This window comes from Notolepis coatsorum (assembly GCF_963971535.1).
Source record: "Notolepis coatsorum genome assembly, chromosome: 7".
Taxonomy (NCBI): domain Eukaryota; kingdom Metazoa; phylum Chordata; class Actinopteri; order Aulopiformes; family Paralepididae; genus Notolepis; species Notolepis coatsorum.
The window spans coordinates 122,402,738-122,474,826 of NC_140171.1; positions in this window are offsets into that span (position 1 = coordinate 122,402,738).

The window sequence follows — 72,089 nt, forward strand, 5'->3', positions numbered from 1 at the left end:
TCACTCGTTCTGTTCCTTTAACCACCTCGCTCTGTTTTCATTTGTTTTTTCTGTTAATTATTTCAATTCCCTCATTCACACGCTTCTCCCCAGTGACGTCATCAGAGACGTCGCTGATTGGTTCTCTCAGGTCCGCACGCTTTTCAATCACATTCCCCAGCTGTCACTGCTTGTCAATCAATCAATCCCTTATTATTTATACCCCGTTTCTCCACTCTAAGTTTGTTGGATCGTCTTGATTTTTCTCTGGTTGCATTCTCCGTTTTTGCTGCTGCTGCTGCTTTGCTCTCTGTGCTATCTCCAGGATTTTTCCAAGAAGCCTTCCTCTTGGACACCTGTTCCCGTGGCGCGCGCTCGCTCCGCTGTTGTTCCAGCACCATTACGCATTACGTCTGGGTGAGTTTTTATTGACTGTCTTGATCTATTCCGTTTTTCGTGTGTTACTATTACACTGAAGATTACCACCTTTTTGTCAGACAGTCACTCACCCAGCGTTCCCTTTTTGTTTGTTCCCTCTGGGATAATATTTTTGGGACTTTTCTTCTCCCTCTGTGTGTTGCTCACACCGAAGATATTATTTCACTTTTGGATTGTTTTTTGGACTTCACTACTGTGTGTATATTACACGAAGATATTCACTTGGGACTGTGTTTGGAATTTTGCTCACTGTGTGTATTACACGAAGAGATTCACTTGGGATTTGTTTTGGAATTGTGCTCACTGTGTTTAATTACACGAAGATTAGTTCACCCTGTTCTCCTGCTCGTTCAACCTGCACTGTTGTTGACTCGTTCCCTCTCTCCCTCTCTCGGTCTCGCAACACATCGGAGATTCTGCCGAGAGAATTCTGCAGAGCGGTTCTGACGTCAACATCTGCTATTCCCAAACTACCACCACGGGAGAAGCTGCAGTGCAGCAGAACTTTGCCCCCTGGCCTATTTACCTGTCTTGTTGACTTGCCTATCCTGTACTCTTTATATTTAGTATTCAAATAAACAAGCCCTTGTATTTGGCAACTCTGAATTCCTACTCTCTTGTGTCGTGCGTTTGGGGTCGGTGTCAAACCATAACATTACGATCCAACCAAAATGACGACCCCAGCCGACACAGAGAGGGTCAGAACCGAACTTGCAAATCAAGTCGAGTTGACCAGGGATCACAGTCTCCAATTAGAGCGGGCTGCGGCTGCGGTGCAGAATCTCAGGGATCAGGTCCTGCCTATGCAGGGTTCAATGGCCGCTATGGCGGGACAACAGTCCGACATTCTCGCTCAGCTTCACTCGCTGGGCGACACCGTTAATACCTTTCATCTCTCACACCCTTCAGGAGCATTCCCCGCAGCCCCAGCAGATCTCGCATCTCGGGAACCCCGTCTCTCCGTCCCACGGCTGTTCGACGGTAATCCCGAGGAGTGTGCCACATTCATCATGCAATGTGAGTTGGTTTTCCGTCATCAACCAAGCCGTTTTTCTGCTCGTGGGTCCCAAGTGGCTTATATAACGAACTTACTTTCAGGCCATGCTGCCCAGTGGGTCACTTCCTCCTGGGCAATGGAAGCAGATTTTTTGTTTTCCTATCCAGACTTCGTGGCGGAGCTCCGCAGAGTGTTCCACCATCCAGCCCGAGGTCTGGACCCTGGAGCCCGGTTGGGGACCTTCCGACAGGGGAGCGGCAGGGTGACGGACTATGTCATGGAGTTTCGTCTGGCGGCGGTGGAGAGTGGATGGAACGAACCTGCTCTTCGCCTAACCTTCTTGAGGGGGCTCAGTGACGCAGTCCGGGACCAGCTCGCTACCCGGGCGTTGCCCGACTCCCTCGAGGATCTGTTCAGCCTCGTCATCCGTATTGACGGACGCCTCCTGGAGAGAAGGCGCGAGAGGACCCGACTGTTACCTCCTGAAGCACCCCGGACTCCTGGACGCCCCGTCCCCAACACTACTGGTGGTAACAGGCTTCCCCGTTCGGTTCGCGAGGAGGAACCCATGCAGCTGGGATGCTCTCATCTGAGCCAGGCGGAGCGTGAGGCAAGGCTCAGGTCCGGTCTCTGCCTCTACTGCGGAGGTGCGGGACACCGTATCGCCGACTGCCCCACCCGGCCAAAAGATCAGGCTCACCGAGACCCCGGGAGATCCTGGTGAGCCGTTTTTCCCATTCCCAGCGCCGCGCACCACCTGACCATCTGATGAGCGTCACCCTGGCCTGGGGGGACCAACGTGCCACGGTGGAGGCCCTCATCGACTCTGGGGCAGACGAGAACTTCCTCGACTTCGAGTTTGCCACCCGAGCCAACATACCTCTTGAGGACCTTGTGAGGCCCTTGGAGATCTTTTCGTTGGACCAACACCGCCTGGCCGACATCTCTCAACGCACCGGCCCAGTCGTGCTGACCATCGCTGGGAACCACGTCGAGAGAATCCAGTTCCTCATTACCCAATCCCCCCTTGTCCCGGTGGTCCTGGGTAGGCCCTGGCTCGCGCTGCACGAGCCCCACATCGCCTGGTCCTCCGGTACCATCAGGGGCTGGAGCTCCTCCTGTCACGCCCGCTGTCTGCAGGCGGCGTCCTGTCCCCCGCCCCGGAGGCCCGCTGGTGAGTTGCCCCCGGACCCCTCGTCCATACCTCCCGAGTACCACGACCTCATGGAGGTATTCAGTAAGACCAGGGCTCAGGCCCTTCCACCTCACCGCCCCTATGACTGCGCCATCGACCTCCGCCAAGGGGCTCCCCTTCCCGGCAGCCGCCTCTACAGTCTGACTGTCCCGGAGAAGAAGGCGATGGATCTCTACATCTCTGAGTCATTGGAAGCAGGACTCATTCGGCCTTCCTCCTCCCCGGTGGCGGCCGGGTTCTTCTTTGTTGGTAAGAAGGATGGGGACCTGCGACCCTGCATCGACTATCGTCAGCTCAACGAGATCACCATCAAGAACAAATACCCCCTACCTCTCATGAGCTCCACCTTCGAGCCACTGACCCAGGCCTCGTTCTTCACCAAGCTGGACCTCCGAAGTGCCTACCATCTTGTCCGTATCCGTGAGGGCGATGAATGGAAGACCGCCTTCAAGACCCCCAGGGGCCACTACGAGTACCTTGTAATGCCGTTCGGCCTCACCAACGCCCCGGCGGTATTCCAGGCACTCATGAACGACGTCCTTCGTGACATGCTGGAGGTGTTCGTAGTGGTGTACCTGGACGACATTCTCATCTTTTCCAGGACCCTCGAGGAACACATCCTGCATGTCCGCCGTGTGCTGGAGCGCCTCCTCCACAATCGGCTCTTCGTCAAGGCGGAGAAGTGCCGTTTTCACTCCAACTCCGTCGACTACCTGGGCTTCATCGTTGAGAAGGGCTTGACCCGAGCGGATCCTCGCAAGATCCAGGCTGTGGAGGATTGGCCAGAACCCACCACTCGGAAGGAGTTACAGAGTTTCCTCGGGTTCGCCAACTTCTACCGAAGGTTCATCCGGAACTACAGTCAAGTGGCGGAGCCACTTACCAAGCTAACCTCCCCCGCTCTGCCGTTCGACTGGTCCCCAGCGGCATGCGCTGCGTTCCGCTCCCTCAAGAGAAGGTTCACTTCTGCCCCTATCCTGCTCCACCCTGACCCCAAGAGACAGTTCATCGTGGAGGTGGACGCCTCGGATTCTGGCCTGGGCGCTGTCCTATCCCAGCGATCTCTTTCAGACCAGAAGGTGCATCCTTGCGCCTTCTACTCGCGTCGCTTCCTCCCCGCCGAGAGGAACTACGACACCGGCAATCGGGAGCTGCTGGCGGTCGTGGCTGCGCTGGAAGAGTGGCGTCATTGGCTAGAGGGTGCCGAGGAGCCTTTTACCATCTGGACGGACCACAAGAACCTGACGTTCATCCGCGCTTCCAGGCGCCTCAACGGTCGGCAGGCGAGATGGGCCAGTTTCCTCAGCCGGTTCGACTTCTCGCTGACCTTCCGCCCCGGTTCCCGCAACACGAAGGCCGACTCCCTGTCCCGGATGCACTCCAAGGGGGCTCCACCCTCTGAGGACCCTTCTCCCATCCTCCCGGAGGCCCGAGTGGTTGGAGCCATCACCTTGGGCATCGAGGGTGTGGTGAGGCGTGCCCTACGCTTCCAACGTGCTCCAAGCAACGTCCCTAGGAGTCGTCTCTTCGTCCCCGACTCTGTCCGGTCCCAGGTACTGCTGTGGGGCCATACCAGCCGGTTCGCCTGCCACCCTGGCGTCCATCGCACGTTCTCCTTCCTGGCTCGTCGTTTCTGGTGGCCCACCATGCGGAACGACGTCAAGGAGTTCGTATTGGCCTGCGCGGTCTGTGCCCGCAGCAAGGCCTCTCACCAGGCACCCTCCGGGCTCTTGCAGCCACTTCCCATTCCGAGCCGTCCGTGGTCACATGTGGCGCTCGACTTCGTCACTGGTCTGCCCTCCTCCCAGGGGAACACCTGCCTTCTGACCGTGGTGGATCGATTCAGCAAGGGGGTCCACCTCGTGGCCCTCTCCAAGCTTCCCTCGGCGGCCGAGACGGCGGACCTCCTGACGCACCACGTGTTCCGCCTTCATGGCTTTCCCCAGGACATCGTCTCTGACCGGGGGCCCCAGTTCACCTCCCAGGTATGGCGGGCCTTTTGCAAGGGATTGGGGGCAACGGTCAGTCTCTCCTCTGGTTATCATCCCCAGACTAACGGGCAGACGGAGAGGATGAACCAGAGCGTAGAGTCTGCTCTTCGGTGTGTGGCAGCCGAGAGACCAGCATCCTGGAGCCGTTTCCTTCCCTGGGTTGAATACTCCATCAATTCAATGGTCAGTTCCGCCACCGGCCTCTCCCCTTTTGAGGTCTCCCTGGGCTACCAGCCCCCTCTTTTTCCCGCACAGGAGACGGAAGTGGCAGTTCCCTCCGTGCAGGTCCACCTCGACCGCTGCCGACGAGTTTGGGAGATCACCAGGACCGCGCTGCTCCGGACATCTGAGCGCGCCTGTCGTGGTGCCGACCGGCGCCGGGTTCCTGCGCCGACTTACCGCCCTGGGCAGAGGGTGTGGCTCTCCGCGAAGGACCTCCCGCTACGGTCCTCGGCCAAGAAGCTCAACCCCCGTTTCGTCGGGCCTTTCGAGGTCCTGAAGGTACTCAGTCCGGCGGCCCTGCGCCTGAAGCTTCCTGCATCCATGCACATCCACCCCGTGTTCCATGTCTCCCGGGTTAAGCCCGTCTCCCTCAGTCCCCTTATGCCTCCAGCTCCTGATCCGCCGCCTCCCGTGTTGGTGGATGGTCACCCCCAGTGGCAGGTCCGCCGGTTGATGGGCGTTCGTCGGCGGGGCCGGGGGTTCCAATACCTGGTGGACTGGGAGGGTTACGGCCCTGAGGAGCGTAGCTGGGTCTCCCGGCAGCTCATCGTGGATCCCGGCTTGATCGCCGACTTCCATCGAGCCCATCCTGACGAGCCGGGTCGGCCTGGTCGCCGGGTGGCTCCCGTGGAGGGGGGGGTACTGTGAGGTTTCTGTCCTTGCTCTCTCACTCGTTCTGTTCCTTTAACCACCTCGCTCTGTTTTCATTTGTTTTTTCTGTTAATTATTTCAATTCCCTCATTCACACGCTTCTCCCCAGTGACGTCATCAGAGACGTCGCTGATTGGTTCTCTCAGGTCCGCACGCTTTTCAATCACATTCCCCAGCTGTCACTGCTTGTCAATCAATCAATCCCTTATTATTTATACCCCGTTTCTCCACTCTAAGTTTGTTGGATCGTCTTGATTTTTCTCTGGTTGCATTCTCCGTTTTTGCTGCTGCTGCTGCTTTGCTCTCTGTGCTATCTCCAAGATTTTTCCAAGAAGCTTTCCTCTTGGACACCTGTTCCCGTGGCGCGCGCTCGCTCCGCTGTTGTTCCAGCACCATTACGCATTACGTCTGGGTGAGTTTTTATTGACTGTCTTGATCTATTCCGTTTTTCGTGTGTTACTATTACACTGAAGATTACCACCTTTTTGTCAGACAGTCACTCACCCAGCGTTCCCTTTTTGTTTGTTCCCTCTGGGATAATATTTTTGGGACTTTTCTTCTCCCTCTGTGTGTTGCTCACACCGAAGATATTATTTCACTTTTGGATTGTTTTTTGGACTTCACTACTGTGTGTATATTACACGAAGATATTCACTTGGGACTGTGTTTGGAATTTTGCTCACTGTGTGTATTACACGAAGAGATTCACTTGGGATTTGTTTTGGAATTGTGCTCACTGTGTTTAATTACACGAAGATTAGTTCACCCTGTTCTCCTGCTCGTTCAACCTGCACTGTTGTTGACTCGTTCCCTCTCTCCCTCTCTCGGTCTCGCAACACATCGGAGATTCTGCCGAGAGAATTCTGCAGAGCGGTTCTGACGTCAACATCTGCTATTCCCAAACTACCACCACGGGAGAAGCTGCAGTGCAGCAGAACTTTGCCCCCTGGCCTATTTACCTGTCTTGTTGACTTGCCTATCCTGTACTCTTTATATTTAGTATTCAAATAAACAAGCCCTTGTATTTGGCAACTCTGAATTCCTACTCTCTTGTGTCGTGCGTTTGGGGTCGGTGTCAAACCATAACACTTTTCTGTAGTTTAATAATAGGATCTATATTTGTTTTATAAACATTCTGTGAGGAATCCTGCACGCAGCCTAACGAGGGGGCGTGCCGTTTTTTCACCTTCACGCACCTGTTGGGAGTTTGCGATCAGCTCGGGAGAGTACTTGTATTGCAGACTCCCCTCCACTCCTTGTCTGGTCGTTCTTGTTGCTACCATCACCTGCCGCGTCTCCAGCGTGAGACGGTGTGCCCCCCCTCACCACCTGTCGTAGTTTCCTGGAGTGGGACACCGCCTTCGCTCTCTACTACTCCACGGGAGGATTCCAGTGTTCCCACTCCAGACGTCGAGCCGGCTATTTCCCAGCTCCCTCTTCATGATCCCCGTTCCTGGGGTGAGGCTCGCCATCGCTCCCTATTACTCCACGGGAGGATGGCCGTGTTCTCACCCCGTTCCCCTCGGAACCCCTGTGTTCTACTGCCGCGTCTCCGGCGTGAGACGACGTGCCCCCCGTCACCACCTGTCGCCGTTTTCCTGGAGTGGGACACCGCCTTCGCTCTCTACTACTCCATGGGAGGATTCCAGTGTTCCCACTCCAGACGTCAAGCCGGCTACTTCCCAACTCCCTCTTCGTGGTCCTGGTTCCTGGGGTGAGGCTCACCATCGCTCCCTATTACTCCAGGGGAGGACGGCGTGTTCTCATCCCGTTCCCCTCGGACCCCCTGTGTGCTGCGTTGCCCGTGGGCAGCGTCTGGTCGGGAGGAAGAGGATTCCTTGGCAGAGCTGAGCCGCAGAGCCCTACTCGGTTGTAGGGACGAAGAAGATCCCTGTTACTTTTTCCCAGCCTGTTCGCCCGTTAAAGGCACAGTGCCGCCTTTCTGTTGTTCATGGACGTTTGATGTTTTTACCCCCTTAAAGGCTGAGTGCCGCTTTTTTGTATTAAATAAATAATGCCCTGTTTTTGGCTAACTCTCATACCTGTCTTGTGTTGTGCTATTGGGGTCGGTTTCAAACCATAACACATTCCCCCAGACCTCAACACAATATGACATGTGTTACAAAGGGTCAGATTAAACCGAATATATATATTTATTACTTGAGATATATTGTATAATATTTGTATATCGTCTGATATCCCTTGTATATTCTTTGTATATATACACGGAATATCCCTTTACCTAGGTACAGGCCAGACCATAATATTCGTTCTCCTATTGGACAGCGACCCCTAGGCGCCAACGGCCATACCCCCAATGGCAAGTTCAAAGCCACCGCCAAGGCATGTCTCAACATGTCCAGGTTTGCGCAGTAATACGAGACAGAACTGAGGTTGGCACTAGATTATTCACCTTACGTATAAATACGTCGCAGGTGGATACAGCAGTAGTCTTAGTCCAAAACCTTGAAGCCTTCACCACGATACAACGTGCTGTGAAGTGGGCCTCTTTGCCCCTAAATAGAGCCTTGAGAACCGCGTGCGAATAGATAGCTAAAGTGTCAGAGTTTAACGCTGTATCGTCGAGTTCGACTTATTCTATTGTGAAGTAATAGTCTATTATTTATAGTGTATCGTGCGGCTACCGTTCTCCGTGACCATCATTACCACCGGTTCGTCGTACTCTAGCTAGTGCACTTATCCAGGCTGGGCGGCCTAAACTCGCGCCACCACCCGAGGAGTCCTAGACGAGAACCGTTGGATATGTACACCGGAGAACCTACACCGGCGAATGCAGAGCCTTTTCCGGCTGGATTATATTGCTTTGGTACTGTGGCTGCTGGAGCAGAGAACCGTCTACCCCACTGCTGTGTGGGATCTACCCTGTGAGGAGCACCATCGAGCCCGCCTCTAGGACCACAGAGGCTGGCTGGCTTTCATCCATGCTGTCGTGCATACTGGAGTATAGCTGTTGCTTTGTCTACGGACCAAGGGATTACTGCACTGGCTCCTGTATCTGGAGCTTCGTTATTCCGCGTTGATCCAGGCTTTGCTCCCGAACATTCCTCTACCCTGCTGGCTTACAACCGGAGGGAACCCCTTAGTATCTCCAGCTGACTACGAGTGTGCCTTATGTAATTCTTATGCTACAGGTGGCGTCAGTTATACCCATCTTACTATGCTCATGGACTTACGCTCTTGACCTACTTAAGTGTTCTTCGCCTTACAAGCGCAATCATAATTCTCAATCTGTAACCTACCGTTGCTGCTCTAATAATAAATACCTCTAAATAGAACTTTCTTTGTCAAGCCGTATTCTTGTGTGGGTGTTCACCAGATATACCGTGTACTGTATGGCCAGTAATTAAAGTACATAACTAAGTAGTGGTTTAATGATACCATACTCTCAATACAGTCAGGGAATTGTACCCCTCAGTTACAACATGTATGGCACCACAAGTGAAAAATACAATATATGCAAACATTTCTGGTTTAACAGCTCCCTTGTTTTGTACAGAATGCCAACAGATTTGGCTAATTTACCTTTGATATATTGTATATATGTGGCTTCCAACAGAGTTTATGATCTATAATCACACCTAAGAATTTTGTTTCATATACTCTTTCAATTTCGGTTCCATTTAAATTCAGTTTAATTTCACAGTCGGTAGGAACACCACCAAATACCATACATTTTGTTTTGTTATCATTAAGGGGAGACACTACAGGTGAATAGGGTAAAAAAATTAACTAATAGATATCACAATGAAAATTCCCCAGTTGATTACTTATATTAAGACAAGACTTTTTTTGTATTACAAGTTTTCTGAAATTGTATGTTTAAATATGCAAATGAGGCATTATCTACTTAAATATGCACTAATTTGCATATAATTCCAGGACAGAAATCTGAACATTGGATAAAGCCATTTTCAAAATTATAGTTTTATTTGGTTGACATATTAGAGCCAAAGGTTATTACAGAGGGGATTTTGGATATCTCTTTTTATCACTCCATAAATCAGAAAATACTCCATTCAGTCCATTTTTATGGTAAAATTCCATATTTCGCCATGTTTTTAGGAATAAAATGTGATATAAATCTGGGTATGAATGCGATATCAACAAACCCTTCTGTAAATACCCTCAGAACATAGATATGAATAGAACTGGAAGTTTTGGTGTATGTGAGTGCTACTGAAGTGGAGATTTCTGGCTCAGAGTATGAGGAAAAACTCTTAAAACTCATTTTTGGGAAAACGCCTTCAAAGTTCTGTATTGTAAAATGCCATACTTTTTTTTTTGAAGCAGATATTTACAAACACAATATCTAATCAAACCATTAGTAATAGACAACCTAAACACATGCCTGATAACTGAATAATAATAATAATGATGTTATTGAACTGAACATAACTACACACAGGCTACAAACAGTGTAGTACAGTGTAGTACCCCCTAATAGGCAAAAAATATTTAAATAGATATCACTATGAAACTTTCCCAGTTTGTTATGTACATATAAACTAAGAAAAAATATATTGCAAGTTTTCTGAAATTTATGTTTATATATGCAAATGAGGCACTTCCCCATTAAATATGTGCACATTTATGGATGCAATAAGGCAAAATGAAGTAAAATAAACAACTAAATGTGTGTTATTGACGTTTTATTGTCATTAGTTTCATAGAAGACATGTTTAGGAAGCAAAATATAACAAAATCTCAAAATCAACAAAAAGAGTATATTTGCCTATTCACCTGCAGTGTCTCGCCTTAAGAGACAACTTATTCCTACAAACCATTTCTTTAACTTTATCAATTCCCTTTCTACTGTTTTCAATACTTATTTTATGTCCTCCCCTGAACAAAGTAAAGTTACTCAGAAGTAAAAATGGTAAGGTGTGGAGTGCCCCAAGGAAGTTGCCTTGGGCCTTTGCTCTATACCAGTGGTGCCCAACCAGTCGACCGTGATCGACCGGTAGATCGCGCGCTGGTTTCAAGTAGACCGCAAGATTATTTTGGAAAAGCATTGTTACAGGGTCTAGTTAGATCGAGGTGATCGGCAATCGCTTGCTTTTGTTTTCATGAATACCCGGATGTAAAGGAATGTGAAGCACTTTGCTTACAGACACTGAACTTGATACTTGTGTCTGTCGTTATTCATGTCGTAGAAACATCCACACAAACATGGTGTCAAAAGTAGTTGAACTTACGTCCATGTATGTACATATTAGCTGACTATGTCACAGTCGGACTCCGGTTCTGAAGACAACATTACGGAGGCCGAGACAAGTAACGTGGGCTATTGTCAGCTAGCATGGTGGCTAATATTCCACCCCCCTCCCTGATGAGCTTCACAGGCCACTGGAGCGTCAGCTGGGACATATTTTGTGCCGAATACGAGGACTATGCACTCGCTACGGGTATAACCGAGAAGGACATGAACATTCAGGCTGCAACTCTGAAGAGTGTGGTGGGAAGCGAATGCAGGCACATTTACCGTCACAACCTGAATCTCACCTAACAGGATCAAGGGGACGCTAAAGTCATACTGGATACGACGCGTTGGAAAAGTACTTCAAACCGGTGAAGAACGTCATAATATGAAAGGTACGTGTTCGGGAGCAACAAGAGGAAGGCGAATCCATAGACAGTTTTGTGACCAGACTGAGAGAAAAGGCAGCAACCTGTGATACTACGGGCAGCTAAGAGATGAAATGATTTGTGACAAAATTGTACTAGGTGTTGCAAACGAGAGCATAAGTCGCAGACTCTTGAGAGAGAAAGGGTTTATATATGCAAATACTGTGGCAACTATCATCCAAGGGGCAGAGAACATTACCCAGCATTTGCAAATCATGTGGATCACAGAATCACTTTGCAAAAGTGTGTCAAAAAAGCTAAAGAAAACCCACTGATGGAAAAGTGCACTGCATTGTAAATACAGCTGACAATTCAGAGCAAGACAGTGAGGATGACATATATGACTGACATTTAATTCTACAAAAAGAATAGATAAAGGAGAACTATCAGTGACTGTTGACAGACCTTTTTGTGGAATTGTTTTTTTTATTGTATTCCACTTTTGCTTTGGCAATGTAAACATGATTTATTTTAATTGTATTGACTGTGTGTTGTCAGTTGCAATGTGACAGCTCTGTTTACACGTCATTCCTATTCCCTTTTAATTGTACATATATCATTTTTGTTTTGATTGTATTGTTCCACTTTTGCTTTGGCAATGTAAACATATGTTTTCTCATGCCCATTGAATTGAGTGTGTGTGTTGTCAGTGTGTATGCAGAGTGTGAAATAAATGGGTCACGCTGCCTGCATGCCGAACGTGAGAAGTTACAGTCTTGTCATTCTTGTAATTCCTACACTACACCATTACAATGATATATAAAATATCATATTATATTATATACCCATTCAATATGCACATGACAGAAAATATTATATGTCATATAATATTTTCTGTCATGTGCATTTTGAATGGGTATTACTAATACTATTACTACTAATACCAGCCGAGAGTAGGTCAAATTTGGGCTGGTAGCTCTCGGCTAGGTGGCAAATTAAAAAGTAGATCTTGGTTCAAAAAAGGTTGGGCACCCCTGGTCTATACCATATTTACAAATGACACGCCTCTTGTCCTAAATAAGTCCTATATTTCAATGTATGCAGATGATTCAATGATTTAACCATCAGCCTCTACAGCCAATTAATTAAATTAATGTTCTAAAGGCAGAGCTGCAATCAGTGGTTGAATGGATACTCAAATTACTCAAAAAGTACACAGTAAAAGTAGTTCATATTATTTGTGCAAGTAGTCTAAGAAGTACTAAGTACTAACATGGCAGTTTCATAAACTACTTATGGAAGAAATGATTTTTATCCCACATCAAAGTTAGTCGAAAATGCTTTCTTGTTCTATGGAGGACTTTGAAAATCAAATTACTCAAAAGGTACACAGTAAAAGTAGTTCATATTATTTGTGCAAGTAGTCTAAGAAGTACTAAGTACAACCATGGCAGTTTCATAAACTACTTATGGAAGAAATGGTTTTTATCCCACATCAAAGTTAGTCGAAAATGCTCATTGTTCTATGGAGAGGACTTTGAAAATCAAATTACTCAAAAAGTACACAGTAAAAGTAGTTCATATTATTTGTGCAAGTAGTCTAAGAAGTACCAAGTACAACCATGGCAGTTTCATAAACTACTTATGGAAGAAATGCTTTTTATCCCACATCAAAGTTAGTTGAAAATGCTCATTCTTGAGGACATTGAAAATCAAATTACTCAAAAAGTACACAGTAAAAGTAGTTCATATTATTTGTGCAAGTAGTCTAAGAAGTACCAAGTACAAACATGGCAGTTTCATAAACTACTTATGGAAGAAATGCTTTTTATCCCACATCAAAGTTAGTCGAAAATGCTCATTGTTCTATGGAGAGGACTTTGAAACTCAAATTACTCAAAAAGTACACAGTAAAAGTAGTTCATATTATTTGTGCAAGTAGTCTAAGAAGTACTAAGTACAAACATGGCAGTTTCATAAACTACTTATGGAAGAAATGCTTTTTATCCCACATCAAAGTTAGATGAAAATGCTCATTCTTGAGGACTTTGAAAATCAAATTACTCAAAAAGTACACAGTAAAAGTAGTTCATATTATTTGTGCAAGTAGTCTAAGAAGTACTAAGTACAAACATAGCAGTGTCATGAACTACTTATGGAAGAAATGGTTTTTATCCAACATCAAAGTTAGATGAAAATGCTCATTCTTGAGGACTTTGAAAATCAAATTACTCAAAAAGTACAAAAAGTACAAAAAGTAAAAATAGTTCATATTATTTGTGCAAGTAGTTATAGTAAAAAGGAATAAGGGTTTTATCTTATAAAACCATCTAACTGCCTGTACTCTGCGTTGTGTATCTAAATTCACCTTAAAACCTATTTACTTATAAAAACCATCACGGTTTGTAGGACGGCGGTGAAGAGGAAGCATCAATGAGGAGGCAGAGAAGGTTCTAGTACTATTCAGATCTGTTCTTTATTTCAATTCCAACAGTGAACAAAGATGATCTGGTTCAATTAAAAAAGTGGATTGTGCAATGATATAAGTGTACTCAAGGTACTATGCCACCGATCACTTATATCAGACTAAAAGAATACAATTTAAAGAATGGCCTTCTGGTTTCTCGGATGATTAGTTGGTTTCCTTTGTTCTCGTTCTCTGCTTCCAACGGCCTCCTTCCAGTGGGGGTGGGTCAAAAAGCGTCTCTCTCGGTGTGTGTGTCGCCTCCTGCTCTCGTGGCAGGCTATTTTAACGCTTTGACTCCTCCTCCTAGAATGCACTAGAACTTACGTCAGAGGGGAGGACCTCTTCAATCTGATTGGCTGAATCTATCGCCCCCAGTTTTGATTACTTTTTAAGGGGAGACACTGCAGGTGAATAGGGTAAGAAAATTAACTAATAGATATCACAATGAAACTTCCCCAGTTGATTACTTATATTAAGACAAGACTTTTTTGTATTACAAGTTTTCTGAAATTGTATGTTTAAATATGCAAATGAGGCATGATCTACTTAAATATGCACTAATTTGCATATAATTCCAGGACAGAAATCTGAACATTGGATAAAGCCATTTTCAAAATTATAGTTTCATTTTGTTGACATATTAGAGCCAAAGGTTATTACAGAGGGGATTTTGGATATCTCTTTTTATCACTCCATAAATCAGAAAATACTACATTCAGTCCATTTTTATGGTAAAATTCCATATTTTGTTTTTAGGAATAAAATGTGATATAAATCAGGGTATGAATGCGATATCAACAAACCCTTCTGTAAATACCTTCAGAACATAGATATGAATAGAACTGGAAGGTTTGGTGTATGTGAGTGCTACTGAAGTGGAGATTTCTGGCTCAGAGTATGAGGAAAAACTCTTAAAACTCATTTTTGGGAAAACGCCTTCAAAGTTCTGTATTGTAAAATGCCATACTTCTTTTTTATTAAACAGATATTTACAAACACAATACCTAATCAAACATTTAGTAATAGACAACCTAAACACATGCCTGATAACTGAATAATAATAATAATGATGTTATTGAACTGAACAGAACTACACACAGGCTACAAACAGTGTAGTACAGTGTAGTACCCCCTAATAGGCAAAAAATATTTGAATAGATATCACTATGAAACTTTCCCAATTTGTTATGTACATATAAACTAAGAAAAAATATATTGCAAGTTCTCTGAAATTTATGTTTATATATGCAAATGAGGCACTTCCCCATTAAATATGTGCACATTTATGGATGCAATAAGGCAAAATGATGTAAAATAAACAACTAAATGTGTGTTATTGACGTTTTATTGTCACTAGTTTCATAGAAGGCATGTTTAGGAAGCAAAATATAACAAAATCTCAAAATCAACAAAAAAAGTATATTTGACTATTCACCTGCAGTGTCTCGCCCCTTAAAATATATATTGTTTTGGAATCTTTAGCTTTTAAAGGTATTTAGATTAATTTTACTATCTTAAAATCCCAGGGGTATTTCCTAACTCTATTAAGGCGAGACACTGCAGGTGAATAGTCAAATATACTTTTTTTGTTGATTTTGAGATTTTGTTATATTTTGCTTCCTAAACATGTCTTCTATGAAACTAGTGACCATAAAACGTCAATAACACACATTTAGTTGTTTATTTTACATCATTTTGCCTTATTGCATCCATAAATGTGCACATATTTAATGGGGAAGTGCCTCATTTGCATATATAAACATACATTTCAGAAAACTTGCAATATATTTTTTCTTAGTTTATATGTACATAACAAATTGGGAAAGTTTCATAGTGATATCTATTCAAATATGTGTTGCCTATTAGGGGGTACTACACTGTTTGTAGCGTGTGTGTAGTTCTGTTCAGTTCAATAACATCATTATTATTATTATTCAGTTATCAGGCATGTGTTTAGGTTGTCTATTACTAATGGTTTGATTAGGTATTGTGTTTGTAAATATCTGTTTAAAAAAAAAAAGTATGGCATTTTACAATACAGAACTTTGAAGGCGTTTTCCCAAAAATGAGTTTTAAGAGTTTTTCCTCATACTCTGAGCCAGAAATCTCCACTTCAGTAGCACTCACATACACCAAACATTCCAGTTCTATTCATATCTATGTTCTGAAGGTATTTACAGAAGGGTTTGTTGATATCGCATTCATACCCTGATTTATATCACATTTTATTCCTAAAAACATGGCGAAATATGGAATTTTACCATAAAAATGGACTGAATGGAGTATTTTCTGATTTATGGAGTGATAAAAAGAGATATCCAAAATCCCCTCTGTAATAACCTTTGGCTCTAATATGTCAACAAAATGAAACTATAATTTTGAAAATGGCTTTATCCAATGTTCAGATTTCTGTCCTGGAATTATATGCAAATTAGTGCATATTTAAGTAGATCATGCCTCATTTGCATATTTAAACATACAATTTCAGAAAACTTGTAATACAAAAAAGTCTTGTCTTAATATAAGTAATCAACTGGGGAAGTTTAATTGTGATATCTATTAGTTAATTTTTTTACCCTATTCACCTGCAGTGTCTCCCCTTAAACTAATAGATTAACACTTTTGCAGACTTTCCTAGTGACTTAAATACTTAAGTTAACCTATTTTTTTATTCAAATGTAAGAATCTACTTTATACCTGATTTTGCTGACTGCTTTAGATTTACCAACTATAGTTTCCTTACTATTTTCTATGTTGACTTATGTTAGGTTTGTTTAACAAATACTTTATCCTTAAATCAAAGTATTTACTCTCCAAATATCTAAATTCACTGGTATGTTTTCTTTATTACAATCTAGTTTTTTCTAATGTCCTCACACATTAACTATATTAACTATATTTCCAAACAAGTCCTACATAGGGTTTTTAAGCTAACCAACTTTACTTTTATGGCTATTTCCTGTATTGGTTTATTGCTAGCAGGACAGCTGCATTTTCGGGGGTGTCCTGTTTACGGTATCAGTGGTGAGTGCCTACGGGCCATCTCTTTGTTCCACTTGGGCTTGATCAACAGACCATTCTATTCAGATGCTAACTTTTATCCACCTAGCCGCTCAGTCCTTTGTTTCTAAGTTCTAACATGGGGGAAGGAGACAAAGTCTGTGTTTACGGTTACCACTATAATGCAATCACTTTGTCTCCAGACCTAAATTCTGTGTACCGTGACAGGGGCCAAAGGACGTGAGAGGGATTTATATATACCAGAATGACTCTATCTAAAGTGTGTGCACTGCATCTTACAATTATCAGCTTCGTCCAGTAGCGGCCGACCTTGGGGAAATACAGACTTCAATATTTTCCCACCCATTTTCTACAGTAGTTATTCAGTTTGAGCCTGGGAAATATACCACATAGTCTAAGAAGTACTAAGTACAAACATAGCAGTGTCATGAACTACTTATGGAAGAAATGGTTTTTATCCAACATCAAATGTCAAATCAAATCAAATGTATTTGTAAGGCCCGACAACACACGTTAATGTCCCCATGGGCCGGACACGTCTTTTTTAAACAAGTCAAGAAGAAACATAACAATAAGTCAAGAACAAAACAAGAACACCATAAGGTCCAACAAATTTAAAATAAATGCAAATAAATGAATGAATGCAAGCACTCCCTGTGAGGATTGGTTCATTCCCCGCCACATGCTTCTTAAGGTACTGTGATGATTGGTCCATTCCCCGCCACACGCTTCAGGAGTGATTATCAATTCCATCACGCACCTGTTGTAGTTTGTAATTAGCGCTCCAGAGGCTTCATATGCTCGGACCTCCTTTCAATCGTTGTCGGGTCGTTTTGAGTACTACTGTTTTGAATACTACTGCTTCTGCCTGCTTTCCCCCCGTTGTTGTGCCTCATCTACTTTCCCTCCAGGACATCTTTGGATTGCCGCTGGTGAATACCTTGTTCCTCCGTTTGGAGCTGCGCCACGTTGCCCGCTTTACACTCCAAGCCCACGTGGTTGAACTAAAAATCCAAAGAAACAGACTAAGAAATGACGTAAACACCATGATCAGAACCGCAAAAAGAAATTTCATCAACGACAAAACTGAGGAAAACAAAAACAAACCCCGCGAACTTTGGAAATTACTCAATAATCAACTAGGCTGCAGTAAAAAACTTAAAACCAGATTCTCAAACATAAACATAAAGACGGACAACACGCTCATCACAGACAAGCTGGATGTAGCCAATTACTTAAACATCTTCTTCACAAACATAGCCGCAACACTGGTAAACAAACTACCCTCCCACTCAGGGCATTATGGGGTAGAACACATAGTAGCATACTACAAAAACCTAGGGGTCCACAAAGACGACTTCAAACTTGAAATGGTAACAACCGATGAGGTACTAAAAAAATTGAGCGCCCTCCAACCTAACAAGGCCACTGGCCATGACAACATCCCCTCCAAATTCCTCAGAGACGCAGCAGCCGCCATCACCCCAGTCATCACACACATAATAAACCTGTCTATAAGACAGGGGCACGTCCCCAAGGACTTCAAAATTGCGAGAGTGACCCCTCTACACAAAAAGGGCAGCAAATTAGACCCAGGCAACTACCGCCCTGTTTCTATTCTTACCTCCATCTCGAAAGTCATGGAGAAAATAGTCTACGAACAGGTCGAAAAGTACCTGGCGGAAAAAAACCTAATCTACGAATTCCAATCTGGCTTCAGAACGTCCCACTCCACTGACACATGCCTCCTCTATTTGAACGACCACATCAAACAATAGGTGGACGCTGGCAAATACTGCGGCATGGTCATGCTGGACCTACAAAAGGCCTTCGACACTGTCAATCACTCCATTCTAATGGACAAGCTAAAAGCAATTGGTTTTGATAGCCTATCAGTGAGCTGGATGCAATCCTACCTGGAGGGGAGAGAACAGATGGTAGAGGTAAACGGTACTCTATCCCCCCCCCTCACAGTGAGCTGTGGTGTTCCACAAGGAAGCATATTAGGACCGCTACTCTTCCTAATTTATGCAAATGACATGTCGTCAGCCTGTGACTGCAACTTGTTCCTGTTTGCGGACGACTCAGCCCTGCTGGTCTCTGACAAGAACAAATTGCAGGTTGAAAAAACCCTCAGCACGGAACTAGGCAAAATCTGCATATGGCTCGCTGATAACAAACTATCATTACACATGGGCAAAACAGAGTCCATTCTCTTCGGTTCAAATAACAAACTCAGCAAGACCGACGGATTCTCAGTTACAGTGGGTGACAATATTGTCACAAGGAAAGACGAAATTACCTACCTGGGTTCCATCCTAGAGGCAAATCTTTCCTGTGACAAAATGGCATCCAATGTAATAAAAAAAGTCAACCAACGAACTAGATTCTTGTACCGGATCTCCTCTCTGGTAAACAAGAATACCCTGAAGACTCTGGCAGGAGCACTCATTCAAGGGTACTATGACTATGCGTGCACCTCATGGTACCAAAGCACCTCAAAGGCGCTTAAAACAAAATTACAAACATCACAAAACAAACTGGTCAGACTACTACTTGACCTGAACCCCAGAACCCACCTCACCCCTGCCCACTTTGCCAACCTAGGATGGCTTAGAGTAGACGACAGAGTACAGCAACTTGCAATGGGCCTGGTCTACAAGATACACTATACGACCGGGGTGCCCATGTACATGTCAAAATACTTCCCAAAGGTCAGTGAATACCACAACCACTACACCAGAGGAAGCTCAACAAATCATGTTAAACCCAGATTCGGCTCAAACAAGGGACTAAACACGTTTCGCAATTATGCCACAACAATGTGAAACGCCCTACCCAAAGCTGTAAAGGAATGTGAATCCCTGCCCACATTCAAAACCGCCCTTAAAGAGCACCTACGGGAGGCTGCAATTCGAAACTGGCCACCATAAATGCCCAAAACCCCCACCACCTCCTAATAGACAGTCTCCTCCCCACCGCATGTATATATTCCCTCCCCGCCGTATGTATATTTCCCTCCCACCCACCCACCCCCTCCTAATGTACAGTCCCCTCCCCATCATATGTATATACTCTGTCAGGATCTAGGGGTAACAGTACTGTATATTTGAATACCGCCTATGTCACAAATGTATCAGTACTAAATACCTATATGTCCCTATGCCATAAATGTCATGTATGTTGTGTATGTCATAAATGTCTATATGAATTGAAAATGGGGGACCCTGATGGAAACAAGACAAACGTCTTTCTCAGGTCTGCATCCCCTTAACAATTGTATGTATTGAGCCGTACTGTATTGTACCCATTCTGCAATCTGTTAAATAAAGTTTTCATTCATTCATTCATTCACACGTTTGCGCTTTGGTGAGTTGGAACCAAACCCTTTTTGGATTATCTGTTTTTGTGTGTTTGGATAACACTGAAGAGTATCATTTTTGTTTGCACTGGACTCAGCTAAATTGTGTGTTTTGGATAACACTGAAGAGTATCGTTTTTGTTTGTACTGGACTCAGCTAAATTGTGTGTTTTGGATAAACACTGAAGAGTACCATTTTGTTTTGTTCTGGACTCAGCTAAGGGAGGACGGAACTGCACTGCCTCGGTGTACTGTTGGACTGTTGTTGATCTCTCTCTCTCTCCGTTTCCACCTCGAGTTGAAGCTGGGAGTATCTGCAGAGCCGCAACGGCGTCAACGCAGATTCCCCACCTCTAACACCAAGAGGATCTGCAGAGCCGCAGATAACTCTGCCGAAGGCAGTCTCCTTTTTTGTTGTTCAGAACTGTTACTTGACTCTTTTTGACTCTGTAAATAAATACGCCCTAGTATTTGTCTAACTCTGAACTACTTGTCTGTGCCGTGCTGTTGAGGTCGGTTTCAAACCCTAACACTCCCAGACATACCCCACGTGAAGGTAAGGAAAAACTCACTAAAACCTAACAATAGGGAAAAAATGCTCCACAGGCAGTGTGGAGGAGAGAAACCTTAGAAGGGCCATTCAAGGGGGGATCTCCCTTCTTAGATGTCGGTGATAGTAGTGTTGCAGACTAACAGTTGGTAAGCATGCACTCATGTGTGTAGTGAAACACAGATGAGTGCATGCAATAGCAACTGAACATTTTGAAAAATTAAAGATAGAGCTGATAGCGATAGCAACTGAACATTTTGAAAGATTAAAGATAGAGCTGATAGCGAATCTATTTGAGGGACAGGGGCGACGCAAAGAGGGTTGCATCCAGGGGCGGATTTAGGATTGTAGGAGATCCGGGGCTTAGCCCAGATAGGTGCCCTTTTTTTTTTTTTTTTTTTTTTTTTTGGCAGGCAAGGGGTGGTTTGGAGGGGGTCAGGCACGGCAGTTTTTTTTTGAATTTAATGAACCTGTACGTGCAATTTCCTGCAATATAGAGCCTTCAATCTTGACCAATAAAGCTGCTCTTTTCACTATAAAACTCAGTTAACCATAACAGTTATGGTTAGATTTATATATTGGGGGGGGATATATCATATTTTTCATATAATCAAAAAGTGGTGGAGCAAGATCATACCTTTGCTCCCCCAAGTTCAATAGTGGGAGAGCAGAGATGCTCCGAATGCTCTTATGGCCAGGCGTCTATGATTCACTGATACAAAGTAAAATAGTGCAGTGCAATAAAATAGTTAGTAAAATAGAATAAAATAATGCAATAGTGCATTGCAATAAAATAGTTATCATCGTATTTTTTCGGGAGGCCGGTAAGGAGTGCATTACAGTAGTCGAGTTGGCTTGAGATAAAGGCATGGATCTGGTTTTCAGCGTCCTTTTGATTTATAAATGGCCGTACTTTAGCTATGTTTCTAAGGTGGAAGTATTACGTTTTTGTCAACTTGTTGATTGTGATTTAAAGCTTAGGTCTGAGTCTACCATAACACCAAGACTTAACTCACTCAAATACAGTTAGCAGCTGGATAGACCACAGATGGAAATTAGCCTCTGCTAAATCTGGTGCAAACATATTTTCATGTAACAATGATGAATTGTAAAAAAAAAAAAAAAAAAAAATTATAAATAGATTCGGGGCTTTTCAGAATACATTCGGGGCTTGAGCCCAAGTAGCCACCCCCTAGCCCCGCCCCTGAGCCCCGTCTTAATCACAGGACGTTCAACACTTCGGTCATCGCTCCGAGACAGCCGGAGACAGGGAAATGGGGGGTGGCGCAGAGAGGGTCGCAACCTCCCCGACATCATCGCGGGACGTCCAGCACTCCGGTCACCACTACGAGACCGCCGGAGACAGGGAGACAGGAGGGCACCCAGAGAGGGTCGCATCCTCCCGGCCTTCATCGCGGGACGTCCGACACTCCGGTCAACACTCCGGGACAGCAACTCACAGGGAGACAGGGAGACGGGACAGACGTTAGACAGCTCGCGTGATTGTAGTGGGCGGACATAGCAATAGATACAAGTGGTAAGCATATGTGTGAATAGAGTAGATATATGAAGTAAGCATATTATGTGAATAAAATAGAAGTACTTAACCCAGCAATGAAACCACATTGACAGACCACGGACAGAAGACTGTGGGCATCCTCCCGTGGAACTATAGAGAGCGATGAACGAGGCCTCACCTCAGGAACGAGGTCCACGAAGAGGGAGTAGGGCAGTAGCTGGCATGACGTCTCACCCCAGAGACGCGGCGGTAGATGGCAGCAGCGGATGGCACAACGTCTCCCAGTGAGAACATAGGAAATCCTCCCGTGGGATTATAGAGAGCGAAGACGATGTCTCACCAGGAGCGCTGCGGTTGATGGTAGTGTAGTGTATTTTTTATTGGTTATTAATGGTTATTAAACAGTAAACAGCACAAATTGTTATTAAGAAGCAATATGGACAGAATACCAGACAAAGATGTCGATTGCCAGAGCTCTGACATCACCACGACGGGAAACACAATCAATACTGACTTCATCCTGAAAGCTGATTTCATCAGGCAGGTCAAAAACCAGTTCTAATGTGATTAACAATTGAGTGACAGAATCACCCACAGAGACACACACACATACACACACAATACCTCACACACACACACACACACACACACACACACACACACACACACACACATGTGCATGTGACAGAGATTAGGGCTCACACACTGACCAAACCGGTTTACCTAGGTAGGGATGGCGAATCACATCACAGCATTTAGATTCGGTTTGAGCACATATAAACCACTCATCTTGACATGAGGACACACTCGACAGGGAACCGGACTGTGTGTGTCAGGGAGACTTTGATAAACCTGTGTACTGCTTTGGAGAATTGCATTGCTGATGTTTGCCAATAAAACAAACTTTCACTCCCGGACCATTGCTCCACAAACCACTTGTTTCCAGACCTTTTCTTCTCCTCCGAACGGATCCAGAACCTAGCGTGCCAAATTAAGTCACGTTAGTAGCATACAGAACGACCTGGCAATGAGTGGAAGGCAACCAGCAGTACTAGTAGTCTCCCGACGAGCTGATTGCCAACTACTCTCAGGTGCGTGAGGTAGAATGTTCGGCACGCCCCCTCGTTGGGCAGCATGCAGTCCTTACCCAGCCCTCACGTTTATTTTTATTTTTTTGCAAGTCCACACAGGTGTGTTTGATTTGTCTGTAAACAAGACCGAAAAATAAACTTCATTCATTCATGCTACAGTAAAGTGTGGAATAATGATCCCCTCCCCCCTCAAACATTTCCCAGTCGTTCCAACTAGTGCACTGCAACCCTGCCCGAGCCCGACGGGGCCCTACCCGACCCGACGGGTTCGGGCTGGGTAGGGCTTTGTTTTTAAATAAATAATTCGGGCTCAGCCGGGCCGGGCAGCGCCCTCTTTTTTTTTTTTTTTTTATTGCGCGCTCGCTATACTCATATAACTAGGGTTATAGGATAACCTTACGGTTTCAGTTTCACTTTTGCGCCAGCTGTCATCAGAGAGTCAGAGCCTCGTGTCTCTCTTAGTCGCGATGGATAAGTTAACAGATATGGAATTAGGGAAAGGGAGAGCTTTTGAAAGTTCCCAATGCGTCTGGGAAAGCAAATTTTTGGAAACATTTGGATGTAATTACCGCAGGGAGAATTCGAGTACAGTAGAACAGTGCTGAAGGACATCAATGGTGGATGGTGAACAAATCAAAAGCAGACCGAAGTGGTTCAATAACTTCAATTGTTGTTTGAAGTTGGAATATAGCCATTTGGTGAACGTTTTAATTTGTTCTTGGATGTAGCAACTGCATGGTTGGCGAAGTTTTGTTAACGTTATTCAACGCCAGATATTTTTGTTGCTGACGTCAACAGCGTGGTGAGTCCTGATTTATTTTATATTATAATTGGCTGCTGCGGTCGAGTTTTTTCTGTATACTTTTGTGTCATGATGACATTAATGTTTTAGTCTGTGTCTGCCAGTACCTCTGTACTCGCGACATCGGATTCAGTAGCATCCGAGCAGTTTTTGGACTGATTGTGACGAGGCACCGTGTTCAGTAACACGCGTGCTGGGAAATGGAAATAGAAGGCATTCACGAAACAGGCTATATAGGCCTATAATGCTTGTTAGTTTTCAGCGTGATATGCATTATTTAGGTGGACCTATTGGACATTTTCGTTTTTGTTTATTTATTAAGTTAATATATAAACAGTGTTTCGAATATTTAAAAAAAAAAAAGTTATATTTGGCTATATAATTATAATGCTTCATTAGTTTTCAGCGCGATATGCGCCTATCTGTTATTTAGGTAGACAGACCTATTGGACATTTTCGTTTTTGTTTATTTATTAAGTTCATATAAAACCATATTTCGAATATTTAAAACAAATATTACTTTTTAAGTCTAATATATATATTTATTTTTTCAGGCTTTCACTCAGGCTAGGGCTTCAAATGTTGCATTACAGTCAGGCTTATTTTCGGGCAGGGCCTGAACGTCATGGGCTCGGGCTGGGCACGGGCCTAATTTCAAGGCCCTTGCAGACCACTAGTTCCAACCCCCCTCCCATTCTTATTATACCCCCCACACCTCTCCAATCTGTTTACCCTCCCCCATTTATCCACCCTTTGTGTCTCACCCCCCCCATTCAACCCTTTCCAGCCTTCCCCAACCCATTGTCTACCCCCTCCTCCTCCTAACTCACCCCCCCCCCCCCCTCCTTGACTCCTCCAATCCAATCGTTCCTATCTCACCTGCCCATCTTCTCTGACTATAAAGATCAACATTTCCCTTGTCTCAAGGAGCCCGTTATGAGACCCCCCCTGGCAGGGACGTGCACAGGACTTTAGAGGGGCAGGTGCTTACGCTCAGCCAGACAGGGTTGCCCTCTTAGTCCCGGACTATTCGATCTATCATTAGAGCCTTTAGCACAATATATAAGACAATCCCAATCCATAGAACCAATCGTAATCAAGGGCACACAACATAAAATTAGTTTATATGCGGACGACGTAATATTGTTCATGCAAAGCCCCAACACCACATTGCCTCATCTACTCAAGTTGATTGAGAACTTTGGTGATTTATCGGGATTTAAAATAAATTGGCCGAAGTCGGCTTTCCTTCCACTTAACACCCATGCAAAAAAAGATACAACCCTCCCAGGTGAGATACCTATGGTAAAACATTTTAGATGCTTGGGTGTGGAAATATTTCCCACCATAAGACAAACGGTGAAGCACAATTACACAAAAATACAGAACAAAATCAAAGACGACCTGGACAGGTGGGCAAAACTTAAAAACTCAGTACAGGCAAGGGTATCTGTAACTGAGGGGTACAATTCCCTGACTGTATTACTAGATATGATACTTACTACCACTACCTTTGTACTTAATATTCGGCCACCCAGTACTCGGCATAAATATATTATGATGAACACTGTCACGTAGATGAAACGGATCCAACACAAATGTACGAATTAGAAATAGGTCTTTATTTCTACACAGCGATGGTGTGTAGAGCAAGCACTTAATCAAATCAATCACACTTATGAATGGGAATTAGTATGCACTTTTATGGCAAGAGTATTCGTCGGTATATCAATAGAGAATGTCCAATCTCTGAAGGCGCAGGTGGTACATATACGACCTGGAATAGTTTAAGGAATAACAGCAATGATACTTTAATGATTATAGACTGGATACACTAGGGGGGGTTAATCCGGTCGCTTGTAAGCCGACAGGAGTAGGAAGGGGGGGGGGGGTAGAATCCGGCTGCCTCATCCGGCCAAGGGTATCCCAGGTGAACCCACTGTAGTGCCGTTCAATGCGCCGGCGATCCTTGGACCACAGATGAAAGCAGATGGACTCTTTGTGGGCCGGCGTCCTCCGGTCCACGGAGGAGAGACGTGAAGCGACCTCGTCTTGCAGAGCGTCTCCTCACCTTGCGTCCTCTCCAGGGGGGGGGGTTCCAACACACGGCAGTGTCGGGGGTCTTTATCCATGGAATAATCAACGTATACAAAGCATAATCCGTGCCGGGGAAGGCGGGCTGTCGTCGGTAGAATAATCCGGTATACAGGTCCACTCGCTCGTCGGCTCTGGGGCTCCTCGGGTGCAGCTTCACGTGGGGTCAACCACCCTGGATAAGCAGCCAGTTCTCTGCCCGAAACGATGGGGTACTGACTACGGTAGTATTCTCACCGCACGAAGCACTATATATTAACAGACTATTATTAGCTTAATAGACTACGTCCAACTCGACGATATAGTGCCAAATATGACTATTCAAATATTAATATACACGATGTCTCAATACCGATGGTAAGCCGAACTTGACCTTACTCCCACACGTGGCGTCGCGGGGAGGCTTTACGTCTGTGACTCTATTGGAGGGTAAGAAACTGGACTGAAAAGGAAGTCCTACTTTAGTAGCGCAGTATATATACGCACTATGAACAAATAGTCCCATTAGTGGTGCGGTAGCCAGATTCCTACGCGGAACTAGGACTTGTTCGTACATGTTGAGCGGTACGTTTGAACTGGGTCTGGGAGGTATGGCAGCCTGGCACCAAGGTCTCGACCAATAGTAGAATGGAGACTATTATGGGATGTTCAGTAGGCTAGAATGGATATTCAATGCATATTGTACAAGGAATATACAAGGGATATCAGGGAATATTAGAGAATATACAAATACAATTAAATATATATATATAAATAAATATATATATTCGGTTTAATCTGGCCCTTCACAACAGCCACCCCCTGATTGGTCCCAGACCTAATCAGTTAAACAGAGACAGATTAATCGCGTTGTCTATTTACACATAAGGGTTTGCTGTAGGGGTCAGTCAACTTCACAAAGTCATAGGGTTATAGGGTCATGGTCATCATCGATTGTATCTGGGAGTCGGGGCAGTTCTATGAGCCTCGCCACGGGACGGGTGTAAGTGCGACCCTGGACGAGCACTTCAGCTGCTCGGACCTTGCCGTCGGCACCGGTGATCACTTTGCTTACGCGGCCGGCCGGCCACATAGCTCTGGGCAGTGATTGATCAATAATCATGACGACTGTTCCTTCTGTCAAATTGTCTCTCTCCTTTACCCACTTCTGGCGGGTCTGTAGAGACGGTAGGTAGTGCAGTAGGAAACTGCTCCAAAACTTGTCGGCTAATACTTGGCTGTACCTCCACATTCGTCGGCCGTTCGCTTCTTCAGGCCGGTACATTGTCTGGGGTAATGCAGGATCTAGCCGCCCCATCAGGAGTGTGTTGGGGGTAACTGGGTCGATATCCGCCACATCACTGGAGACATATCCGAGGGGCTTCGAGTTAAGTACTCCCTCAATCTCCGTGAGGACTGTCATTAGGACTTCTTCCACCACAGTCTGGGCCCCAAGTACTGCGTACAGGGCTGTCTTTATGGAGCGCACTTCTCGTTCCCAAGTGCCACCGAAGTGGGGTGCGTTTGGGGGGTTGAATTGGAAATCAACCTGTGCTGGAGCGAGGTGGGTCTTAAGTTCTGGGCCCATAGCTTGGAAGCTCTCTCTCAGCTCTCTTTCGCCGCCTTTGAAGTTTGTCCCATGATCGGACAATAGGGTAGACGGTCTTCCTTTCCGTGATGTGAATCTACGGAAGGCCATAAGGAATGAGTCTGTGCTCATGGTCGGGAGAAGCTCGATGTGTATCGCTCTGGTGGTCATGCATTTGAATACAATACCCCACCGCTTCTCGGTTCCTCTTCCTTTCTTTATGTGCAGCGGGCCAAAGCAGTCCATACCCGTTGAGTGGAATGGCTTGTCACCGATTCGGAGGCGACATGGAGGAAGGTCAGCCATCCTTGGTATGCTGGGCTGCGCGCGCCACTTGCGGCAGTCTAGACATGTTCGCTGGAAGCGTCGTACCGCCTCTCTTCCTTGTAGGATCCAGTAACGACGTCTGATTTCCGCGAAGACTCTTTCTGCTCCTGCGTGATGTACATCCTCATCGTATTTCTTTATAATCAGCTCTGTGACCTTGTGTCGGCTGTTCAATACGATCGGGTATTTAATGTCATCCGGTAGATTGGGGGCTCTGCGTAGGCGACCACCCACTCTGATGAGGGTATGAGCGTCGCTCTCGGGGGCCAGATGAATTAATCTGCTGTCGGATGGGACGGGCTTTCCTCCCTGTAGACAGGCCAATTCATCGGGGAACGAGTCTCTCTGGGCTCGCTGCAGTAGAAGCAATTCTGCTTCCTCGTAGTTAGCTGCTGACATTTCAGCGGGGGACTTACACTCCGGGTGGTGCCGCAGGAATGTCCTTTGTTGTGCACTCTCTATGGACGTGCAATCGTCTATGTTAGGGTCGGTGGAGGCTACGGTGCTCAATCCACAGAACACAGACTTCTTATTTTCCACCTCCTCTGGACTTGCTTCCCTCGGGATAGGCATGGGCCACTGTCCTTCCGGGAGTCTTAGGAATGCGGGGCCGTCACTGTAGACATTGCGACGGGTGAGGTCATCTAGGGGCATTCCCCGGGTGATGACGTCAGCTGGGTTCTGTTTTGTATCAACGTAGCGCCACTCTGTTTCTCCGGTTAACTCTTCGGTTAAGTCTTGAATCTCGGTGACTCTGACTCCCACGAAGACTTTGTACTTGCATGAGTCCGATTTGAGCCAGGCGAGTACTGTCGTGGAATCTGACCACAGGATTGTTCTAGACACCGGTATGGTGAGCTCACGTTGGATGAGCGTGGCTAGGTGCGCTCCGGCTAGGGCTGCGCAGAGCTCTAGACGTGGGATAGATTGTTGCTTGCGTGGGGCTATTCTCGAGCGGGCGAGGACAAATGCTGTGTAGATCTCTCCCCCCCTTTCTTGGGCTCGCAAGTAGGCTACTGATCCGTATGCGACCTCTGAGGCGTCACTGAAGACGTGTAAGTCCATTTTACATGTCTCTGGCCTCACCGTGGGTGGGAAGTAGCTTCGGCGCATATTAACGCCTGGGAGTGAGTGGAGCTCCATCTCCCACTCTCTCCAGGTGGATGCAAGGTGTGCGGGAATGGGGTCGTCCCAGCCCTGGTCCTTGTCCCACAATGCTCGTACAATCATTTTTGCCCTGGTGGTGTACGGTAGAATACATCCTAGCGGGTCATATTGTCGGGCGAGTGTTGTGTACACACTCCGTCTGGTGGTCGGCGCCGCCGCCGGCCTTCCCTGCTCCGTAGTCAGGGGCTTGTGTCTGTAGTGAAGCGAATCTGTTTTGAATCGCCACACCAATCCCAGGGTCATCTCCTGGGCTTCTCCCGGGATTGTAGCCATCCAGGTCTCGCTGCTGGCTGCCTTGTCCTCAGAGGAGAGGCTGCGCAGTACTTGCGGATCGCTGCTGGCCCACTGCCTGAGATCAAAGCCGCCTTTGATCAATGAGGCGCGGAGTTTAATCAGGAGAGCCTCGGCTTCTTCCTGGGTTGAAAGGCTTTGTAGACAGTTGTCTACGTAGAAGCTGTTCTTTACGCTGTGTCGGACCTCTTCGTCCGCTGCTGGGTCCTCTGCTACATGTTTCTGTAGTGCAAATGTAGCACAGCAGGGGCTGCACGTCGTTCCGAAGGGGAGGACTTCCCATTGGTAGATGGCTGGGTGCTCATCTCCTGGCTTCTCTCTCCATAGGAACCGTAACAGGGGCTTGTCCTCCTCTACTAATCTCACCTGCAGGAACATTCCTTTAATGTCCCCGCTGATGGCCACCTTTTCCTGGCGGAAGCGGAGTAGAACGCCGAGTAGGGAGGGGCCGAGTGTGGGACCGGGCAGTAACTCTTTATTCAGATTTTGGGATCCGATCTGGTAGCTGCAGTTAAATACTATGCGGTCTTTACCGTTGTGATGGACCTTGTGGTGAGGCACGTACCACGATTCAGTGGTCTGGTCAGCCTCTTTAATGTCCATCTTTGTGACGTGTCCCGCTGTGATGAGCTTCTCAATCTCAGCGCGGTATACACTCTCTTGGGCGGGGTTCTTGGCTAAGCGCCGCTCCGTGTTCAGCAGGTACCGTTCTGTGGCGTCTGTCTTGGCGTGGAAAGTAGGCATTCCTTCTCGCCGCAGGAGTGGCGTGGCGTATCTCAACACGCCGTTGACCGGGACTCTCTTGGTCCCTGTCTCGAGGAGGTGAATGGCGTAAATGTCATCTTTAGAGCGAATGTCTTTCTTTCCGTTCTTAAAGGGCATTTGTTCCAAGGTCCATAGCCGCTCTACGTGTTGCAGGAGTGCGGTTTCTCCCTCTGTGACTCGGGAGTGGAGACATCTAGTGGCTGTACTTCGGTTGAGAGATTTGGCGAGCGGGCCTTGGAGAGTCCATCCCAAACGGGTCTCGACTGCTGCAGGACAGCCTCGGGGTCCGGTATGAACCCGGTCTATCGGGACAATGATGTCTGCATGGTCGGAGCCTATCAACAGGGTCGGCATAGCATTGTCTATGAGCGGGATCGGTAACTTGCGCAGATGTACATATTTCTCCATCAGCTTGGCGACGGGGTATGTGTACCGCGACAGTCCTATTTCTTGGCTGGTGAAAGCGTCTGTAATCTGGTACCGTCGCTCAGGCTGGCCGCTTGCTGCGATAGAGAATGAGACATTCTCGCCCTTTATCGTCTTCAAATCTCGTCTTATTGTCCGAATTGTCATTTGGGTTTCGCTTCCCCGCAGCCCTAGCTGGGCCGCAGCGGAGGCGAGCAGAAGGGTCTTCTCTGACCCGTCATCGAGGACGGCGTAAGTGTCCAGGACTTTATTCTGGTAGCTTAGTGTCACACGCACTACTTTTAGGAGTACTCGGGCTCCACTGCTGCTGGCGGGATCGATGTACATGACGCTCGCTTTGCTGCTGGATGGTGCGGGTGAAGGGCGCCGTCTGTTACTGTCGTGAAGTATGTCCAGATGGGCTCCATCGCACTTGGTGCACCTTTTCTTTAAGCGGCATTCGGCTGCCATGTGTGAGCGCGCACAGCGAAAACAGCGCTTGTTGGACTTTATCCATTGACTTGCTTCCTCCGCGTTCAGCTTGGGGAAGGAGTCACATTGCGCTAGCCAGTGTTCTTTCTCACAGTAGGGGCACACTATCTTCCACTTCTCCGTTCTGGAGGGGGTACTGTGGCTCCTGCTGCTCGGTACTGACTCCGATTGGTGCATCACAGTCACCGATCTTCTTCCATCATTTAGTCGTCTGGTTCCTTCTCTGGAGCCAGGGGTGCTCCGTCCGAATGTATCTAGCCGTAGGCTGCTGACTTCTCTCGCCAGGAAGTCTGCTAGATCGAGGAGGTTCGGTTCGGGGCCATTCGGGTCTCGGTGGTCTCTCTGTCGCCTAAAACGCTCCTGTCGAGCGGGCGGCAGCTTCTCCAAGATCCTTTCCACATTTGAGTTGGCGTAAAGTTCATGCCTCCCCTTCTCTCTCTGCGCTCCCAACATCCCTACCAGGGACTGCACTCTGATGGACAGGTCGTCCAGTGCTCGATTGTCTATTGCTGGGGGTAAGCGGTCGATGTGTCGGATCTCCTGGATCACGTAATCCCATATGCGCCCATACCTCTGGTCCAATGCTACCAGCGCTGCTGTGTATGGGGTGGTGGAAGTCGCGTAGGCGAGCGCTATATTATGTGCGCGGGGTACCTTTAAGTGCTTCAGTAGGATGGCGTATTTGTGGCGTTCATCCAATACATCCACCAACATGGTCTCCAGACACATGCGGAGTTCTGTATACTGGGCCCGGTTCTCTTGGGTGAAGTCGGGTACCATAGGCGTGCCAATGTATGACGCTGACTGTGGATACATCGGCGAGCGTTGGGGGAGAGGCCTCCTAGGCGAGTCTCCTCCCGCTCCTTGGTATGGGCTGGTACCGGCAGTGTACCATGGCCCGCTTGTCCAGGTGCTGTTCCTCGGTGCGGGTCGTGCGTCGTGCTCACCCGGGTATAGAGTCGGGGGTCTGTAGCGCAGCTCCGCGGGAGTATAGCCTGGGCTGTACCGGACCTCCTGGTCCGGTAGAGTACTGTGCTGTCGTCGGGCGTGGTTCTCCTCCTCTTCGTCTTCAGTTAGGTCATCCAGTGCTTGTAGTCTCTGGTTTAGCCTCTCCACAGGATATGCTGCTCCTTCCCGGTTGCTAGGTCTCGCTTGGACCGGTGGGGGGAGGTGGTCTGTGGGGGGTATAGACCTCGTCTGTTGGTCAAGTTCAGGGTTGTTTACTCGGCTAGGGGATGCCGCCCTGGAGGTGTGTCTAGACGAGTTCCTGGAGCCTCTGGCGGAGGGAGAGGGTGTTGTCCGTCTGATCAGCTGTTCTATTAGTTGCGCTTGCTGTCTGTCGCGCTCTGCGTCCCGTAGAGCACCAGCAGCTGCTCGCTGGCTGTCTGCTCGGTCTCGGGCCACATTCTCTTCTCTCTGAATGCGTCTTATTTCTAGACGTATATGCTCTTCTTCGCTCCGCTGCTGGATCTGCAGTCGGTCGCGTTCAGCAGCGGCGTTCAGGCTGATGAGGAAGGCCTGCTGTAGGGTCCTCTCTGCCTCGCTGGGAGAAGGCGGTTGTATAGGGGAGCCTTCCCTCGGGGTACTCCTTGCGGAGCCTTGGAGCTCTATCTCCACGGTGCTCTCCCCGTCTTCTTCCGTGCCGAGTTCTCTCTCGGTAGCGTTGTATTCCTCCCGGGACTCATCGGGGACTACTTCTTCAGTACTGGCGGGGTGTGAAGTCATGTCTGGTTCCCACTGGTCCCCACCGTGAACTTGGTCAGTTACATTAGAACCCGTAGGGGCCTCTATGGTCGGGGTAGTCTGGGCGTTGGGGTTAGACATACTTTTACTTTCTAGTTTTACCGCGTTTACTGTTAGTAGAAGACTAGGTTGTTGACTGACAGCGTAAGCCTCTAAGTACTGAGGGAGCCGTCGTTCGCGCTGCGGGCGTTGGTTAGGAGGATCGTTTCGTGGAGTGTTCATCATAGGCCATTTCAATATTAATAACACTATATTAATATTACACTAATTACCATCCGGCTCGAAGGACCAATTGTAACTGAGGGGTACAATTCCCTGACTGTATTACTAGATATGATACTTACTACCACTACCTTTGTACTTAATATTCGGCCACCCAGTACTCGGCATAAATATATTATGATGAACACTGTCACGTAGATGAAACGGATCCAACACAAATGTACGAATTAGAAATAGGTCTTTATTTCTACACAGCGATGGTGTGTAGAGCAAGCACTTAATCAAATCAATCACACTTATGAATGGGAATTAGTATGCACTTTTATGGCAAGAGTATTCGTCGGTATATCAATAGAGAATGTCCAATCTCTGAAGGCGCAGGTGGTACATATACGACCTGGAATAGTTTAAGGAATAACAGCAATGATACTTTAATGATTATAGACTGGATACACTAGGGGGGGTTAATCCGGTCGCTTGTAAGCCGACAGGAGTAGGAAGGGGGGGGGGGTAGAATCCGGCTGCCTCATCCGGCCAAGGGTATCCCAGGTGAACCCACTGTAGTGCCGTTCAATGCGCCGGCGATCCTTGGACCACAGATGAAAGCAGATGGACTCTTTGTGGGCCGGCGTCCTCCGGTCCACGGAGGAGAGACGTGAAGCGACCTCGTCTTGCAGAGCGTCTCCTCACCTTGCGTCCTCTCCAGGGGGGGGGGTTCCAACACACGGCAGTGTCGGGGGTCTTTATCCATGGAATAATCAACGTATACAAAGCATAATCCGTGCCGGGGAAGGCGGGCTGTCGTCGGTAGAATAATCCGGTATACAGGTCCACTCGCTCGTCGGCTCTGGGGCTCCTCGGGTGCAGCTTCACGTGGGGTCAACCACCCTGGATAAGCAGCCAGTTCTCTGCCCGAAACGATGGGGTACTGACTACGGTAGTATTCTCACCGCACGAAGCACTATATATTAACAGACTATTATTAGCTTAATAGACTACGTCCAACTCGACGATATAGTGCCAAATATGACTATTCAAATATTAATATACACGATGTCTCAATACCGATGGTAAGCCGAACTTGGCCTTACTCCCACACGTGGCGTCGCGGGGAGGCTTTACGTCTGTGACTCTATTGGAGGGTAAGAAACTGGACTGAAAAGGAAGTCCTACTTTAGTAGCGCAGTATATATACGCACTATGAACAAATAGTCCCATTAGTGGTGCGGTAGCCAGATTCCTACGCGGAACTAGGACTTGTTCGTACATGTTGAGCGGTACGTTTGAACTGGGTCTGGGAGGTATGGCAGCCTGGCACCAAGGTCTCGACCAATAGTAGAATGGAGACTATTATGGGATGTTCAGTAGGCTAGAATGGATATTCAATGCATATTGTACAAGGAATATACAAGGGATATCAGGGAATATTAGAGAATATACAAATACAATTAAATATATATATATAAATAAATATATATATTCGGTTTAATCTGGCCCTTCACAACAGTATCAATAGTTAAGATGGATGTACTACCTAGAATCAACTTCATCAGTTCAATGCTACCGTTACCCCCTCCAGAGGGTTACTGGAAAAGATTACACTCCTCCACATATAAATTTATTTGGAATAACAAACCACCTCGCATAAAAAGATCCACCGCACAGAGAAATAAAGCAGACGGTGGCATGGCAGTTCCAGATTTTTTCCAATATTTTAAGGCATACACATTAAGACCATTGACAATATGGTTTGATCCCCAGGCATTGGTATCCTGGAGAAAATTGGAAGAAAACATAGTAGCCCCACATAGACTGAAGAACATAAACTACCAATCAAGCACTGTGAGCGGAAATTTGGCCCCATAATTACCCATGCAATCCGGATATGGCGTGAAACACACAAAAAATATCCTAACCCACAAAAATGGCATAATCACACTCCCTTATTCAATAACAATGCACTCTTAATTGAAAAACGTCCTATAAGATTCCCTATATGAGAAGAGCAAGGCATACACTCATAAGGGGATATTTTTAACAACCAGGGTTTTTGTAGTTATGGAGAAATATGCACAAAGTTTAACCTCACCGGGTCCACATGGCTTTTTTACATACAGTTACAGCTATGTTTGAAGTCTCACAGTGTTCCATTAGACATACCAGTTGAACACCACAGATACCACAAATTCTTCTATGAAAGAGAGACATCGAGAGGTTTTGTATCAGGTTTTTATTATCAATTACTAACGTCCTCGTATGAAACCCTCCAACTAGACTCTGTCTGGAGGAGGGATATACCAGACCTGGAAAGTGACTTTGATTGGCAAGGAGCATGGGCAAATGTCCGTCTTACATCAAGGAACCCGGACCATCAACAAATCAATCTTAACTATATTCACAGGACATACTTGACTCCTATAAGACTGAACAGAATGGGTCTTAAACAAGACTCAAAATGCTCCCAATGTACAAATGGAGACGAAGGGACATTTATGCACATGTATTGGGACTGCCCACCAGTTAAGGCATTCTGGAAAGATGTGACCCATCAATTATCAAAACTCGTATCTTGGAATATACCAGTACACCCCGCTGTATTACTATTGAATGATGTTTTTGAGTTTGCAGTAAATCCACAGCTAAAGAGATTGGTTTTATCGGGTATCACAGTAGCTAAAAAACTGATCGCATCACGCTGGTTTCAACCGGAAAAAATTTGCCGGAAGGTTTGGTTTCTTACATATCTCGATGTGATTTATCAAGAAATATCTACAGCAAGAATTCTGGGTCTCAACGAATCCAAAATGTCAATGTGGTTAGAAGTGGTGGAGAGAATAAAAGCTAGCTTATAAAGGTAGTGTCTGGTTAGGAGTGAGGGATAATGGAGGTACTATCCAAGGAGGGGTCCGGGAGGGGGGGGGTTCGAGCTGGAGCATATGTGTGTAGGGTTTTAGATAATAGGTATTAGGGGTATATCCTGTATAAGGCATTGGTATAATTGGTAATTTCGTTGGATATACACTGTATACGGTAAAATATTATTATAGACTTTTTTTTGTTTTCTGTTTCTGTACTTGCATGTCATTTTAGCCACCTTAATTGTTAGTTTCATTATGCATTGTGTGTTGAGTACTGACTTTTAATAATTTTTGTTTTGCAATAATAAAAAAAAAAAAAAAAAAAAAAAAAAAGAGGGGCAGGTGCTCAAAGGCTGAAAAGGGCACTATACCTGTGTGTTTTAACCGAGCGCGCGTAGTCTTTAAGGGCCCTTTTCAGGCGGGGGGGGGGGGGGGGGGCTTTTTATGCTATTTGGGGGGTTTTGGTGATCATATATTGAATATTGAACTATAATAATCAGTGCAGGAGCTCACTTATCCTTGAAAGACACTTTTATCACTGACTTAAAAGGCCCATACATCTCCATAAATGTTCAGGGGGGAGGGAATAAGTGCTTACCCTACAAACCCCAAGAAGTGCTGTATATTCTGTATTGTTTAATATAAATGCATTTTTTTTATTCCAATCCCGATTTGTATTTGAGATTCCCAAATCCCATCGGACTTGACTTCTTCGTGTCCCTCAATGAGTGTAATACCAGCATTCAACTGTATGCGCCACAGCGGTTTCTATCATCATCATCATCACCACCCACGCTATGCATAAAATATATATGTCCGCGGAGAGGCATATATTTTAGATTTTTTTTTTTATTCTATCCTGACATGTTTCAGTTGGAAGGGCGGTCTATATGCGTAACGGTTTAAAAAAAAATTAAAAGTGCACGTGCCTGCTCCCTGGCCAGGGGTTTCATCGGGTCTCTCAAGCCAATTCTCCTGGGTTGTAAGCTAAATAAACCTGTTAACTAAGCCTATATCTGACTGAGTACATCTTTGACATTCCTATTTTTTAGCGTGCGTACGCAAGGCTCTCGCATTATGCCTGGTGTAGCTGGTACAATTGACAACAATTCAGAAAATCTGCGGCTGTGAGCTCCCCTGCATACAGGACATCTATAACAGCCGGTGCATCAGCAAGGCCCAGAAAATCATAAAAGACCCCAGCCATCCCAACAACACCTTGATCCAACTGCTGCCTTCCGGGAGGCGTTACCGCAGCCTCAGAGCCAGGTCCAGCAGGCTCAAGGACTCATACTTTCATCAAGCCATCCGACTCATGAACACTATTATAGTCATTCAGATTTTATTGTATATATTTATGTATTTAATATTTTAAGTATTTTAAGTACTTTACGTTGAATTTATTTACTGTTCCACTCTCAGCACTGTCACCTTTTTCATACATCATTATTATGCTGGTTTTTATTGTGTTTTTGTGTATTGTATTTTTCTATCGTGTATTTTATTGCCATGCTGTAGGTTGAGGGGGCAAGACCTAAGAATCTTGCTATTTTAGTATGAGAAATATGACAAAGATGCAACAATAAAGCTGAATCTGAATTGGAGCATTCCATTCCTGTATTACACAAGCAGTACATTCCACATGTAGTGAATTTCACATGCTTGGTGCAGCCCCCCCTTTCAGTAAAAATGCAAATAACTAAGGCTTTCAAAGTCAACGCATTATTAACGCACAATTATTTTAGTGTGTGTGTGTGTGTGCGTGTGAGAGCGAGAGAGAGAGAGAGAGGGGGGGGGGTGAGAGAGATGAGGAAGGGGCAAGAGAGAAAGAGAGCTGGGAGTGTGTGTGTGTGTGTGTGTGTGTGTGTGTGTGTGTGTGTGTGTGTGTGTGTGTGTGTGTGTGTGTGTGTGTGTGTGTGTGTGTGTGTGTGTGTGTGTGTGTGTGTGTGTGTGTGTGTGTGTGTGTGTGTGAGAGAGATAGGGGGTGAGTCCTCAGCCCTTGTGTGGGTGAATGTAACAAGTTCCTAACGTTTTATTTCCCCTATTATTTCATGCACACTTTATTCATTGTTTTAAATTATTATTTTCTTTTAAGATATTTTGTGCATCACTCTGTTTTGAATTTGATGCAAATAAAAGATAAGAGTATTAAAACTTGAAAAAGATCCGTCTAGGTTGATTTAGAACAGATAAAAAATATGTGATTAATTTGCGATTAATCACGATTAACTATGGACAATCATGCAATTGACAGCCTTACAAATAACACAAACCTATAAAATCATGAATGAATTTATCTACCTTTGTGAATGTGCGTGCTTGTGTTACAGAATTATGCTGTCTGCTGGTTAGCAGTTAGCATTCACCTCCACTAATGTTAAGCTAACTGAAATCGATCTCCTTATTGAGGATTCACTGAGGCCACTTTTACCATTCTTTACTTGGTTTGTAGAATGCAATAATGACCTTAGAACAGGGTAGACGGTCCAATCAAAGAAATACATGTATAATAAACAGTTTGAATGAATAAAGTTAGGCAAGATAGTAATTATATTGAACTTTTATCAAAATCAGAAACTGGTTACAAGTATTAAAAAACATAGTGCTAGTCTATACACAAAAAGCAAATAGGTCTTGAATTGTCCAAAAAAAAAGGAGAGCAAAAAAGAAGGGAGAGCAAAATGTTAGAGAGAGCATTTGTTCAAATGTTCAATGTTCAAACATGAGCTTTTATATTCAAATTATTTCTGGGAACATCCTGTAGTCTTGTCATCATTGTTCCTCCGCCTTCTTCCTGGTCATCTTGGTATGGATGTCTGAGACGCCGTCCGGTGATTGGTCTGGTCTGGTTTGGTCACCTCCCTATGCCTCTCCTCATTGGTCCTGGTTTGGTTACCACCTCATGCTGCTCCTCATTGGTCCTGCTCGGCATCATACAGTCCCTCCTCGACTGTTCCCGGTTGAGATCAACTGAGTCAGCCTGTGTATGAACAGTACTGGGGTTATCTTCTAATCTTAGAATAACAGGTGCCTGTGGGCGGCTGGGTAGCGCAGCAGACTAAGCATCTGTCTACCACCACAGAGACAGTGGGATCGAATCCAGCTGTGGTGCTTCCGAGTTGGCCGACCGTCCATACTAACACAATTGGCAGTGTTAGCCGGTGGGGTGGGTCCTGGTCGTAAACAGCGACTCCTACAGTTCGGTCGGGGTGCCTGCACAGCAAGGGAAGGATCTGGGAGAGGTAGTGTGACCTTCCACACGTTACACTCTCCCAGTGAGAGTCCGCGCTGCCAGGTGAAAAGAAGCGGTGGGCTGGCTGCACATGTGTCGGAGGAAGCATGTGATAGTCTCCGCCCTCCCGGACCGACGGTAGGTGGTAGAGTGCGCAACGACCAGGAAAAAGATAACACTTTTTTTTTTTTAAGAATAACAGGTGCCTGAACTAGGCAGAGGTGAATAGTTGACACCATGGCTCTGAACTAAGGGTGAAAAAGAGAGATTTTGCATGCTGATATTATATCGATACAGTGACACACACAAAGTATCGATATTCAATAAATAAATAAATAAGATGATTGGAATGAGGTGAGACTGAAAATGTTATCTTATTAGATAAAACAGGATGCATATAAATTTTTTATTGCAGATGGTAACAAAGTCCTTTTACTGTGAACATGCTCATAATTCCCATATATTGTTTGATATCTTGCTGGAGGATATCTGTATCCTTCAGTAGAGGGGGGGGTATGATTTTCATCTTCCAAGGGTAACAGGGATTCTCATCATACCTGCCTCTCTTAATGCTAACCTAAATCTAGAAGTGAGTCAGCTACACAACAGAAGGCAAGGCCTGTGGGGGCTAGCGTCCTCCAGTAGGCTACTCCTAGGCTAAGCTAAAGCTAATGTTATTGTTACCCCCAGCCCTTAACTTTTCTGCAATAAGGGTGAGTAAATAGCTAGTGAGACACAAGTTGACTAACTAAAAACAAAGCAATAAAATGTACAATAAATTGATATCCAATGCTGTTAAAGTTAGATGTTATGTATGATTGCAAGTAACTGTCTAACTGTGTCTAACTGTTTCCACAAGAGGGCGCTATAGGCGGAGCTGCTAATGCTGCTGCCAGGTAATAGGTATAAAAGGAGTTGTTAACTCCCCCTCTGTCTCTTCCTCCGTCGCTCTCACAAGAGAAGGACTCTAATGTACTGTTGGGTGCAATGTGAAATAAACAACGCCGTTTAATGGCTAAAGAGAGAAACCATGTCTCATGAACATATTATTGTCGCCCCATAGCTGACTCTGTCAACAAATACAATCAACTGTGTGGCTCTGCTGACACACTCACTGCAGACACTCAATATGCCACAACACTCACACATGTCACGTGTGTTTAAAAAATGGGGAGTCAGTCAGTTAGGGATATTGATTATTGTAGTCCGGCCCTCTGGGTCCGGCACAAAATTGAATAGGCATAAAACACCATAAAGGCATGCATGTGAGTTTATTTTAAATCCAAAGGTTCTGTGTAAGCATATCAAATATATAGGCCTAAATGGTTAATCAAATACAATCAATATCACATTCAATATAGGTTTACAGGCAAAAAGACTTTGCCACTGTAGGCTTATTACACTTAATGGGTAATTCACACACAATTGTTTCATATATGGGCACTTCCCTTGTAGCGGGGAAGCTTAGGTGAAAGATTGTGCACTTTAAATTTCTCTGAATTTGCAGTGGCCCAATATCCCAATTCATTCTAAATATATTAAGCTACATGTGTGCCAAGTTTGACGCTTTTATCACAAAATGCACAATTCTGTTGAAAATTGGAGCTAAGATGCCCCACTATTGGGCGGCGTTTACAAAGCTACAGACTCACTGAAAGTCTGAGGGCTCAACATGTCCACATCAGAACCTTCATGGAGTTGCTGATTTTGACGTGGGACAACCCTCTGCCCTTCCTAACTAAACAAGAGACACGTTGAAGTATACACACTGGGATTCAGCCAACAACAAAGAGGACGTAGCTGAATGAGGACAAAGGTCACGCTATGGTTTGGCTACGCCAAGTCTCCTCACACGCTGGGCCAAATAATGGTCTGAACTATGTCTGTGATGCCGCTTGGAGTTCAGCCAATTACTCCATGCAGCGCCCATCAGCCACAATCCTCTCAGCTGCTCTCACATTGGTGGGTCGCTTTTTTTCATTTTTTTTTTATCTATTACCCGACTTGTCAACTACACATCTAGTAGTGGGTGGAGATTTTAATTGCATTCTGTACCCATTCATGGACAGGCACTCTTCTCGCCCAGCCACTCCACTTAACTCCACTACAGTATTAAACAACTTGATTAAATCACTGAACCTTGTAGACATATGGAGGCTACAGCACCCCACAGACAGAGATTTCTCCTTTTTTTCACAAGTACATAAATCATATACAACGATATATTATTTTATAACTGATTCCAAATTAACATCCAATATTATCTCTTCCAAATATCACAATATTTTAATCTCAGACCATTGCCCAGTTACATTGTCGATTGATTTTGATGGGAGAAAATCACAGTATAGCTGGCGTTTCAATCCGACTCTGTCAGAATGCAGGTAGGTGAATTCCAATGGTTGAAGGCAATCACAGAGACAGAGAGTGTTTACTCTTGAACAGGTTCGACTTTAATAGTAAGAACACAGAGTAAATTCTAAGAGAGAACAAGTGCTAAAAGCACAAGTGTAAGATAAGGTAAATGGGAGCTTATTGGAGGTCCACAGTAGAACCGTCCGCGTTATCCCCGAACGCAATTAGTGAAGACCTGACAATGGACAAGCAGAAGAGAGGTATGTTAAATAGAGACCAAATACCAACATTCCACACACACCCCCGTGACAGCCAATCAGGAACCACCCCTAAGTGACAGCACTAATTGACAGGGAAATGACAGGTGACAAGCCCAGTGACATATGCCAGGAATGTGGGTGGTCACCGACCGAGGTCGGTGTCCAGAACGTAACAGTACCCTCCCCCGACGAACGGCACCAGACGTTCACCTAGGAGCCTCGGGATTCAGCCGCCGGAAATCAACGATCAGGCTGGGATCTAAAATATCCCTTTGAGGCACCCAAGAACGCTCTTCTATCCCGTACCCCTCCCAATCCACCAAGAACTGAAACCCCCTACCCCTCCGCCTACAACCCAGTATCCTCCGCACCGTGTAAATGGGTTGACCGCCAATAAACCGGGGCGGAGGAACCACAGGCAGTGGCGGGGCCAAGGGCGATGAGAGGAATGGCTTCAACAGGGACACATGAAACGTCGGATGAACCCTCATAGAGCTCGGAAGTCGTAGCTTGTAAGCCACTGGATTAACCCGATGAATCACCTTAAATGGTCCTATAAAGCGAGGAGCCAGCTTCTTGGATTCCACCCGGAGAGGGAGATCCCGGGTGGAAAGCCAAACCCGCTGCCCTGGACGGTAAACTGGAGCCGGACGACGCTTACGGTTAGCCTGCCGTTGGGTACTAACCGAAACCTTCTGTAGCGCCTTCCGAACCTGTTTCCACGTCCTGCGACAGCGAGCCACATGTGCCTGGGCCGAGGGCACCTCCGCCTCCTGCTCCTGCTCGGGAAACAGAGGAGGTTGAAAACCAAACTGGCACTGAAAGGGAGACATACCGGTAGAAGAGGAGAGAAGGGTATTATGCGCGTACTCAGCCCAAGCCAACCTCCTACTCCACGTTGCCGGACTACCGGCAACGTAACACCTCAAGACCCCCTCCAAATCCTGGTTGACCCTCTCCGTCTGCCCGTTCGACTGTGGATGGAACCCAGACGACAGACTGACAGAGGCGCCGAGGCCGGCGGCAAACGCCTTCCAGAACCTGGAGGCGAACTGAGGACCCCGGTCCGACACGATATCTACTGGCAGCCCGTGGACCCGAAAGACATGCTGTATAATTAAATCAGCAGTCTCCCGGGCCGAAGGAAGCTTGGGGAGAGGGACAAAGTGAGCCGCCTTAGAGAACCGATCCACCACCACCAAAATGGTGGTGAATCCGTCTGAAAGGGGAAGACCAGAAATAAAGTCCAGAGATATGTGTGACCAGGGTCGTTTAGGAATAGGAAGTGGTCGGAGGAGACCCGCCGGTGCCCGTCGAGAGGTCTTACTACGTGCGCACACCGGACAGGCCGCCACAAAGGAACGCGTATCCCCCCCCACTGTCGGCCACCAGAACCTCCTACGGATAAATTCCAGGGTCCTGGTTGCCCCTGGGTGGCTGGTGAGGGATGACGCATGTGCCCACTGTAGCAAGCGTGAGCGCGCCACCTTGGGAACATACGATCGTCCCGGAGGACCCCCACCAGGATCGGGCTCCCGCGTTAGCGCCGACCTTACCACCTTCTCTATGCCCCAAGACACGGGTGCCAAAATCAAGGCCGGTGGAATAATGGGATGGGGCTGCTCCTCCCGCCCAGGAAGATCAAACTGGCGCGACAACGCGTCAGGTTTGATATTCTTGGAGCCGGGTCTATAGGAGATGGTATATCGAAATCGTGTGAAGAACAACGTCCACCTGGCCTGGCGAGCGTTAAGGCGTTTAGCCCCTTGGATGTAAGCCAAGTTCTTATGGTCAGTCCAAATAATGAAAGGATGTGCCGCCCCCTCCAACCAATGTCTCCACTCCTCCAGTGCCAATTTGATCGTCAATAACTCCCGATTACCCACGTCGTAATTACGCTCGGCTGGTGACAGACGGCGAGAAAAAAAAGCACACGGGTGCACTTTCCCATCCTTTAAGCATCTCTGAGAGAGCACCCCCCCCACCGCGACGTCAGAGGCATCCACCTCCACAATGAACGGAACCTCCGCGTCATGGCGGATCAATACAGGAGCGGATGTAAAACGACGTTTAAGATCGCAGAAGGCCGACTCAGCCCTAGGCGACCATTCAAAGCCAGGGAGAGAGGCCTTAGTGAGAGCTGTTAAGGGATTGGCTAAGGCGCTAAAATTGCGAATAAAGCGCCTGTAAAAATTTGCAAAGCCCAAAAACCGTTGTAACCCCTTGAGCGACGAAGGCCGTGGCCAGTCCAAAACTGCACTCACCTTGGCTGGATCCATGCGCAGATCGCCCTTCGTCAACACAAAGCCCAGGAAGGACACGGTGTCCGTGTGAAACACACACTTCTCAGCCTTAACGAATAGTTGATGCTTGAGGAGACGGTCTAGCACCTCCCGAACGTGCATTTGGTGTTGCACCATATCGCGAGAAAAAATCAGGATATCATCTAAGTAGACAAACACCGACACCCCAATCAAGTCTCGCAGCACGTCGTTAACCAGGGCTTGGAAGACTGCCGGAGCATTAGCCAAACCAAAGGGCATGACCAAATACTCATAGTGCCCATTGGGTGTGTTAAATGCAGTCTTCCACTCGTCTCCCTCTCTAATCCTGACCAGGTTGTATGCATTACGTAAGTCAAGTTTAGAAAAGACCTGTGCCCCCTGTAAGCACTCAAAGGCCGTGTCCATGAGGGGTAAAGGATATCGGTTCTTGATGGAAACGTCATTCAATCCCCTATAATCAATGCATGGGCGCTGATCCCCATCCTTTTTATCAACAAAAAAGAAGCCAGCGCCGGCAGGGGAAGTGGAAGGGCGTATGTGCCCTGCAAGCAATGCCTCCTCTATGTAGGTGTTCATGGCCAAGGTTTCGGGGCGTGAGAGAGAGAACATTCGCCCGCGAGGCGGGGAGGTACCGGGTAGAAGATTAATGGGACAGTCGTATGATCTATGAGGCGGAAGTGCTTTAGCACGCGTCTTGCTAAAAACGTCCGCCAGGTCCCAATAGATCTCAGGCACCCCTATTAAATCGGGATTAGAGGGTAGATCAGAATCTGCCACGCTCCCCACCATCCTGGAGAAAGAGGGAGGAGACAAAAGAGAAGAGGGGGGGGGAGACAAGGGTTTGGGCAAACTCCCGCTGACGATCGACTTGACGTCGGCCGCCGTTGAGAGTTCGCCCGTGCTCCAATTAATGACATGAACACATGACGACAACCAGGGATGACCCAACACCATGACAGAATAGGGGGAAAAGATGACAAAAAAGTAACCCATTCCCACTCCCCACCCTCCACCCGGATGTGTAAGGGAACTGTGCGCTGGGTGACGCTCCCACTGCCCAGGGGCCGACCGTCCAGGGCATAGACTGGTAAGGGAACCCCTAAGTCCTCCACCGGGGTTCCCCACTCCTTCACCAGTCCCACGTGAATAAAATTGCCCGCCGCCCCTGAGTCAATGAGAGCCTTAGTTCCCCTAATGTCACCCCCACAGTTGATCGCCACCTCAAAAAATGTGCAAGAATCCGTGGTTTTGGCAGGAATGAGCCCACCTGCTGGTGCCCTCTCGAGGCCCGACGGCGCACCTTCCATCCCCGATTGGCGCCGAGCCGATACAGCCTGGACCCGACAGCTGCCGAAGCGGTGACCGGTGCGGCCGCACCGGAAGCAGCGTCGCTCTTTGATGAAGCGCTGCCTCTCGTCGTCCGAGAGCGACAGCGCTCCAAGCTGCATGGATTCATCACCCAGTGGCCCACTCGTGTAATGCATGGAATTATCAACACCAGGAGAAGAAGGAAAACATACCTGGGGCTGGGTGTTGTTGACATGCTCCTTCTCCCTCTCCCGGTGCCGATTATCCATCTTGATGGTGGTGTTGATCAGCACTTCCAGCTGCTCGGGGATCTCACGCGCGGAGAGAGCATCTCGCATCCGCGCTGAGAGTCCCCTGACGAACAGAACCACGCAGACGTTCTCCGCCCAAGCTGTCTCCCGAGCCAAGATCCGAAACTTGATAGCATAAGCTGCGACTGTGCGGAGGCCCTGCCGGCAGTCGAGAAGACGACCACCAGCCTCGAAGATCGAGAGTACCCGGGAAGTATCGAATACTCTTCTCAATTCCCGGGTAAAGGCGTCCAGACTGTCGCAGATTATCGCCCCTGCCTCTAATTCCGCCGTAGCCCAGGAGAGAGCTTCGCCGGTGAGCAGTGTGATAATATACGCTACCTGCGCTGTCTCCGATGGAAATGATCGTGGTTGCAGCCGGAAAACGAGTAGACACTGGGTGATGAATTCCCAACAACCATCCGGTGATCCGTCATAGCGAGCGGGCGCCTGCAGATGTGGTTCGCGGGACCGCTCCTGGACCCCGAACCCCCCCCGACTTTCCTCTGCGTGGAGCGCTGCTTCCCCCGCCGCCGACTGCACACCAGCCACTCCTTCTTGGGCTTGTCGAGCTGTGGCCAACGCCGACTGCGCCACCGCTTGGGATGATCCGACGACCCCATTGAGTCGGATTAACTCGGCGCTGACCAGCTGCTGATGTTCCTCCATCCGTGTCTGGTCTGCTCCCTGCGTCCGGAGCATCTCCATGATGGCCTCCATGGAATTCTGATGGTCAGGTCTTCTGTCAGAATGCAGGTAGGTGAATTCCAATGGTTGAAGGCAATCACAGAGACAGAGAGTGTTTACTCTTGAACAGGTTCGACTTTAATAGTAAGAACACAGAGTAAATTCTAAGAGAGAACAAGTGCTAAAAGCACAAGTGTAAGATAAGGTAAATGGGAGCTTATTGGAGGTCCACAGTAGAACCGTCCGCGTTATCCCCGAACGCAATTAGTGAAGACCTGACAATGGACAAGCAGAAGAGAGGTATGTTAAATAGAGACCAAATACCAACATTCCACACACACCCCCGTGACAGCCAATCAGGAACCACCCCTAAGTGACAGCACTAATTGACAGGGAAATGACAGGTGACAAGCCCAGTGACATATGCCAGGAATGTGGGTGGTCACCGACCGAGGTCGGTGTCCAGAACGTAACACGACTCTGCTTAATGATGTTCAGTTCTGTCAATGATTTTCTACCATTGTTAAAGAATATATTTGTTTAAATGACACCAAGGATGTATCTGACTCAGTTCTATGGGAGACATTTAAAGCTGTTATACGTGGACATGTAATATCATATGTAATAACATAATCTTTTTTTCCAGAAAAAGATTATTATAAATTGAAACTCTGCTCCCTGTTCTTGAGAAGTTATACAGAGATGCTCCATCCTCTCCTGCTTTAAATAATAGTATGAAACTCAAGTATGAATACAACACTATCCTTTCTAGTAAAATACTGTAAGTGTAATGTTATTGAAATTAAAGCACAAACAATTTGAGTTAGTAGACATTGGTGGGTCGTGCAAATTCACAGGGCAAAGTTGAACAAATCTAACTTTATAAGCTAGGTGATATTTCTTTGCAATGGGAAGCAAATGGTGATGTATAGTATGTGTGTACGGTGTAGTTTTGAATGGTGGTGAATGAGGGGTAAAAATAATTGCTCATATGTCACCCGGCCATAAACAAGGTGGCCTTTACACAGTAATAGGACACAACTATAAAGCACATAATTTACACTATTTTACACTAAAGAAATAGTCAACCACTTCAATCCAATTTTAATGTGCACAACACCGAACCAGTTTCATATTCCATTTGAATGAATTGGCTCCTAGCTTAATTACAGCTCCCACTTTTAACCTTTGACCTCTCACAGCGGTCATTTACTCAGTGATTGAGCACTCCAGCTGTTGAACAGGTGGAGGGGTGACAGAGGTGGGATGGAGCGAGCTTTAATCTCTCTCTCTCTCTCTCTCTCTCTCTGTCTCTCTCTCTCTCTCTCTCTCTCTCTCTCTCTCTCTCTCTCTCTCTCTGTGCGTGTGCGTTTTGTGTATTCTCCACTGTAATGGGTCGTCAGGCACGTTTTCTGTACCAGATGTCCTAAAAGGACATTAAAGCTCTCTTTAATACTTGAATCCTCTTTATGTGTGATATATGGATTCAAATAAAGAACTTAAAACATGTGTGTAGGTGTGTGTGTGTGTGTGTGTGTGTGTGTGTGTGTGTGTGTGTGTGTGTGCGTGCGTGTGTGTGTGTGTGTGTGTGTGTGTGTGTGTGTGTGTGTGTGTGTGTGTGTGTGTGTGTGTGTGTGTGTGTGTGTGTGTGTGTGTGTGTGTGTGTGTGTGTGTGCACGTGTGTGTCTATGTGTGCCAAGATTGCACCATCCCTGTAATACACACATTTCTAGAGGTCATTGGTAGTTCATTTTAATATAGATAATAAATCCACTCTGAACATGAAAGTAATAATCAACAGGCTTTAAATCATGTCACTTCAGAACAAGAGACTCATTATAAAGAAACAGAACAAAGCTATCAGCTGGGCCCACCAGTGAGAATAATATTAATTAACCTTATCTCATTAGTTCTTCTTCTGTCTTATTAGCTCTCTGGTACTGTAGTACATAATAGTATATAACGCCCGTTCTGGGATACAGAGAGAGAGAGAGAGAGAGAGAGAGAGAGAGAGAGAGAGAGAGAGAGAGAGAGAGAGAGAGAGAGAGAGAGAGAGAGAGAGAGACAGAGAGAGAGAGAGAGAGAGGAGAGAGAGAGAGAGAGAGAGAGAGAGAGAGAGAGAGAGAGAGAGAGAGAGAGAGAGAGAGACACTCCCTCTCTTACTCAGGCGCACTGCAGGTTGACGTGCTGCAGGAATAACGATCAGACGCGTTCAGAGGTGGACTTAATGACAAAGATAAATCAGCAACATGATCAAAGTGTCACTGACAAAACAGTGCATGTGCTCTGACACACACACACACACACCCAAGTGTGTGCGTGTGTGTGTGTGTGTGTGTGTGTGTGTGTGTGTGTGTGTGTGTGTGTGTGTGTGTGTGTGTGTGTGTGTGTGTGTGTGTGTGTGTGTGTGTGTGTGTGTGTGTAGGGGATTGATGGAGATACATGTCTGTGTGCATATGTGTTGTGCATGTTGTGTGTGTGTGTGTGTGTGTGTGTCTGTGTGTGCATATGTGTTGTGCATGTTGTGTGTGTGTGTGCCTTTTTTGCGGAGGTATGGCACACAACTCACAGCCCTGTCTCCATTTTGACCCAACCCACGGGGCGTCTGCAGAGAGACGCATGGCTCCTTCCTGAGTCCTTCATGATGAGACGTTAGACACAGCTGCAAACAAACATGTCACCCGCTGAGAGTGTTAGACATGTATCATGTCATATCCTGTCCTGGAGGCATGCTGCTGTCAAGTGGCGCTGACCACAAACATGAGATCATATAGAAATGTTGAAGACCTGATGTTGTGAACGAGTGAGCTTTTAAAAACATTAGGGACGTCCGATATTATCGGCCTACCGATATTTTATCGGCCGATATTGGCATTAAAATGTAATATCGGAAAATATCGGTATCGGTTTTTATTTATTTATTTTTACATTTATTTAACCTTTATTTACCCAGGCAAGCAATTAAGAACAAATTCTTATTTTATTTATTGCATAATGTGTTAATTCCACGACAAGAGATATGTAATGTTAATACCTGAAATTATTCCGTTTTTTGGGGGGGGGGGGGGGGGGGGACCCCCGCATATATCGGTATCGGTTGATATCGGTATCGGAAAAATTAATAGTTGGACAATATTGGTATATCGGATATCGGTGTGTGTGTGTGTGTGTGTGTGTGTGTGTGGTGTGTGTGTGTATGTGTGTGTGTGTGTGTGTGTGTGTGTGTGTGTGTGTGTGGTGTGTGTGTGTGTGTGTGTGTGTGTGTGTGTGTGTGCGTGTGTGTGTGTGCGCAGACTGATTTGTGCAGAGACATGTTTCTCACACACTGCATAGGCTACATGTTCTTCTGATGAGAACTTACAGAGGGAGGTGTGCGAGAGGGAGTGACAGAAACAAAGCTAGATAGATAGACAGAAAGAGAGAGAGAGAGAGAGAGAGAGAGAGAGAGAGAGAGAGAGAGAGAGAGAGAGAGAGAGAGAGAGAGAGAGAGAGAGAGAGAGAGAGAGAGAGAGAGAGAGAGAGAGAGGATAGACACAGATTGGGATACTCTAAATATAGGCGGTCCTTTGTCTATACTGACTAAACCCTCCCTCTCCCATTCCCCTGTTAGTCACTAACTAGTCATTCTCTATTCACACCACATTCGCTGCAAAGCAGTACTGAATGGATAAAGTCTGTGCAGGGTCCAAGCCAGTTACAACAGGCCCCAAATGGATGTGGCCTCAGCCTGGTACTTGCATCAAAATGCAAAACAGACAGTGATATAAAGGGACAAATGGCATTCGTGTTTGAAGAACATTTCCTTATGTGAGCAAAGTGGCAGGCAGACACTGTCGCTGTTTTAAGCCAGTAAGCCCACATGAAACGAATTATCGGATGTTTCTGGAGAAAGACGTTCCAACCTTGAAGGACACTTAAAAGGACAATCAACCGGGAAACATAATGTACATTGTGCTTTTTCGAATGATCTTTGGACAGTTAACTGATAGGGATACAGACCCTCATCTACACCTTTGATCACACTGTTTATTGCTCATTATGCATAATATTCAGAGTTAATATTATATTGTTTACACTGCCTATTTTTACTTTTCTAGTGTACTATAATTGTATTGCCTGTATTTATGTATTCTACTATTAGCTTACCATGCCCATACCTGTACCCCCCCCCCCCCCCTCCAATGCTGCTATGATTAGGATGCCTGCATTTTCCCAAGGGGATCAATAAAGAAATGTCTTATCTTATCTTAAGTCAATATCTATAAGCAGAGACTGTCTCCCTAAGTTGGAAATCAGAGCATCAAGACTTCAATTTGTGATGTCATCAAGTGACACTTTTTGGAGTTGGACTATCGACAATGACCAACTTTGTCGGTGCATATATTTTCTTCTTTGATATATTACATCCAAATAGGTTTTTGATTGATTGATTGAACATTTTAATTAACAGATTGCAGAATGGGTACAGTACAGTACAGTTCAATACACACTATTGTTAAGGAGATGCAGACCAGAGAAAGACTTTCGTCTTGTTTAGATCAGGGGGCGGTGGGTGGGGGGAGGGGGGGTGCAAGGTGCAAGCATAGGGAGGGGGGGGTTTGGACAATTACGGGGGCCAGTTTAGAATTGCAGCCTCTTGTAGGTGCTCTTTGAGAGTGGTTTTGAAGGTGGGTAGGGATTCAAATTGTTTTACGGCTGTGGGTAGGGCGTTCCACATTGATGTGGCATAATTGCGAAACGTGTTTAGTCCCTTGTTTGAGCCGAATCTGGGTTGAACATGATTTGTGGAACTCCCTCTGGTGTTGTGGTCGTGGTATTCACTGACCTTTGGGAAGTATTTCGACATGTACATGGGTACCTTAGTGGTGTAGTGTATCTTGTAGACCAGACCCATTGCAAGTTGCTGTACTCTGCCGTCTACTCTAAGCCATCCTAAGTTGTCAAAATGGGCAGGGGTGTGGTGGGTTCTAGGAGTAAGGTCAAGTAGTAGTCTGACCTGTTTGTTTTGTGATGTTTGTAATCTTGTTTTTAGTGCCTTTGAGGGGCTTTGGTACCATGAGGTGCAAGCATAGTCGTAGTACCCTTGAATGAGTGCTCCTGTTAGAGTCTTCAGGGTATTCTTGTTTACCAGAGAGGAGATCCGGTACAAGAATCTTGTTCGTTGGTTGACTTTTTTGATTACATTGGATGCCATCTTCGCCTCTAGGATGGAACCCAGGTATGTAATTTCATCTTTCCTTGTGACAATATTGTCACCCACTGTAACAGAGAAGCAGTTGGTCTTGCTGAGTTTGTTATTTGATCTGAAGAGAATGGACTCTGTTTTACCCAGGTGTAATGATAATTTGTTATCAGCGAGCCAGGTGCAGATTCTGCCGAGTTCCGAGCTGAGGGTTTGTTCAACCTGTAACTTGTTCTTATCAGAGACCAGCAGGGCTGAGTCGTCCGTGAACAGGAACAAGTCACACGCTGATGACATCCCATTTGCATAAATTAGGAACAGTAACGGTCCTAGTATGCTTCCTTGTGGAACACCACAGCTTACTGGGAGGGGGGGGGGGATAGGGTACTGTTTACCTCTACCATCTGTTCTCTCCCCTCCAGGTAGGATTGCATCCAGCGCACTGATAAACTATCAAAACCAATTGCTTTTAGCTTGTCAATCAGAATGGAGTGATTGACAGTGTCTTTTGGAGGTCCAGCATGACCATTGTGAGGTTTTGTCCGCTGCCCACCCACTCGCTCCGTTCCTTTAAGGTATTTTGTTAAATTAATTGCATTCCGCGCCTCACGCTTCTTTCCTGTAAGATGCCGTTTGATTGGTGCTCTCCCAACCACACGCTTCTGGAGCAATGATCAATTTCATCCCGCAGCTGTCACTGCTTGTCATTAAGCGCCCCGTGGCTTTAAATACCCTGATCTCCCTAATATTGATGTTGGATCGTCTTGAATATTCCCTGCATCTGCCTTTCTTTCCCGTTCGCTGTCTGTTGCTCTCCAGGACTCTTGTGAAGTATCCCTTGGAGAACCTGTTTTCCCCGTACGAAGCTACGCCTCGTTTATCTGCCCGCTTTACGCGTTGCGCTTTGGTGAGTTTTTGAAACAGTCTTTTTGGATCACCAGTTTTTTGTGTGTTTGTGAAACACCGAAGAGATCCCGTTTTGTTATACTGTTCTCACCTATTTTTTGTTGTTGGATTTACTCTTTGGATTACCGTATTGTTTTTTCTCTGGACTCTTCTAACTGTGTGTATCACACCGAAGATCAAGTCACTTGGATATTAATTTGGATCAGTCACCTCTCTGTTATCTGTTTGTGCGCTGAGCTAACTGGGACTCTCTCTCTCCCTCCGTGTTCCGTCTGGAGTGTATGCTGGGGGGATCTGCAGAGCGGCTCAGACGTCACAAGCAAATTCCTCACCTACACCGTCTGGGAGAATCTGCAGAGCCGCAAGACATTCTTCACATGTCAGATTCCCCGTTTGTCCTGTTTTCCACCTAATTCAATCTTGTGACTCTGAGAATAAACACGCCCTTGTTTTTGGCTAACTCTGAAGACAACTCTCTCTATGCCGTTGCGTTTGGGGTCGGTTACAAACCCTAACAACCATGCCGCAGTATTTGCCCGCGTCCACCTCTTGTTTGATGTGGTCGTTCAAATAGAGAAGGCATGTGTCAGTGGAGTGGGATGTTCTGAAGCCAGATTGGAATTCGTAGATTAGATTTCTTTCCGCAAGGTACTTTTCTACCTGTTCGTAGACTATTTTTTCCATGACTTTTGAGATGGAGGTAAGAATAGAAACAGGGCGGTAGTTGCCTGGGTCTAATTTGCAGTCTTTTTTGTGCAGGGGGGTCACTCTCACAATTTTGAAGTCTTTGGGGATGTGTCCCTGTTTTATGGATAGGTTTATTATGTGGGTGATGACTGGGGTGATGGCGGCTGCTGAGTCTCTGAGGAATTTGGAGGGGATATTGTCATGGCCAGTGGCCTTGTTAGGTTGGAGGGTGCTCAGTTTATTGAGTACCTCATCTGTTGTTACCATTTCAAGTTTGAAGTCGTCTTTGCGGACCCCTAGGTTTTTGTAGTATGCTAGTATGTGTTCTACCCCAAAATGCCCTGAGTGGGAGTGTGAGAAGTGGGTTTAGGAACACAGCCCAATCGCTGAACACAGGAGAGGAGAATGGAGCGTTTCAAGAGGTTTTAATTGTATTTCCCAAGCAGACAGCAGTACAACAGGAATGTGCAATAGAACGGGGTTAGAATGTTCTTGGGGGGGTGAGGATAGATGTACTCCGGCTGCAGCTGTGGGCAGAGGACACAGGTCTGTGTCTGGAGAGAGAGCAAGAGCACTTCTTGCGTAGTATGGGACGTCCAGGCAGGAAGGCGCATTGGAACGGGGATCCTGGGGCACAAAAGAAACGGATTAGAGCAAGGAATACACAAGAGCAGATTAGCAGAGCTTCAGGCCGAGACGTCGTACCTAGGTAGTGATGTTTAACACGACGACGACTTCTGGTCAGCGTCGTCGAGTAGAAGTAGGGTCTTCATCAACGGGGGATGGGATACAGCTGTGAGGAGTGAGGTGCCTGACAGCGTGTGAATCAGAGGGATGAGGTGCAGCTGGGCTGAGTGACGGGAAGTGAAGGGATGCTGGCCATATAAGGGTGTGAGGCTTCAGTGGAGGAAGAGAGGATGAGGAGGAGTGCGTGGTGGATGGAAAGGAGGATGAAGAGGAGTGTGTGGTGAACATGAGGGGAAAAGGAGGGGGAGTGAAGTACGCTCGTGCTGTGACTATGACAGGGAGGGTAGTTTATTAACCAGTGTTGTGGCTATGTTAGTAAAGAATATGTTTAAGTACTTGGCCACATCCTTGTCTGTGATGAGGGTGTTTTCTGTTTTTATGTTTATGTTTGTAAACCTGGTTTTTAGTTTTTAGCTGCAGCCTAGGTTGTTGAGTAATTTCCAAAGTTCACAGGGTTTGTTTTTGTTTTCCTCAGTTTTGTCATTAATGACATTTATTTTAGCGGATTTGATCATGGTGTTTACGTCGTTTCTTAGTCTGTTTCTTTGTATTTTGTATTTGAGATTTTGGCAAGCTTTGTCTGACTTTTATGAAGTTCAGAGCATTTTTTTGTCTCTGGTTTTCATAGCGGTCATTATTTCAGAGTGCATCCATGGTTCAGCACAATTTTTAACCCTGGTGGTTATTCTAAATGTAGGACTTACACCTCTGAATCAGAACATTTACCCATATACTAATAGCATCCTCATGGGTCAGGTGCTGTCATGGTGTCCTGGGAGTTGTTCCACTATTCACTGCCTCATCATGGGTGCTGTCATGGTGTCCTGGGAGTTGTTCCCACTATTCACTGCCTCATCATGGGTGCTGTCATGGTGTCCTGGGAGTTGTTCCCACTATTCACTGCCTCATCATGGGTGCTGTCATGGTGTCCTGGGAGTTGTTCGACTATTCACTGCCTCATCATGGGTGCTGTCAGAGTGTCCTGGGAGTTGTTCCCACTATTCACTGCCTCATCATGGGTGCTGTCAGAGTGTCCTGGGAGTTGTTCCCACTATTCACTGTCTATGGAGCAGCTCCAGGATCAGTCTCTTGATGACATCATCTGTCTTGTCTCTCTAAAGATGAAGATTGTTCACATTCACAGCTGAGCTGTACAGTATTATAGAAATGACATGTCAATTAAAATGTTTGGTGCATTCAAATATGGCTGAGACCAACAAAAGTACCTTCTTTAATTGGCAATCCGAGGTAAACAAATAAAATAATAATAATAATAATAATAATAATAATAATAATAATAATAATAATAATAATAATAATAATAATAATAATAATAATAATAATAATAATAATAATAATAATAATAATAATAATAATAATAATAATAATAATAATAATAATAATAATAATAATAATAATAATAATAATAATAATAATAATAATAATAATAATAATAATAATAATAATAATAATAATAATAATAATAATAATAATAATAATAATAATAAGATAATGATAATGATAATAATAATAGGAATGGACATAATTGTTTATTTTCTAGTTGAGTGACTGAGCTCAATGGACTAACATCTAAAACAGGCAAATATGAGTAATTTATTTTGTGGTGGTAAAATATTTGTTTACATTGGTAATAAGACCAATATTATGATTTTCAACTCGTTATTAAAATTCCAAAAAGCTTATGTCCACCTACAAATCCAAAACTTCAAGAACATAGACTGCATGATATAGTGTACACCAACTTATCAATTAAGCAATGCAACTTGAGATTTGGCCCTCTTATTACACATGTGATCCGGATATGGCGTGACACACAGAAAAAGTGTACAAACCACCATAAATGGCACAGTCATTCTCCCCTATTTAATAACAATTTACTCCTTATTGCACAACAATCAGATGGGAAAAGAAAGGCATACATACATTGGGGGATATCTTCAATGACCATGGTTTCTGCAGTTATCAAGATATATCTAACAAATTTAACCTCACCAGCTCCACTCATTATTTCTATCTACAATTAAGAGCAGCTTTAAAGGCTCACAGAGTCCCATTAAAGATTCCACTTGAGCACCACAGATTTTACAAATTCTTTTATGAAAAGGAGACATCGAGAGGCTTCGTCTCTGACTTTTATCGTCACTTACTTACGTCCTCATATGATGTCCTTCCCCTAGACTCGGTTTGGAGGAAGGATATCCCAAACTTGGAAGTAGATTTTGATTGGGATGAAGTCTGGGCAAACGTTCGGCTATCATCACGCAACCCGGATCACCAACAGATTAATCTTAATTTTGTTCATAGGACTTACCTTACTCCTAGACGTTTGCACCTAATGGGGCTCAGACAAGACCCTCGATGCTCCTTGTGTTTAAACGGTGCTCTTGGTACATTTATGCATATGTATTGGGAATGCCCTCCTGTTAAGATATTCTGGGGAAAAGTAACCACTCAATTATCAGAATTTTTATCTCTGACCATACCTATACTGCCATCTGTATTGTTGTTGAATGATGTTTCTCAGTTATCAACCTCTGTACATGTAAAGAGACTAATTTTGTCCAGTCTTACGGCTGCCAAAAAGTTGATAGCGTCACGCTGGATTCAACCGGATAAAATGTGCCGGAAGGTATGGGTTCTTAACTTCTTACCTATCTCGATGTGATTTATCTAGAGATATCCACTGCACGAATGTTAGGTGTTAATGAAGCCAGCATAGCAATCTGGTTAGCTGTGGTGGAGAAGATAAAGGGAAGCATATGAACTTGTAATTTCTGATGTTAAATGGAATAGTGGATGTATAGTCCAAGAGGGGGTCCTGAGGGGGGGGTGGAGGGGGAGGGAAGGGAAGGGGAAGGAAAGAGTGAGGAAGAGCGAGCAAGAGCACATGTATTGTATTGTATTGTATTTATTATTTTTATGTCTTTTAATCTACATTTATTTTGATTTAATTACTGGACTGTCATTATTGTTATTATTATTTCTGTCATTGTCCTGTGATTTATCATAGATTTTTACTGTCACTGTATTGTTTGTCTAGTTTTATGTTAAAAAAGGGAAAATAAAAAACATTTGTTCAAAAAAAATAAAAATAAAAATCAAGAACATATGAACATTAGATAAAACGTAGCCCACATGTATAGGGTCAAACAAAGAAAAAGAGATTGGGCCTTCCAGATCAGATCCAGATGTATTGTAAAATTGTTCTATATTGAATAACAATTAGTATAAATATGTTGGTTTTTTTCATAAAATGTTTCGATAAACTACTGAAAATGCCTTAGCAGCATCTATGAATGGAGGATGAAGGATCTATGAATATGCAAATTGGAAATAAGCACCCATTGATATTTACCAGGAATTCCATGTTGGCAGCTTATTATTCTTTCAAGACATATCAATACCTACTCAGCTTCCTGTGTGCTGAAGCTAAAGGTGTCAAGTTAACACATACACATACAGTAATGGACCGTGAGAGAGGTTTGACCTAATAGTGACATCACACATGCAACTCCAATTTCAGAGAAGTACAGAGAAGCTCTCCCTCTCCGGGGGAAGAAGGTGAAAAGGGCGCTCTGGTGATAACCAATACAAATGTGCCTCTGAATGGTTTATTATAATGCTGTTAATAACATTAAACTCAGCCACTAGCCAACTGTCACTCATGGTGCAATAGTTAGCCAGGGCCATGGATTACAGAATCGTAGGCTATAATTTATGGCTCTGTGTGTTGGCAATCTCATAAACCTGTTTTGAGTCATTCTGAAAAATAAATAACTTGGTCCTGCACGGCTCACATAAACCTACGTGGAATCGATGAACTGTGCAATTCTTGATCAACAAACATGTTTTGAGTCGGGGCTCGGCCACGAAAAGTCACTGGAACAGACAAGTAAGCTATTTGCACAAAGGCCAATCACAGTGTCATTTCCTTAGTCTTTCCCACCCGCTGTAGGACCATGGTGTGTAATAGCTTCACAGCTTTTACCGGAGCCTGTCTCTGCAGCAGCCGTCCGTCACAGGCTATTATTCTCTGTATGTGATTTGTTTGGTGGGGCGCTGGGTGGGTGGGTGGGTGGCTGGGTGGGTGGCTGGACGGAAAGGCAGGTGGTGCTAAAGTGAACACTGCAGTGCCATCATCACCTGTCTCCACCATGCCCAGCTGAGGGACTATAGTCTAGATTCATTTTGAATCACAGATGACGCTATAAAGATAAGAGATGGCCCACCGGGAGCCCCCCCCCCCTCCAAACACACAAAGGGCAGTTTCTCCAAGGCAGTGAGGCATTCCAGCTGGCCTGCGATGAGTCATGGATGAGTGCAGGGTAATTATGAGACATAATTCAATGGCATAGGGCAGCGAAGGGTGACTTTTGAGTGTTATGATTTCCTAGGATTGTTGCGTTGTGAAACAGTTAAGTTAATAGGACGATAATTCTCCCAACAACAGCACAGGTGTTCATGACAACATGTCACACATTCTTGAATTTATCGTTGAGACGTCCTTGTGAGTCAAAGGCAGGGGCAAAATGTTCACGGGGGACAGTGTCCCGCTCACTTTTCAAAATCTTGTTTTTGTCCCCCCTCACTTTTTACAGTCTGAAAACGAACATTATTTAAACAAAGCAACAAGAAATACTGCACTCGCTCTCAAACATGTGCAATGACATGTCGAGAGGAGTATGGCTAATGAAAAAAAGTATATATGGTTAAATGGAAATCGTCGTGGGTATGATTTGAGCTTCATACGTGTGCGTTCTTCACATGCACGAAAAAATCTATTGCACGCACATTATTTCCCATCCCATAATAATTCGGTCCCCCCCACTTCTCAAAGGTATTACCTTACTGAGGGCAGCTACGTGTGGAACGAGACAGATGTTGTTTAGATTACTGTTTAATCTAAACTGTTTAATTGTTTTGTGAAATACCACCACCACCACCCACAGATGTGTGGTGTCATAGGTTTTTTTTTTTTTTTTTTTTTTTTTAAAGCTACTGTACTATATATCAGAAGAAAGTTTAGTAGAAAGCTATCCGACTACAAGCTAGCCTAGCTTAGCACAAATTAATGGAAGCGAATACAGATCAACTAGCCCAGCTTAAAAGTCCGGGAGAGGTGTTTTTGGCCAACAACTATAGGCTAGCTTCCAATAATTTGTGCTAAATTAGGCTATAGCTTGCAGCCAGATAGCTTTTTACCGAAAGAAACAGAGAGGAAATTGGTATCAATCTTCTTCTTCTTCATCTGACTCTGAAGAAGACAGTAAGCATATTTCCCAAAATGTTGCAGTGTTCCTTTAATGACAGCAACAGTGTCACAGGCTTGTCAACGTATCTCTGTGTGATGTGTGGAAGGACTGTGTTTCATACATCATGGAGGAATCAGGAGCATCTTTAGTCTGTCGCCAAGCCCTGTGTATGAAGCCCTGCGCTGGAGGCGGGGATGGAAGCTTTGGGGGTCCTCTGGGACTCACACACACACACACACACACACACACACACACACACACACACACACACACACACACACACACACACACACACACACACACACACACACACACACACACACACACACACACACACACACACACACACACACACACACACACACACACACACACACACACACACATATATATGTGGCATCATGCACCCACGAACATACACACGCACACACATATACACACTCGTATGTGGCATCATGCACCCACGCATGTACACACACACACACACATACAGCGCACAAACAGCATTGCTGGTAAACACACAAAAACATTTATTATTCAGACTGTGTAAATGTTCATCCATGTTATGCCTCTTTCTCTCTCTCTCTGCTTTTCTATCTCTGTCCCCCCCCCCTTACTTGTCCTCCCACCTCTCTTACATTCTCCCCGCAACACAACAACGTCTGCATGTTGTTTAATGGGACTCAAACCCCACTCTGCACTGCCGCACTACGCACAGACACTGCCCACTGCAGTACTACATGCAACAATCCCACATGTCCCTTCCTCAAGCCTACATGACCCCCCCCCCCCCCCCTCGTCCTCTTCCCCCTCCTTCAAAGTGCTGACAGCGCAGAGATTTCCCCCCGTCAGTGGCTCTCTGCCCAAGGGCCTGTTATAAAGTGTTCTGTACTACACACACATAAACAGCTATTGATTAGCTTACAAGACCGAGCATTCCATTACCCCGGCATGGCCATAATTAAATATGTTGAATGTAAGTCGTGGTTTTAAGCCTGGGGGACATATAGCAGACGGAGCGCTGGTTGAGGTGATCCCTCCGGCTGCTGGTGGGCTGCTAAAATATTTAGCAACCGCAATGGAATGTGTGTGTGTGTGTGTGTGTGTGTGTGTGTGTGTGTGTGTGTGTGTGTGTGTGTGTGTGTGTGTGTGTGTGTGTGTGTGTGTGTGTGTGTGTGTGTGTGTGTGTGTGTGTGTGTGTGTGTGTGTGTGTGTGTGTGTGTGTGTGTGTGTGTGTGTGTGTGTGTGTGTGTGTGTGTGTGTGTGTTTTGGGGAGGTGTTGATCTATATTCTACTGAACCCCTATAATTAGAGTGCATTGATCAAGCAGGATCACCTATTAATTAAATGGCCCTTTGGAGCCGTGTTCTGGCAGCCGCGTGAGGCGATACGTCAACCTGCTTGTCAGTCTGTGTGTGTTTGTGTCTAGCGTCCTGTTATGAGGAATTTGTAGATTTGCATGTGACCTTTTAAGCCGTTACATCTGAAGCGCCCCGCTGGAGTGTATAATACATCAGAGCTGCGGGTTGTAACTGTGTGCAGTGAGGTGAGGATCTTAACACGCCTCTCGACGGACACAGAGACAGATGTATACAGGTTGCCAAGCAAACATTATGAAGTCCATTAGCTGGCTATTGGCTGTTGGTCCAGAAAGGGGTCTTTAGTCTTTAGGGTTCCCACACTTTTCAAGCCGCGACCCCCACTATTATAGGAGGAAAACATTTATAATAATAATAATAAAAAAAAAAATTCATAAAAAAAAAAAAATGATAAATGGAAATGTATGGTTGAAACATGCAAACGTTCAAACGCACACACACTAATAAGCATTGGAGGCTTTTAACCAGGGCCGGACTGGGGAAATCATTCAGGCCAGGAATAGTGCAAAATATAGCCCAAGTCAGGCCACTTTTTAAGCAGGGGGTCTGGGTCCCCCACCAGGAATTTTTTTGTTACAAAGACTTCATTTCCTGCATTTTGGTGCAGGAATTTTTTTATTTGTACCCTTTAAATGCCAGTGTTTAAATTATTGTTAAAAAACAGGCTAGCAATATGATTAGCAACAACACAGATCTTTATGGATTTTCAGTTTTTTTGTAATTGATAAATACAATATTTTATTCAACTTCAGCCCTGATCATAACACCACATATTCATTTTATAATTCTAACCCTTTAAATGCCAGTGTGTGTGATGGCATATATTTGCAATATATCAAATGCAAAGTAGATTTTTCTGGGGGGGATTATTACAGGCTAGCATGTGTCAATGATTAGCAGTTTTTTGTAAGGGTCCCGCCTCCACCAATCACATGCGGCTCCCTTTGTGTGTGTGTGAGAGCAAGAGAGAGAGAGAGAGATAGTTCTCCAACTTGTGTGAGTTGCAGTGATCTCCTGGTTGTTCCCCATAGGTTATCTAACTATTGCGCTGGTGCAACTAGAAACACTGGCCTGGCCTGCTTCTAAGTTCAGTGGCCTGACTGCTTAATTATTTTTTTTTTTTTTTATGTTTTTTTTTGACATTTTATTATTATTATTTTTTTTATCATCTGGCGACCCCCCCCCCCCCCCCGCGGCGGGTCGCGATGCGACACCGACTACCAATGTTGTTCCAACATAGTTTAAAATGCAGTAATCAGATAAGATGAGGGTTTCAATTGTCGGCCAAGAATACCGGTAACCTACACTGCTTAAACAAGGACTAGGTTCCCAAGTAGCTGGAACCCCCAACACACACGGTTTCCTTGGTGTGATTCTACAAGGTCCTTGTGCGCAATGCTGAGTCAGTGACGTCAATTAGTCAATCGGTGACCCATGTGCCACAGTGTAGCAATGAAAGGGTTTTAACCCTCTGTAGTGTGGTAGTGAAAGGGTTAACCCCCTGTTGCATGGTAGTGAAAGGATTAGCCTTCGGTAGTGTGGTAGGCTTAGGCTTCTCTAGTGTGGTAGTGAAATGGTTAACATTCTGTAGTGTGGTAGGCTTAGGCTTCTGTAGTGTGGTAGTGAAAGGGTTAACCTTCTGTAGTGTGGTAGGATTAGGCTTCTGTAGTGTGGTAGTGAAAGGGTTAACCCCCTGTTGCGTGAAAGGATTAACCTTTTGTAGTGTGGTAGGCTTCTGCAGTGTGGTAGTGAAAGGGTTAACCTTCTGTAGTGTGGTAATGAAAAGGTTAACCCTGTGTAGACCTACAACTGATAACAGTGGCTTTATTCATTCAGAAGAACCATAGAGGTTAAAGTGCTATGAATGTAATACATTTGATGTTAGTTCATTATGAAATCATCAGTACTCTTGGATACTTTCGTATACAAAGCACAGAGAAGAGAGTACATCGATCTCAGTAACAAGAGAGAGAAAGAGCAACTGGAGACAGAAAGAGATTAAGGGGTTTTATGATGATGTGAAAAGAGACTATGCCAGGTCCAGGAGGAGAAGCAACAGGTGGCCAAGGAGAAGGAGCCAATAAAAAAGATCCACAGCTCTGTCAAAGAGGATAGAGCCCAGCTTGGGCCGAGGGCCACAAAGCTAGCTGGTGATGAGGAGAGAGAGAGAGTGAGGCTCTTGGGAGGAGCCCACTGGATGTTGTACAGCTGGAGGGCAAGGTGGAGGCACTGATGGAGTTCCTGGACCAGCTTCGGGCAGAGAAGGAGTACATTGAAAAGGAGATAGAGGAGGAGAGAGAGCTGGAGCCACCAGAGCCTTCTTGGTGGAGGTGGAGTCGGCTGACCAGAAGCTTCAGATGGAGAAAGTCATCCACAACCAGGACCTCTCTGCCCAGGAAGCAGGCAGCTATCCTGGAACTCCAGCTACAATTGGGGCAGAGGAATAATACTGTTTCAGAGACCAGGAGGCAGAAGAACAGCATCCTGCAAAGAGCAAGACATGGGAGGAGGAAAAGGAGGCTCTCATTCAAGGAACGGAGCAGCTGAGAAACACTGTTTGCAAAAGGAATGCGGTGGTACAGGCAGCACTGGACAACGAGGATATCATCCAGGAGCTACACCACCAGCTCTGGCAGAAGGACCTCAAAGTCTCAGAGGCTGAGAAGGCCCCGAATGCCACCATGTAAAATTCCTACAATTAAGTCTGTCTCACTTTTCTCTATCAAAACGCTTCTGGTACTCACAGTTGCACGAGGATTTCGGACAGACAAACGCTAGGGTTTGAAAGCTCGGCGTTGCTAATAAACATTTAAAATAATTTTTATAAACTTGGCAACACTGCTCAAAACGGCGTTACTTCCGGCTTTTGCTGCCTGGTGCGTGATCACAGCGCAGGCGCACCAGGCAGCCAAATCCGGAAGTAACGCCGTTACTGGTCTGGACCACCACCTGCCTGGACCTCCACCTGGCCTGGACCTTGTCGTAGAAAATATCATCATGTCATTATAGATCTGTGTTGAGATATCATTTTATCTTTGTACAGCTTGACTGGTTATGGCCAGCTAGTATAATGTGTGTGTGTCTCTTTAAAAGGTCCAAAGTACCCAGCTAGCCAAAGCAAGGTCATGTTATTACTCCCCTACTGAGAACCCAGTTTGTTTATACTTTCATCATCATATCTGATGTATAATGTTACGTCTTGCAAGTGTGTATAAACTATGTTCTGCCCAGACCTCTTGGTCACTTTGCTGGTCAGATTCAGATTGTAAACTGAACTTTCATTTTGTGGCCACAGATGAAATAAACTGTTTTCTATTTTTAATAACAACTCAGAATGATTTATACAACGGCTCATCGTTTTGTCCTTTAACATTTCCCATAACAACCTCCACCTGCCTGGACCTCCACCTGGCCTGGACCTCCACCTGCCTGGACCTCCACCTGCCTGGACCTCCACCTGGCCTGGACCTCCACCTGCCTGGACCTCCACCTGCCTGGACCTCCACCTGGCCTGGACCTCCACCTGGCCTGGACCTCCACCTGGCCTGGACCTCCACCTGGCCTGGACCTCCACCTGGCCTGGACCTCCACCTGCCTGGACCTCCACTTGGCCTGGACCTCCACCTGCCTGGACCTCCACCTGCCTGGACCTCCACCTGCCTGGACCTCCACCTGGCCTGGACCTCCACCTGGCCTGGACCTCCACCTGCCTGGACCTCCACTTGGCCTGGACCTCCACCTGCCTGGACCTCCACCTGCCTGGACCTCCACCTGGCCTGGACCTCCACCTGGCCTGGACCTCCACCTGCCTGGACCTCCACCTGCCTGGACCTCCACCTGGCCTGGACCTCCACCTGGCCTGGACCTCCACCTGCCTGAACCTCCACCTGCCTGGACCTCCACATGGCCTGGACCTCCACCTGCCTGAACCTCCACCTGGCCTGGACCTCCACCTGCCTGAACCTCCACCTGCCTGGACCTCCACCTGGCCTGGGCCCCATCCGCTCCTGCTGCCCGCCCTCCAGAACGACGTTCCGGGCCCAAAGGCGGGGGTGCAGATAGATCGAACTCTACTGTATCCTGCTACCAGGTGGCTGTGTAAAACTACTCCCTTAAGCAGGGATAATCCACCCTTCTACACCCAGAAAAAATAGAAGGGGGGGGGGGGTGGTTGCAGCCATTTTATCCTCAAAACTCTGGTTTAGAATCACGGAACTAGGCGAGTTCATGTCGATGGAATATCTTGCCATTGAGCTCAAAACAGAATCAACCATTATTGTCACAATATACCGACCGCCCCAGACACTCACCAATATTTATACAGGAGCTCTCTGAACTGATCTCATTATGTGTTACCGGATATGATAAGGTGATCCTAAATGGAGACTTGAACATCCATTTTAATAAGAAAACAGACTCCAAAACTATAGAGCTAGAAAATCTACTGGATAGCTTTGATCTAACACAACATATAACAAATGCAACCCACAAGCTTGGAAATACATTAGACTTAGTTATAACAACAACTGGGCTAAGCATAAAACATTTCTCAATAACTGAATTACCTGTCTCTGACCATCACTGTATATCTTTTGATACCCAAATAACCCTTACTAAAACAAAAAAAAATAAATCATAGTTCAAAAGAGGCTCCTAAACGACAAGGCTGAATCAAAGTTCATTAATCAGACTACATGAACCACACAATCATGACAGCTCTCTAAATGAAATGGTAGAAAATCTCAATGATGCACTGTCATCTGTATTAGATTCTGTCGCCCCACTAAAAATGAAAAAGAAGAAAACCAGAGCCTCGCCCTGGCTGAACTATAATGCGGTCAACAAAGAAAAAAGGAAATGTCGTGCAGCAGAGCGAAAATGGAGAAAAACAAAAACCACCATATGCTGTGATATATACAAAGATGCTTTAACTGCTTATAATAAAACCATCCGCTTAGCAAGGAAAGACTACTTCTCTAAAATCATTACAGAAAACGCTGGAAACTCCAGAATCCTTTTTTCCACTATTAATCTACTACTCAACACTGCCCCTACACCTCCTCAGTCATCAGCGGTTAAGTGTGAAGAACTTGCACTATTCTTTAACAACAAAATAACCTTGATCAGGGCCAACATTACTCATGATGGAAATAAAGCTGATTGCAGCAAACCGTGCAATGTAACCATGAGAAGATTCACATGCATCACATTAGATGTACTCTGCAAAACTGTCTCAGAATGTAACTCCTCCACCTCAGACATTGACCCTATACCTACAGCTTTCTTCAAACGGGTGTTTAATAGTGTTTCAAGCCCTGTGCTAGATATCATAAACACTTCCCTTAGAACTGGTATTTTCCCAGATGCCTTTAAAACAGCAGTTGTAAAGCCATTACTAAAAAAAACTAACTTGGATATGTGGTAAATTCCCACAGACTTTCTACAATAATTTGAGGTTATTGTAGTACAATACAATGAGATTGATTATCTGGAAGGAGGAGGAAGGATTCATACTTGATAGAATTGTTGGTCTCCTCATCTGACTTAGCAGATGAGAAATAAACGTGTACGCCAGACAAACCAGAACTGTAGTTCAACTCAACTGATTTATTTGAGCCAGGGCCAAGAGTGAATAGAAGGTTGCCTTTTACATACAAAAGATTATCAGAGAACATTAACAGGGCTGTCTGTGTACAGAAATATCACAATCAGGTTTGCATCTCAAACCTCAATAATGTACATAAAACAGTCACTTGGTTAACATAATCTGAACATACATTAACCATACTGCACACATTATACATGAGTAAATCTGGTTTCAGACATTAAGCTTAAACAACAAATGGTGTTTCCCATGTATTTACTCACATAAAATGCAAACAGCACAGCAGTCTCTCGTCAACATAATTTGAACATACATAGTTTACTGTAAGCCCTTTTTTGCATATAAGTAAGCCTGGTTTCTAAGCTAAGTTACATTCTAGTCTAACCAAACATACGGGTTCCATCCGGCTTACTTACATCAAAAAGCAGTAGTTTCTCTGGTCGGGAGGAGCGGTGGAGCCCAACCAGACCCCTGGGGTCGGTCCGGTCTGAGAGCTCCCGAATTACCAAAATGTCCCCTCCTTTATACTACAATTTCTAGCCAAAATAGAATACAGTTCACTATTACAGTTGATCCAATCAGGCGTCTCCTGTGGGGGGTCTCTGGGGTGTGGCGACGTGATGGGACAGAGACAGAAGGGGCCCATCGGTGGCCCACGTCCGTGTGGTCGCGGTGTTGGGTCTTGTCTCACGAGGGGGGGTGTGACATGATGTCCTCTGGTGGGGGGGTGTGAATACGCTTTGACCCTTTGGGCTATTTACCATACAGTACTAATCTGATCACCTAGTGGGGGTGGAGAATAGCTCTCTGTCACCCCTGTTTCATCTATATTTAGCACTGAAAACCCACTCTGCTAGCCAGTATACAAGGTTATTTATGAAATTCAACTCAATATTACCACATTTCCCAGTTTTGACGATTCTTATCGTCATATATGATATATTGACTTGATTTTCTATACCTACAAACCATACAATTTAACAAAATAACAAAAATCATAAATTTAGAATTTTTCTCAATTTTTCTTCTCAATTTTTTCCATTCTTCTTTCGTACATCTCATAAAACAATTTAATCTAAACATTACACATTTAAAGTATAATCCATCACAATTTTTAAAATTACAGTATTTGTTTACATGATCTGGGGAGGACACAGAAATTATTATTCATTCTTTCATACATTTTGCTTCTCCTCTCTTGTTAATTCCTTTTCCAAGTCAGCCCAATCACATTTTGCATAATCAATTCAGTTGGTCTTCTCACCACCTCTCCCCCCTTTTATGAACATCCCATGGACATAACACCTACCACCTCTGCGCACAGACGGACAGGGAGGGCGGAGCATCACGCAAGGAAATTTTTTTTTCACCATGTCGGCCATAATCTACACCTAATATTCTACCTATGTGTATGTGTTTAGTTTAGTACTCTTGCGTTGTGTCATAATCTATACCAGTTGTTACCGTTCAGTCACCTCCCGTTCAACATACCAATCAATCACACAGAGGCCCTTGTTCAACGCTTTGGTTGCACAGTCTCTGACCGTCTTCGCCCCCCCCCCCTCCACCCCATGTCGGCCAGCCTCAGCTGAAGCCAATGTTTGTAGGCCTGGACCTCGTCATATTCTGTCCCATGACTGTATTTCCATGGATCTACAGACGAACGACTCTGTCAGTCTGGAGGTTTGTCTCAAACCTCCGGCCTTTGTATCCGGGGCTATATTGAAGGAGGGGCAGCGTCTACAAGCGACCTCTCTCCACAATCCAACAATCTCCCACAGGAACTGACTGAACGGGTTCACACCATTGTGTCATAATCTAATGAAATGTATTCCTACACATCTTCCCATGATCCCTCCACTTGTGATGGTCCATCCTCCCCCTCCGACTGAACTGCAAGGGAACAAAACACAAAACAAATTTTCTTCACACAATATGTCAAATATTCTCAAGAGAAGCCAAATGTTCAATCATTATGCAAACGTGATGGGACCACTTAACTGCCATCGATCTGATCCAATGCATCCCAGCCTCGATCTGTCCCAATGCATCTCAGCCTTCAACAGTCCTCCCCCGCCACATCATGTAACACAGTTTGGGAAACAACAAAAACCAAACAATTAACCAAATATTCAAATACAACACATCCCCCTACTACATGTCACGCAACTCCAACATGTGAGATTATCATTCATTCTCAAAATAGCAAAACAATGAAATCAACACGCTCCAACCGCAGACCACCTCAATGGTTATTTAGAAAGAAAAGAAAAGAAATCAAAACTCTACACCTAAACCCTTCATACCTAAAACAGTAAATCAATGAAATAAAATAAAAACCAGGTTTTCCAAAACCACCCATTCAACATCTCATCACCCAACCGTTCCATTCACACATGTCAGTGACTTTGACACCTCTTAAGCCAGCACATTCACCCTCTACAGGCCCCATTCACACCCAATCAGGCCACACAACCATAGATCAAAAATAGAAAAGAAATCTAAATTCAATACCCTCATCCAATTGATTACATCAACACAGATATATCATACCTAAACACATTTTGTTATTTTTAAGACTAATTTCACCTTAAGTGAAAGCCAAGTTGTGTGTGTGTGTCTGTGTGTGTGTGTGTGTGTGTGTGCGTGTGTGTGTGTGTGTGTGTGTGCGTGTGTGTCTGTGTGTGTGTGTCTGTGTGTGTGTGTGTGAATGGGTAATTAAGGCTTCCTGGCCCCCACCCCCAGCTCAATCATTCACTGAAATCAAAAGGACATCTCAATCTCACCCATACATACAAAAATTTAATTTAAATAAAAAATAACATCTGTCCCAACTCAACCAAACATCCAATTTCACAGTGTCACAACACATTCAATCCTGAGAGTTCTTTAAACAAGAAATAAAAGCAAAACCCAATCAAACATCACAATTCAACATCATCCACACCCAACATTCATATTATAAACACATACCTTTCACCACACTCGTTAATCACTTCACCTCTCTGACAAACAAAAGGTTAGTTCTTCTGCGCTCAACTCTTCTGCTCTGATCTCAGGCTACTCTGATCTCAGGCTCTACAGCCCCTCCTCACATCAGCTCCTCTACTCTCACTTCAAAGACGGACTGGAATCCATCTTTAATTCAGACCTATCCATGCCTTCCAGTGCACAGACAGATCCAAATATTCCCTTATCAAAACAGTTAACATTCATAAGTCATAACCCCAAATGAATGCCTACTTTCTTGATTGTCTCACTCACTCACCCAGCTGTTCCCTGACAAACCTTCCCCTGTCTCACCTTCCTGTCACTTCCTGGCCCCCTGGCCCAGTACCCCCACTTCCTGTCCTCTGCTCTAAAAATAACTCCATCTGTTATCTCACTTTGACTGTTCTCTCCTTATCCCCACCTGTGGCCTCTTTCCTGTTGCATCTAATCTCACGCCATCCTGTCATAAAAAGAACAGCCATTGTAAGCAGCTGTATACACGACCCCCCTTGGGCCCTTTACTGCTTAGTAAAGATAGCCTGGGTCACTCCTGTGAGTTTCCGTGACCTCCCTGTAACTCAACAGAAGGATTAATCATTTCATACACCAATCATCTATCAAACATTTATAATAACTGCTAAAACACAATCTTACATCATAGCAGCTTCTAAACAACCCCCTGTCACTAAATTATCCCACTGTGACCCAAGGATTTGCAAATGGCATTTAAAGACATAACATTCTAACAGTATTTCAACATAACATTCTAACAGTATTTCAATATAGCAATGAAACTTATTAAGGTAAAACAATCATTTCGATCACTGTAAACACAACCATATCAAAATGTGTCATTACAGCAAGCCTCCATCAATAAATTATCCTACAAGTCGGAGGCTTGTGTCAACATCTTAACAGTGTATTAAAGATTTACCAATCTAAAACAAGCATACACACATGTCCTGACCATATTAACAGTGTATTAAAGATTTAACAATCTAAAACAAGCATACACACATGTCCTGACCATATTAACAGTGTATTAAAGATTTAACAATCTAAAACAAGCATAAACACAACCTCATTCATCTCTGAACAATTGCACTCTAAACAGATTTTAAAACTCACATCTTCACAAAACAATATTTATGCATTTTACAAACACCAGCATCTTTCATTTAGAAAAACATTATTAGTGGTTAGGTCCAAATGCTCCTTTCTCCATACACGAGTGATAAATTGATTCTACTGCATTCTACTTTGTAGAACATTTTACCAATTTTCAATAAAAGTGTATGATGTATTTAAAACGGGTGACTCCGTCTCTGGTCTGAACAACTGTATGTTTTTAACTAAACAATATTTTTAATCAATCACTACTCATTCCCCCCTGGTTAAAAATATACCCCTGTGCATCAAAGACAATAATACAATCTACCCAGTATAGCCGGTTTGTGAACTCCAGATTCATCATAGGCAATGTATCCATTACTTCATTTCCCCTCAATAGGCTCACTGTACTGTTTGCAGCCTAAGCAAACCCTTTTTGACTATCTCCCCTAACCTAACCACCAGACATGTTACATCTCTTCCCCTGTTTACACAAAAATACAATGTACAATATACAAATACAACCATATCACATAATGCAGAATATTCTCTTACCCGTTATTTCTGTCCCCTGAGCGAACTATCACAAATGCACTAGACCCAATCCACGCTGTACCGCGCATGCGCAGTGGCAACCGATGCGACCGTTATAACGTTGCCACGACAATCAAAGTCTGCCACGACATTCATAACAGGCCCCGACATTCATAACCCGCCACGACATTCATCACGTTCTCTACCCCTTCCCCAACATCATTCTCAAAACTCGAAACGTAACATATGCCGCCCGCAAACGCCACAAAACAACGGCATGCAAGCTAACTAGCTTAGCCAGCTCTAATGCGACGTTCAAGGCCCTCACGGGAGCCGTGCCTTTCAAGATCCGTTCATCCACGCAATTCGCTCAGTACCACCCAAAGCATAAACAACTCACACAAGCTTAAAATAACCAACCACTCTAACAGAAAATTATTTTTAAAGCACTCACACCAACCAACGCCGCACATATAGTTCAACACGAATCCTTTCTCCTACCTTCTCCGCCTCACTCCATAGCACCGCGAACGTTACACACTCTCCACAACACCATGACGTCATCAAGCAGCGACCTCTTAATATCATACACTATCGCTACCGTATCAATAATAACCCTCAAAACGGCCACAATCTTGCCACCCCACGTCTCGCTCCGCTTCTTACCTGCAATCGCCGCCACAGTGTTTAAACAATTCTCTCATAACGCCATCGTAACGTCCCCAGTTTCACCGCGGACTTTTCCACAGAGCTAAGCCAGCTAGCCCCAACCACCAGTAGGACTCGCCTCCGACCTATGTCCGTTGGTCATTAAAATATCATAACAAAACAACAATAAGCTCCCACGTTACGCCACGCTTTCCTAACCACAGCCATAGTCCCCCATACAATTCCTAACCATAGCCATAGTCCTCCATACAACCATTACTGAATGTTTAAGCTTACCATAGCTCCGTTGAATTCCCACTAAGTACTTATCAGTCATTTCGACCTAATTGTTTTTGTATCACAGCGAACGTAATCGAATCAACAGGCCGGTTTCGCTCAAGATTAAAAAGGACCACCCGATCCGTTCGATACTATGCCTAAGGACGGCAAATACATCTTCATTTAAAATAGGCCGATTGGTCCCTGCCGACACGTACCATCCATTATCGAGCCTTCTTGAACACGCCGGCACCCTTATCTTCTATTAATTACTACGTGTTAACCCTGTAATCGCACAGACCCCCTGCGCTGATCATGTTATCTCACTCCTCTTTACCATACCTGACTTGCATTGTTCTGAATAGTAGCAGAGCTCTGCACTCTTCCCATATTCTCTGTACTTCAGTTCGTCCCATAGAACTATTCCCCGTACCCTATTACACATAGCTGTCCCCCCATTCAGAACAATTAAATCAATCCAACTCACCCGCGCCCCCTTCCTGAGAATAATCTTAGGGCAATTATATACT